At 32.2% G+C, this 62,883-nt stretch overlaps 2 protein-coding genes across 2 annotated transcripts; both read left to right on the top strand.

Annotated features, from left to right (window-relative positions):
* The first annotated feature begins 14,538 nt into the window (after positions 1–14,538).
* LOC134700924 (polyadenylate-binding protein 1-B-like) lies at positions 14,539–33,291 on the top strand. The gene is made up of 9 exons (XM_063562074.1): positions 14,539–14,612; positions 16,725–16,945; positions 20,274–20,437; positions 21,947–22,062; positions 22,335–22,494; positions 27,187–27,261; positions 28,664–28,879; positions 30,821–30,989; positions 33,008–33,291. The coding sequence occupies exons 1-9, from the start codon at positions 14,602–14,604 to the stop codon at positions 33,289–33,291; spliced, it is 1,416 nt and encodes a 471-aa protein (XP_063418144.1). The 5' UTR covers positions 14,539–14,601.
* A 4,948-nt stretch (positions 33,292–38,239) lies between these two features.
* LOC134700922 (uncharacterized) lies at positions 38,240–56,618 on the top strand. The gene is made up of 13 exons (XM_063562073.1): positions 38,240–38,281; positions 39,304–39,585; positions 40,360–40,629; positions 42,165–42,294; positions 43,368–43,447; positions 44,727–44,945; positions 45,294–45,406; positions 46,014–46,122; positions 46,605–46,727; positions 49,128–49,240; positions 50,280–50,382; positions 51,530–51,584; positions 52,631–56,618. The coding sequence occupies exons 1-13, from the start codon at positions 38,240–38,242 to the stop codon at positions 52,843–52,845; spliced, it is 1,854 nt and encodes a 617-aa protein (XP_063418143.1). The 3' UTR covers positions 52,846–56,618.
* Positions 56,619–62,883: the final 6,265 nt, after the last annotated feature.

Here is a 62,883-nt window from a genome sequence, read left to right as displayed (position 1 = left end):
AGATGTGTTCTAGTACTGAATATGCATATAATTTGCTGCTGGATCAACTTCATTTGGAACTACATAAAAAAGGTTAATATTTCTAACCATGTGATATGTTTTCCAATTTAATTTTTCTTTAACTGGGATCACCAAAAACATAAGGAGGGTAAGATAACTGATAATTCCTACTTGTTTATCACTTTTGTTTGATTTCATTCATGAACCATCATTTGAGGCATTGGGTAGTTGTACTATTGAGTCATATTTATGAATAAAAGATGTTTGTATTCTTCAACTTGACAAAAATAATGTAGACGTCTGGAGTTCAACATAAAATATCTTAAGAGATGAGGTATTGTTGCTATTTGTTATCAAAGGTACCAGGATTATGATTTAATACGGCAGACACACAAGAGACAAATATCCATCCAAATTGAATTGAAGTCGATGTATGAAAATGGTATATAAGTTGTGAATTAAAAGAAAAAAATGGTTATTTAAACCCTATTTGTATACAACACCAAAAATTGAAAATAATGTGGTTGTATTTTGGTATAACCCCGTCATCATCCAAAGACATAGTTTTGGGATAATAACTTTTAGAATCCGTAAATAGGAATCAATAAAATTTTAACACAATGTTTATAACCACTAAAAGAAAGTTGGGATTGATTTTTATACGACCGCAAATTTTGAAAAAATTTTCGTCGTATATTGCTATCACGTTGGCGTCGTCGTCGTCGTCGTCGTCCGAATACTTTTAGTTTTCGCACTCTAACTTTAGTAAAAGTGAATAGAAATCTATGAAATTTTAACACAAGGTTTATGACCACAAAAGAAAGGTTAAGATTGATTTTGGGAGTTTTGGTTTCAACAGTTTAGGAATTAGGGGCCAAAAAAGGGCCCAAATAAGCATTATTCTTGGTTTTCGCAAAATAACTTTAGTTAAAGTAAATAGAAATCAATGAAATTTAAACACAATGTTTATGACCACAAAAGGAAGGTTGGTATTGATTTTGGGAGTTTCGGTCCCAACAGTTTAGGAATTAGGGGCCAAAAAGGGACCCAAATAAGCATTTTTCTTGGTTTTCACACCATAGCGTTAGTATAAGTAAATAGAAATCTATGAAATTTAAACACAAGGTTTATGACTATAAAAGGAAGGTTGGTATTGATTTTGGGAGTTTTGGTCCCAACAGTTAAGGAAAAAGGGGCCCAAAGGGTCCAAAATTAAACTTTGTTTGATTTCATCAAAATTGAATAATTGGGGTTCTTTAATATGCCAAATTTAACTGTGTATGTAGATTCTTAATTTTTGGTCCCGTTTTCAAATTGGTCTACATTAAGGTCCAAAGTGTCCAAAATTAAACTTAGTTTGATTTTAACAAAAATTGAAACCTTGGGGTTCTTTGATATGCTGAATCTAAAAATGTACTTAGATTTTTGATTATTGGCCCAGTTTTCAAGTTGGCCCAAATCGAGGTCCAAAATTAAACATTGTTTGATTTCATCAAAAATTGAATAATTTGGGTTCTTTGATATGCCAAATCTAACTGTGTATGTAGATTCTTAATTTTTGGTCCAGTTTTAAAATTGGTCTAAATTAAAGTGCAAAGGGTCCAAAATTAAACTAAGTTTGATTTTAACAAAAATTAAATTCTTGGGCCTCTTTGATATGCTGAATCTAAACATGTACTTAGATTTTTGATTATGGGCCCAGTTTTCAAGTTGGTCCAAATCAGGATCTAAAATTATTATATTAAGTATTGTGCAATAGCAAGTCTTTTCAATTGCACAGTATTGTGCAATGGCAAGAAATATCTAATTTCACAATATTGTGAAATAGCAAATTTTTTTTTAATTAAGAGTTATCTTTCTTTGTCCAGTATAGTAAGCAAGAAATATCTGCAAGATTTTTTTTTAATTGGAGTTATCTTTCTTTGTCCAGAATCAACTTAAATCTTTGTTATATACAATATACAATGTATATTCACTTTTTCTACCAACTGATAAATTTAAATAACCTTTACCATTCAGTGATAACAAGCAGTTTTTTTACATCTTAATATTTTATGGTGTATTTAAATGAGTAGTAATTGTTGCAAACTTCATTAGAATATTCTAATTGAAATTAGTTTTGGAATAAGGGAAAGGGGGATGTGAATAAAAAATTGGGTTCAATTTTTCTCATTTGAAATTTCATAAATAAAAAGAAAATTTCTTCAAACATTTTTTTGAGAGGATTAATATTCAACAGCAGTGAATTGCTTTAAGAGAAAACAAAAATTTTAAGTTCATTTGAATACATTCATTCTGTGTCAGAAACCTATGCTGTGTCAACTATTTAATCACAATCCAAATTTAGAGCGGAATCCAGCTTGAATGTTGTGTCCATACTTGCCCAAACCGTTCAGGGTTCAACCTCTGCGGTCGTATAAAGCTACGCCCTGCGGAGCATCTGGTTGGGGTTATGGTCCCAAAGGTTTAGGAATTAAGGGCTCAAAACAAGCATTTATCTTGTATCAGGACAACAAGTTGTGTATAAGTATTTCAATTGCTTTGAAATTGCACCACAATGTTTAATATCATGAGGAGAAGGTTTGGTTTTATTTTGGGGGTTATGGGGCAAACAGTCGAGGAATAAAGGGCCAACAACTATGGATCTCTCGGACATTGTACCACTAGTTTGATTTTAACAAAAATTGAATTCTTTGGCTTCTTTGATATGCTGAATCGAAACATTTACTTAGATTTTTGATTATGGGCTCAGTTTTCAAGTTGGTCCAAATCGGGGTCCAAAATTAAACTTGGTTCGATTTCATCAAAAATTGATATGCCAATTCTTACTGTGTATGTAGATTCTTAATTTTTGGTCCCGTTTTCAAATTGGTGTACATTTAAGTCCAAAGGGTCCAAAATTAAACTAAGTTTTGATTTTAACAAAAAATTAAATCTTTGGCTTCTTTGATATGCTGAATCTAAACATGTACTAGTACTTAGATTTTTGATTATGGGCCAAGTTTTCAAGTTGGTCCAAATCAGGATCCAAAATTATTATATTAAATATTGTGCAATAGCAAGAAATTTTCAATTGCACAGTATTCAGCAATAGCAAGAAATCTTCAATTGGACAGTATTGTGCAATAGCAAGATATTTTCAATTGCACATTATTGCGCAATAGCAAGAAATCTTCAATTACACAGTATTGTGCAATGGCAAGTATTTTGAATTGCACAGTATTGCGTAATTTTCGATTGGAGTTATCTTTCTTTATCCAGAATAGTAGTTGAATCAACTTAAATCATTGTTTGATACAATATACAAAAAATGTAGCTTCACTTTTACAGAATTCATAAATAAAAAGAAAATTTCTTTATTTTTAACCGGATTTTTGTGACAAAAATGTCGGTTATTGATTTGGGGATGCTCGGCGTGCGGACGGTCGGGCGGGCGAGCGGCAATCAAATGTTGTCAGTGTATTAACTCATGAACCGTTCAACCAAAGCTTTTAATATTTTGATATGTTGTTACTGAATGAAGGTCAAGATCAATAATGGCGATTTTGACTTTTACCGTTCAGGAGTTATGGTTCTTGAAAGATTGAAAAATGGCGTTTCCTGTCGTGTCCGTGCATTTACGCATGAACAGTTCTACCAAAGATCCCAAATTTTAATATGTTGTTACTGGTGACAAAATGGAGGTCAAGTTCAATAATGATGATTTTGACTTTTACCGTTCAGTAGTTATGGTTCTTGAAAGATCGTAAAATGGCGTTTCTAGTCGTGTCCGTGCATTTACGCATGAACTGTTCTTCCAAAGCTTCCCAAATTTTAATATGTTGTTACTGATGACTAAATGGAGGTCAAGTTCAAAAATGACGATTTTGACTTTTACCGTCCAGGAGTTATGGTTCTTGAAAGATTGAAAATGGTGTTTCCAGTCGTGTCCGTGCATTTTCTCATGAACCATTCAACCAAAGCTTTTCAGATTTTAATATGTTGTTACTGATGACACAATAGAGGTCAAGTTCAATAATGACGATTTTGACTTTTACCGTTCATGAGTTATGGTTCTTGAAAGATCGTAAAATGGTGTTTCCATTCACGTTGTTGCATTTACTCACGAACCATTCAATCTAAGCTTTTCAAATTTTAATATGTTGATTCTGATGACAAAATAGAGGTCAAATTTGATATTGACGATTTTCACTTTCACCAATCATCAGTAATGGTTCTTGTGATATTGCCAGGACACAAATAAATGCTAATAAATCCGGTTTGTCGTTGTGACAGCCTCTTGTTTTTGAGAGGATTAATATTCAACAGCTTTGTGAATTGCTCAAAGGCAAAACAATTTTTTTTAAGTTCATTAGATCACATTCATTCTCTGTCAGAAACCTATGCTGTGTCAACTATTTAATCACAGTCCGAATTTTGAGCTGAATCCAGCTTGAATGTTGTGTCCATTCTTTTCCCAACCGTTCAGGGTTCAACTTCTGCAGTTGCATAAAGCTGCGCCCTGCGGAGAATCTGGATCTACTTTACAGACAATAACTTGTGTTTAAAAGTGTATGGGTCTCTCTGAAACTATACTAAAAGGTTTCTAACTACAAAGGAAAGGCTGGCATTGAGTTTTGGGTTTCTTGCTCCAAGGGGGGTTTCAATAAGATGGGGCTCAAATGAGCATTCTAGTAGTAAGTATCAAGTCAATAACTTGGGTTTAAGTGTATACATCTCTCTGAAATTATACCACAAGTTTACTTACTACAAAAAAGGGGGGTATTGCTCAAATCATTTAGCAAATAGGGGGACAAACAAGGGTTTTTCTGGTTAATGTACAATTTAGACAATTTAAAAGCAGTGTAGGGGAGGTAATCCAATTCCATTTTAAGAATACTGTTAAATATAATATATGTTGATTACATCCTTAACACTGCTTGAAAATTAATATGTACATAGAAATGATGATTGTCTTGAGATGATTCGGTGTAAAATATTTTTCAGAAGTTACTATTAATTGATATTAATTTTACCAACGACTGTATGACATTTTATATTTTAATATTTTATGATGTATTTAAATGAGTAGTTATTGTTGCAAACTTCATTAGAAATTTGAATTGAGATTATTTTTATTAAAAAAATGTCTTAAAATATTGTTTCTTCAAGGGGATTATAACATTCAACAGCCAAAAAAAAGAGTTCATTAGACCACATTCATTCTGTGTTAGAAACCTATGATATGTCAACTATTTAATCACAATCCAAATTCAGAGCTGTATCATGCTTAAATGTTGTTCCATACTTGCCCCAACTGTTCGACCTCTGCGGTCGTATAAAGATGCGCCCTGCGGATCATCTGGTTTTATATATTATACATGCCCTACGACAATTGGGACGGGGTTCCTGACTAGAAATGTGCTCTTTAAGTTACAAGTATAAACATCTTTATGCCCCTGTCGTAGTGGAGGGGGCATTAAGTATTACCATTGACTGTCCGTAAATGCAGTCAAAATTGGCTTCCATTATCTAACTTTATTTTGCCTCTTACAAAGGTTATGAAGCGTACACACAATGCTTATTACCACAAAAATTAGATAAAGCGTTACTTTTACAGTTTGTTGAAATATATCCTTTTATCAAATTATATGAAAGTGGGGGCATCGTCTGTGTTCCATGGACACATCCCCATTTATTATTTGAGTTCTAAAAATATTTTTGTTAATTTCGATCTGTAGTATGCCACATATATAGATTGACGGACAGCCCTGGCTTGATACCTACGCTGTCATCACATTTGAGACATATCTATCAGTCTAAGAAAATAATTTAATCAATGGCTCTCATGTTTATCTCACGCCACCCAAACAGCACGTTGAAATGTAACTCATCAAACGTTTTGTCATGTTGAACTTCCCATTCTAGAGCATACGAGTAAGTCTAAGCGAAGATAGATGGTCAATGAAGAGGTTTATATCCACTGATGTTAGGCAGTTCTATGTTTGCCCACTCGACCAAACCGATTGGAAAAAGATTCAGTTGCAAAGTCTGTCGTATTTTACGTTATTGAGTAAAACATTGCATCTCATCACAATGTACTGTGATTGATATATTTAATTAATCCAATAAAAATTGAAAAGCATGATTACCCACAACCTGATATGTCGCGTAAATGGGCCATATGACATAATGAAACCTTTTAAAGGATTGGAAATAATTTGTGGAAATGTGGCACAGTATATCGAAGAACACATTCAACAAATGCTTTATGCTAAAGAAAATCAAGGTAAACATCTTTTTTGATGACAAGGTTCAGAAAAGAGGCATGTGAATGTGAATTTAAAACGACAGTAAAAACATTGTATTCAGACTATTAATACCAGGAATTAAAAAATCGAGGATTATAAGCACAGGCTGGAAAAGAAAAAACCCTCAGGTTCAACCCACCATTTTTCTTAAAATGTCCTGTACCAAGTAGGGAAAATGGCAATTGTTATCTTATAGTCCGTTTCAGTGTGTGTTGCATTGGCGTTTGGATTTTTGTTGCACTGTAGTGTTTCTGTTGCTTCGCATCACAGTGCGGAGCTATCATTTTCAGTAGACATACAGTCGAAAACCCGGTTGAAATAGAACAAAAGAATCAAAGCTCTTTTTTAGAGAAAGCGATACATGTTTACTATAGTGACAAAAAAAATGAAAGTAAATAGATACAAACAAAGTTACAATTTTCTTCTCAATAACGAAATGTTTTATTTCAAAAACATCATTTGCATAAGTTTTCAATTTATCTAGTGCATAGTTAAGCAGAACAATTAGATATCAGGTCGACAACATGCATATCCTCCAATTTCTTTTAAAAAATAACCACGGACGGAAAACATATCAATCTATTAGTTCAGTAATTTTCGTGTCTGCCCTTCTGTTATCACTGTGTATCATCGCCACCGGAAATTGGGTACTAACGAAGCGGAGGGAAATAGAAAAAAAAGTAAACAAGTTAAGAATTCATTCAATTTAAAGCATGCGCATTTCCATTCATTTGATGAGGGTGCCGCTTAAGAAATGATTTTCTGATATATAATTATTTAAAGTATTAGGCCGATTAGTACAAAATTAATATAAGAAAAAAGTAAAATCACAAAAATACTGAACTCAGAGGAAAATCAATTTGGAAAGTCCATAATCACATGGCAAAATCAAAAACCAATTTGTAAGAATTTGTGTAATACTCCAAAACTTGCCACTTAGTACCGGAAAATTTTGAGGTCGATCGTCCTCTGTCGCCGAACTCTCAAGATATTGAACTGTTTTTCATTTTTTTTTCAGACACGTTTTTAGATAATAATAGTGTGGCATGATATTTACTGAAGTTTGTTGTCAAAAACATGTTTTTAAAAGAATATGGACAAAAATATTGTTTGTTTGTTGTACGGAGAATTGCAGGACGTTGTACATACGGCGAATTGCAAAATAACAACTTTTGTCTGTACGGCGTCTTGCAATTCATTATAATGTTAAGAGGAAATTAATCACTGTTTAGATAATATTAAGTGACGATATTTTGTTGATATCAAAGCTTTACAGGCTTACAAATATACAAAATGTCGTACTTATCAAACATTGTTACATATTTACCGTTAACTTAGTTCAGAAGTCCTCGTTGCGTACCGCTTTTCGATTTTCAACAACGAAAACTCGTACTTTATACATGTTATAGTCGGCTATAAAAAGCACCGACCGAAAAATGTGGAAGGACTCAACAATAAAACTAACGGCCTATCTCATAACAAAACAATTTATGAAAACAACAAATAAGATAGAGATGAAGCAACGACAACCACCGAACCACAGGATCGTGAATTCGAACAGACACAGAAAATTGTTTATTTATTTAATTTCTGAAATGATTCATTTGTAAAAAGAAAAATAAGAAAATACTTTGTTTTCATCGAAAGTAAGGAGAAACAAATCGTGAATTGCATTTACAATTAATTTTCTTGTCAGTTTCTTTTTGAAAAAATATAATTTGTATACATCTTAAATGCTTTCAAACAAATGGTAGTTCTATCTAATGCATAATTAGATGGTGGTGATGGTGGTGGTTGGGAATTGGGGGATAGAGGGTCCGTTAATATGTTAACAACACCTCGATTTTGAAAAAAACAGTGAACAAAAATTTTTATATACAAATAAGAGTTAACAGCAACTTTGATTTACCCTTTTTTCCCCAAAAGAACACAAAAGCAATGAAAAGGGGAAGTGCATATCTTCAATGTATTCAAATGTTTAAAAGCCACTGCACAAAATCGCAGATATGCCAAGCTCCATAAGGAATCTTTTATAAAGCTGACTACTTTTCAGAATACACACGTAAGTACCATTTTTGTTATTGACACATGGACAGACAATTGAACGGATGGAAAAGCAGACGATTGACTCCAAGAAAATGAACACTACATGTATTTTATGAATAATCGAAAATGCTCCAAACAGCAAAAGGGAGGCTTCTTCTGGTTATGTATATTGTTTAGTAAATGTTTTATGTCAATCAGTCGTAGCAAACTTGGGTTATCGTCAACACGTAGGAAACACAGAATGAGTGAATACTATAGGGCGCGAACATTATTTTTTTGTATGGCGGGGGCTCTTATAGATGATGGTTACATCTTAGTCAGGGTATTCATACCACTCTTTGCTTACATAACTTTATTAAAAGGAATTGCGAAGGTTTACTGATTTTTTTAATTTTAACTCATCAAAACCAGTGTATAAATCAGAAAGTAACATGTTAGGTGTCACAAGTTGAAGCACTCTTTCATCTCCAAGTCCTAATTAACAACTCTGATTTGATATATAAAAAGCCTAGGCCCATCTTTACATTTCTCAAGTCTTAGACTAGCAAATTTGACATCAATTTGAGAACCAAGTCCTCATTTTTCGGCCTCTTCTACCAGGCCAAACTGTTCAGTTATTTTACGAATTACAAATTGAAAAGGTACTATGGGTCAATATAACTTATCAAACATTCCATATACATCTAAATTATTTTCATCATAGGACTGACCAGGGTTTTAGATGGATAAGAAGTGGCCTTTCCTTTTGACATTTTGGGTACATTACAAATAGAAGTCAGAAATAACTCATTGGTTAGACATATAAAGAGGGACATGAGATATCTCTACGTGTTAAACACTGCCGCATTTGTTGCACTTGCGTGACCCAACTTGAGACCGTAACCTTTGCTATATAGTCTTTGTATTTATTTCCTTTTTTAAATTTTGGTACATTTATATGTTTCAAGAAACAAACATTGAACTTCTACCCCCTTTATGCAGTTAAATGATTGCTAACTTAGGAGACACCTTCAGGTATACCAATACACAGTTACAAGTTTAGCTTCGCATTATAGCCATGGTAAATTTTCTAAACATAAAAGTTTTTGTACAATTGAATTGATTTTTAGATATTTGAATAATAATATAATAGCCTTCCTAGTGGGTTTATATGAACATTTAGATTGTTTTAGCATGTTTTATAGGTCATTTTTGTTATCACATTAGCAACACGACGGGTGCCAAATGTGGAGCACGATCTGCTTACCCTTCCGGAACCTGAGATCACCCCTAGATTTTGGTGGGGTTCGTGTTGTTTATTCTTTAGTTTTCTATGTTGTGTCGTGTTTGTCGTGTTTGTCTTTTTCATTTTTAGCCATGGCGTTGTCAGGTTGTTTTAGATTTATGAGTTTGATTGTCCCTTTGGAATCTTTCGTTTCTCTTTTATATTGTTTTTCAACAAAGATTTGACGCTCGATCTTTTCAATTAAATTTTATGGAGAAAAAAACCCAACAGAAATGCATATGATTTTTTTCACCTCTTGATAGCTATATATCTATGGTTTCAGGAAAGGTATCACTCTTATTGATTGAAATTTTCTTTGGACCATGTTTTTGAGATTTTTGTGACATGTTCAACCACCTATTTTGCAATATTTGGTATCAAATAAATGCTGATTACTGCCCTGGTTACACGAAAAAAGAGATTACATTTCACCAATATTACTATTGGAAATCAAGTCTATGGACGATTCTCTTTCCATAAAAAGGACAAAAACAGTTTAATATAAAAAGGTACCCCCCACTTAGATATTTGAACTTAAAACTTTATTTTCTATGAAAGTACGATAAATAACTATTTCAAAATTAGCAAGTTGCCATACAGTTGAAAGCAAGTTGCCATACAGTAAATTTGACAACACGAGCAAGTTGCCGTACCCTAGACTTTATTTTTTATGGTCTATATTCTTTAAAATATATCTTGTTGACAACAAGTTTCAGTTAATATGATGCCACACTATAATAATCTAAAAATGTGTCTGGAAAAATAATGAAAATCAGGTCAATATCTTGAGAATGGGGCGACAGAGGACGAAAGACCTCGAAATTACTAAGTACTAAGTTTTGGAGTATTACACAAAATCCTGTATTAATTTTGTACTTATCGGCCTTATAATTTAAAGAATTATATATCAGAAAATCATTTCTTAAGCGGCACCCTCATCAAATGAGTGGAAATGCTTTAAATTGACTGAATTCTTATCTTGTTTACTTTTTTTTTTAATTCTCTTCGCTTCGTTAGTACCCAATTTCGGTGGCGATGATACACAGTGATTATGTGACTCAAGAAAAAATTCCCAAAAATGGGTAACAATAGTATCAAAGAGGGAAAATCGAGTGCACTTTTTTATGTTAGGGCGTGTTTGAGTTGAATAGTTTGTCTTGATATCGTACAAAACAAGAATAATTCATACATCGTCTGGCTTCAGATTCTATCATTTTTTATATTTCAAATTTACAGATTGACTTTATAACTTAAACAAAATCACAGTACGAAAAGATCAAATATATTGGTCAAGTTAAATACCTATCTAATGAATCACATAAAACAGAGAAGGTGTGTTCGAATAGCTATTCTTTTACTAAAAGTACTTGACGACAGTCTTTCAAGTTGGATGATAAAAATGCATATTTTCGAGAGAATTTTTTTTTTTGTGTTTGATAATTAATAACTAGGGTTTATAGTCTTCAACCACTAAAAAAATCTAGTCTGCCCTTCCACGAAATATTTAATTAGATTTCTTTTAAAATATTTATGAAATTTCGAAAATTCCACCTGACAACCGATCAGACAATTGTTTTAAGTTGAATCAATGCAGACAAGATCATTAACTGATGCTCATTAGCGAGTTGATACATTTGTCTTTTAATATGCAACTGACATATAAGGATCGTACTGGTGCAATGTGGATACATTTATCGGTTTCCACGGGCAAAATTGGGAGTCCGAACCGTAGCTGACGATATTATTATTGATGGTGAAGGACAGACCATTGAAAATGCAACGCTCGATCACGATAAAAAACTCAAAGCATTATTGGACCATTGCCGCGAACGAAATATAAAAATCAACAGAGACAAACTTGTTTTAAGAGCAACAGAAATGTCTCATATTGGACACTGACTGACAGCAGAAGGATTTACGCCAGATCCTGAACAGATTGCTACGAGTGTAAATATGGAAAAACCGACAAAAGTAAAAGGCATGCAGAGACTATTAGGTATGATTAACTACCTATATTAACTAAATTCCTTGAAAACTTAAGTGATGTTTGCGAGCCGATAAACTTACGCACAAAGAAAACGCTTGGAACTGTTCTGAACACGACAAAGTATTTGAAATGATTAAAAAAGCAGTGACAAAAACACCCGTTCTGAAGCACTTTGACTCTAAATCCGAAACAACACTACAGTGTGACGCTTCAGAAAAGGGACTAGGCGCTTCCCTAATGCAAGACAGTCAACCGATCGCTTACGCTAGCCGTGCTTTGAAAACTGAACAGAATTATGCACAAATATAAAACGAACTCTTGGCAGTTGTTTTCGCTATGGAGAAATTTCATCAATATACGTACGGACGCAAGGTATACGTTGAAAGTGACCACAAACCCCTCGAAAGTTTGTACAAAAAGCCGTTATATCACGCTCCTAAAAGGTTACAAAGAATGTTTCCGAGACTACAGCGTTATGATATAGAACTTAATTACAAGCAGGGCAAATATATGTATATAGCAGATACATTATCCAGAGCGTATTTAGAAGCACATGTAGCAATGAATCAAAAACACAGGATGAAATACGTTTGGTGCGCTCCAACATAGAAGTCGAAGTTGAACAGATAAATCTGACCGACTATTCGGCAATATCGGAAGAAAGACAACAACTCAAAGCTCAGTCTACTCAACAAGACAAAACACTACAACGGCTTATTAAAACTATTGAAAATGGCTGAGTGAACTAGAACCATTCTATATTGTACGTGACGAACTATCTGTACAAAACGGCATAATATTAAAAGGTGATCGATGTATAATACCAACTGCAATGAGAAACGAAATACTAAGCCAAATTCATACTCATATTGGCATTGAAGAATGTTAAAAACGTGCACGAGAATGCGTATACTGGCCTAGAATGAATGCAGAATTGAGAGACTACATCAGTGAATGCGATGTGTGCCAGTCACTTGCTATGCAACAACATAAAGAAACTTTAAAGTCACACGACGTGCCATCGAGATCGAGGGCTAAGAAAGAACCGATTTATTCACTCTATCGGGAAATGGCTATTTGATTACTGTAGATTATTACAGCAGTTTTTTCGAGGTGGATATACTTTATGATACTTCGTCAAAGACATTTATCAATAAACTTAAACAACATTTCGCTAGATGGGGAATCCCTGAAACTGTAATCTCCGACAATTGACTGCAATATTCGTCAAAACAATTTAAGAAGTTCAGCAAGCAATGGGATTTTCAACATAAAACATCTCGTCCGGGACACGCACAATCTAATGGGAAAGTCGAAAACGCAGTGAAAACAGCAAAACGTCTAAAGCAAAAGGCGAAAAAAAGCAAACAGTGACCCGTACATTGCGTTACTGAATTTTCGAAACACACCTCAACAAGTGACAAAATACAGTCCGGTACAACAAATAATCAACAGAAGGACACGAACATTGCTACCAATGAAATCAACATTATTTTAATCGAAAATTCCAGAAAATATACGAAGTAACATCATGGATAATAAAAAAACGTCAAGAGAAATAGCATAATAGATTAGCAAGAGACTTAAACGAACTAAAACAAGGTGAAATTGTCAGATTAACACCACAAGATCGACATAAGGAATGGGAAAAGGGAGTGGTCAAGAATCAAACATCCGAGAGATAATATGAAGTCGAAAAAGAAAGTACCGTAAGACGTAATAGAAAATATCTGCGTAGAACTAATGGACAATTCAATCCGAAATGTCAAACGGAAGAAATCACCATTGATCCGAGTGAACAAGAGATATCTCATGATGATAAAAAAATCCAGCATTTCGGACCCTAACCATTCAGTCGTGCCCGATGTTGAAGAGAAATCTCAACCATGTAGCCGTTATGGAAGACCTATTCAGAAACCAAGCTGGATGAAAGATTACAAGTTAAAGTGACTTTTAACGGTTGAACATTGTATATATTAGTTAGAAACTAGAAGTTAGGTTTAGTGAATTTAGTATTTGAACTTTAAATGACAGTGCCTTAGCAAAAATCGTTTTGATTCTTGAACATATAAATGGACAGTTAAATATAACAGTTAAAGCATTTTATAATTTTGTTCAGTAATTATTTTGAGTTTAGATTTTCTATTAATTAGATATAAGCTTCAAGTTGAAAAAAAGAAAGGATGTAACATATATAGTATGTCAGTACTTTGATAATACACGCGTACTAGTTCATGCGCACTGGCACTTCCGCCCAATTGCGCTACACATGTTATTCTTGTAAACAATGTAGATTAAACATGCTGTAAATTAAACGTAGTTCACTATAACTTGGTTCTCTCTTAATGATATACTATGGGATATAAACAATATAGTGAATCATTGAAGCGTGACTAGAGCGTGCACCCTCTTAGGGAGCTACCATTTGATTTTTATGGGGGTTAGGATGAAATATTTTGTCCTGCATTTTTTTTAAGTTGTAATCTCTGTCCTGCCTTTTTATTTTTCACTCTATCCGGTCCTGCTTTCTTTTTTTTTTAGTTTATCCTGACTTTTTTTTACATAAATTGTCATCCTGACTTTTTTTTTACATTTGTCTCATCCTGCCTTTTTTTTTTACTCAAAACACCTGTCCTGCCTATTTTTTCAAATTTCATCCTAGCCCCCCATAAAAATCAAATGGTAGCTCCCTTAGGGCAGTCAGTGGGCCCCCACAAATGAAAATTTCTGGATCAGCCACTGCATTTCTTTTGTTTAATAACGACTCAGTTTCCGACTGTTTAAATACACAAAATATAATTAAAAATTACAAAGACAGTGATAATTCAATACATTTATATAAAGCAAATTCAAATATTTCGAAGAGTCAATATGAATCCTAAATAAATGTACAAATTTTCCCGCCGTTATTTACTAAATTTATTATTTCCCTTTATATTTACGTGGATTTACTATCAAATTGAAAAACGAAAGTAAATACTCAAAGTTGAAAAGATGTTGCCCGTAGTCATTTAATGAAAAAAAGGTAAGTATTTAATGGTATCCATAATTATGTGTTTTGTAGCTAAGCACTGATAACCCATAATATCAAGAAAATTCTAACGGTAAAAAAAAGGAGCAAACCTATATCGGTGTTATAGTTTAACCAGTCACATGATACTTCAATTTTATATAGAATAAATTTGAATACTTTGTTATGTAGTTGAGTATATTCAATGGCTTTGTTTTACTATAAAACACAGGTACACAACAAATATCTTTAAATAGAAAATCATTCATCTAATTAAGATCTTTAAAATTGTACTGCTATTGGTTAATTGTCTTCCTGTATATTACTTATCTGGCAATGTTTCCCTATGCAGTGAACTTAACCACGATACCACTCGTTAGTAATTTGAAAACAACACATGTAAGTAAGCTACTTTTAATTGATCCTTAAAGACACTTTTCAGTAGACCACATACTTTTATTAAGTTAAACCAATGGAAACGAAAGTCGAATATATATTTATTTAAGAGACATTTTTATTTGCAACAAATATAGAATAGAGAATAGAAACGGGAATAGAGAAAACAACCTAATCAAATGAGCCCAAGGCAACCGATGGGTGTTCAACCCAGCGTGAAAATCGTACAACCAGAGTAAGGCTTTAACTGGCACCTACACAAAATATGTACTTGTTTAGAGAGAGTGTCTCACTTAACTCTGAAACATATTAGATAAAAAGGTTTGTGAGACATAATAACTCTGCTTCCTAGGCACTTCCATGTAATATTTTCAATCTGGTCAATATAACACTGATTAAATCATGAAAACACATTTTTGTTTGTGACTGACTTGAATTCATGTTAAAATATATTCCCTATGTGAACAGAATGTATATGTGCTGGTGATTCGCAAGATTTTAATACAATTTGTCTCGTGTTTTGACATAATTAGTTAGGAGATACAAATAAATGATATCTTGAAAAATGAACACGTCCTCCTAAAAAGATACGGAGAGGACCAGATCTCGAAATAATGTCAGGCTTGATGATTGGAAACTTATTTGTTTGAAATCACCACGTCGTCTCAATATTATCTATAAAGGAGAAGGTGTGCTTTCAAACAACTGAGTGAAATTAAAAACACAAATACTAGTATATGGATGGCATATCTACAAATTCACAACATTCAGCAAACTTAAGAATCCAAAGCAGCGAGCACTGATTCTTAATTATGTGTATGGGCAGTGAGACCTGTTCCAATATAGTTTTATCATGTACTGACACCTGAAATAAATTATTTTATTTTACAACATCTAGTATTAAAAAGAAGACATTTTAACAGATTGAAATCTTTTAAATATTATTTACTGCGTGAGGTATTAAACTATAGGATATTTTGAAATCGAGCATCACTGGAGAATTATTATTTACATTTCTTATAATCATCTTGTGAAGTAATACTGGTACCGTTCGTTTTATGGCAACCTGCATGTTCTTGTTTTTATGAAATATTCTTTGACCATGCGAATGCGCAATTCTCAAAAGACCGCTATATAAATTTGCAATTTATATGATAAGTTTGAGAAAAATTCAAGCTTAAGAAACGAAATTCTACTTCAATGTCAAGAGAAACACTAATTCCTCTTTAATTCTTCATGATAGGGTATATAGTACTTGTTAAAATTGTTGTTGTGATAATCAAGTTTTATGCTATGCAGGAGTAAACGAGGTTTCATAAATACCAATCATTGTTTTTGCTTAACATCTAAAGGGAAGAACTGACTGAGAATTGACAAGCCAAACAAGTATCATCTGCAAAAAAATCAACATCGATTCCTTCATTTCAATATTTACGGCTTTTCGAATCCACAATTAAGTAATTAGAGTAACAACAGTGATCACATGTTACCAGTTAAAACAATACAAGTTTTGTTCTATTCAAAATGTCAGTTGGAAATATCCCTTCTTAAATGACTAAATAACATTACATTGGTGGTCACAGGCATACTTTGCAATATATTGTCTGAGATTAAATAGATGTGTTATTTCACACGCTTACAATACGAAAGAGAAAATAAACAAAGTGTACATACCGTCCACTACTTAAGGGTAGTGTTCAGCAGATCAAACACCTTATATATCTTTTCTAGAAGTAAACAGCGTCTGGAAATGACGACTGTTGATAAAACTGACAAAGATAACCCGAGGACATCCTTGTGTATAGTAGATCTACATCCAGATGTCACAAACGCAGAGTTGTTTGATGCATTTTTAACAGCAGGGCCAATCCGATGGATATGTGTTTGTAGAGACAAAATCACAAAACTTTCGCTTGGGTATGGTTTTGTAAAATTTGAAAAGAAAGTAGATGGTAAGATTTCAAGAGTGTTATGTTTCGAATTGTATGTTTAAGGCAAGCAATTTCAATATAGATTTTGATTTTTTTATGTTACACTGTCCGTTTCTTTTGTATCATGTTACACTGACTTCCCTTTGGTATCTTTCGTCCCTCTTTTACACATTATGGTTTGATATTCACACATTTTTTAGATGATATAATCAATGCAACTTTCGACTTATACCAGTCAAAATAAGAAACGACACACGACTTTGGAATAAAATCCAAAAGTATCGAATATGAAACAAAATGAGATACACTGATTTGAAAAGCTTCCATTTATAATATATGCACATATGATACTGAAAATCTAAATCTGTCGAAAAGTAACTTAATTCTGTGGAAACGATTATAAGGTGCAAACTATTTTTGCGGAAAGTTGGATACAAAAATCGACACACAATTTTCTTAGTACTAACTGATTTTTAAATTTGTTTAAAAATATCTAATATGCAGATCCAGTTATGTTCATGTTGTAACTTATTGGTTGAAATATTGTTTTTTAAAAACATTTGGTTAAAAAAAGCGCTTTTTTTAAATGTTAAAAAATATCAAAATAATGTTTTCCCTGTCTCAAATCTATGCTTTAAATATGGAAACAACACACTGTAAATTTGCAACCTTTCGGATTAGTTATAAAATTGTTACCGTTTTTTGAATTTCACTTTGCACAAACTGGCCACAGCCCACAATTAAATTCTCTATTAGTTCTTTATAACGTTTTGTTTCATTAAATATTTTTGTGTGTGTGTGTGAAATACAGTTCTAGTCCAAAAATATATCCAACAATCAGAAAGATTGCTCTTTTGTATTTTACAAATTTAGCAAATACACATCAATACCCATATGGACAAGTCAAGAGATGTTCCGAAAACTGTTAATATCACCTTTTTGCACCTGGCGTAATCACTCATTCCATATCAAAATCAGTTAAAATAAAACATCAAAAAGTTTATATCAGCTCTCATCTTTCATTTCCACCCCAGAAAAACTAAAATTAAGAAATGTATGGGAAAGGAAAAGAAAAAAAGATATAGAAAAAATACACTATAATTAAAGGGAACTATATTCGGGAAAAGCGGGATCATTAATTGTGGTCTTAGGCCTACTGTCTATGGTAAATCAATTGATAATGTAGACATTTTAAAACGATTTCTTGTGGGGCCGAACTTTTCTTTACAAACAAACGAAGAAATTGTATGAACTGATGGGAAACACTGTCTTTACCTTTAAAGGAGCTGGTGGCGTTATTTGTATGAACTTCTGTTTATAAAATTGTCGTTGAATTTTGTCAAACAAGTAAAATTTCGCCAAATGACGTCATGAAAGCCAAATGGACAAATTTAAATTTTCATGGTCATTAAGTATTACTACCTTCAATATTGGTTCTTTAAACGAAAAACTTCATCTTTAATTTGAAAAAAGTCTTGTATCCTTTCTTTTGTTGACTAGTATATTTGAATCAAATATACACTTTAAAAGTGCTGAAATCGGTAGCATACATTGATTTTTTATTAATAAATCTTGTTTGTCCTTTTTAGATATTATTACTTTACACTGCACCGACCTATTTCTCATATTGTACCACTAAATTGGGTTCTCCACTATGAGACACAGCTCGAGTCCATATAAAATACGAAAACCAAAATGTAGATATCATAATTTTCAAATTACTGAAATACTTTGAATCAGTTTCATTTACTAGTATTGTATATAATATACTTAAACTTTACAACTGATTGTTGTTGTAAATATAAAGTGTTACGACGAAAGGAATTGAATTAGATAGAGAAGAGTTTAGAAAACACAATTAGTAAAGAAAATTGAGCTAACCAAGCACACATATTTTTGTAAACGTCACACAGGAAGCACACAATACGAACCTGCAAAAAAGATGTTGTATGAGTGCTTTTGACCCAACCTTCATCCAAGTCACAATATGTTAAATGTAAAACAATATAGGTCAAAGTATAGCCTTTAGTACGGAGTCATTGGCTCAAACAATACTGTATGCTAAGAAGGGCCCCAAGACATTTTGTACACACAAGATAAACGAGAAACACTTATGAACCACACTAACAAACGACCACTTCTAACAGGACAGGTGCATACAATTGCAGCGGGTTTGAATGTTTTAATAGTTATACAAGGTACCAGGATTATAATTCAGTACGCCATACTCGTGTTTGGTCTACATAAGACTCATCAGTGATGCTCATATCAAAATAAGTATACAGTCAAACAAATACAAAGTTGAAGAGCATTGAGGATCCAAAATTCCGAAAAAAATGTGTCAAATACGGCTTAGGTAATCTATGCCTGGAATAAGAAAATCCTTATGTTCGTAAACAGGAAATTTATAAAAATGACCACATGATTGATATTCATGTCAACAGGCGCACCAAACTTCACCCTGACGTGAAACGGAAAGGTAACAATAGAACATTATGTTTTAAATGAAAGTACCATAGTGATATTTAAACTCATTAGTTGAGAACAAAAAATAACAACGTCATTAATAAACTAACAGAAAAACGACATTGCTCAAAACGCTGCATATAAAACTATTAACTGAGTATCGAAATCAGGTGCTCCGGAAGTGTCAACAGATCCTGCTGTAGATTTGGCTCTCGTTGTGTTGCTTATCATAGGCGGATCCAAAGGGAGGAGGCCGTTCTTGGTTGATTATATAGGAAATAATGAAGCATGACTGGAGAGGCCCCATCACTTATGTCAGTCAGCGCTCCCCTTTTATAAAATTTCTGGATCCGCCACTGCTTATACTTGTATAACCCGGTCTACGGTTAACTAATACGTCGTATTAGGTATGTCACATTCGGTGATAAGGAAACGGGATTGTAGTAATGGCATTTGGAACGTACTCGTTGTCATCTATGAAACAGATATTCCATAACGGCCAAGACTTTTGAGATGGTGTTATGAATGGTTTCAACTTTACCACTTGAAAAAGTTGAATTGATAGTTCTTTGTTAGCAGCAACCCTCTATCATAGAAATCATGACAGAAAATGCAACCGCTGGACTATTGTATCAACTGGGAGATATGTACTCCGCATGCAGGCGCTACTGAAATGTTGCTTGGTAGAAATGGAAAGTTCACAATAATTATTGTGAATCGTTAATGATTTCTTTTGTTGTAAAGATATCGGGAAAACTTAACTGTATCTGAGGTATGTCTCCTGTTCAATGATATAGATGCGTTCAACATAACCTCCAAATATTGAATTATAATATATATTGAATCTATAAAATGTATAAACTTAAAAACATATATATTGCAGCTAAAAGAGTCAAAAGAACAATAGATACTTTCAAAGGTCAACCAATCAGAATCATTTGGTTGGTAGAGGATGGCAATGTTTTCATCAGGAATCTGGACAAAAACATGGATTCTAAGGCATTATATGACATATTTTCTGCTTTTGGTGATATAGTATCCTGTAAGGTAAAATCACAAAAATATTGAACATGTTGAACTCCGAGGAAATTTTAAAACGAAATGCCAAAATAACAGCTTAAACACATCAAACGAATGGATAACAACTGTCCTATACCTGACATGGTACAGGCATTTTCTTAAGTAGATAATAGTGAATAAAACTAGGTTTTATAACTAGTTAAACCTCTCACTTGAATGACAGTGAAAAAAACAAACACACATTAAATGTAAAAATTACAGCAGTCAACATTTAAAAAAAAAATCTTAATCACAAAGAAAGCCGAACAAATATGTAACAAAGAAGCACAAAAATGGCATATAGTCCAAGCATATTAGCAACAATTAAAGACAAGAATATACATATTTATCATTTAACGATAACACAATGACGGGATGTCTAAGTACAGAGCAATGTCACATATGCAACAAAGAAACACCAAAATGTATATAGACAAAACACAAAGCAAAATTGAAAGACAAGCAACATAAAATATATTCTATTTACTATACACACTTGAAACGTAGTTTCCTATCTCGGTTTCATTTTGAATGTATCAGTTGCACAAACAATTCATAGTATGACAGTTAAGTCGTTCAAATAAACTGTTTAAGGGTGTATTCTTCTAACGTTTCAGTCTCGTTGAAATCTTGTTTTGGAATTATTTCCAAAACATATGATACAAGTGGAGAATATGAATGAATTTAATAAATATCATAACAAAACTTAACTCTTAAAAATTGTGTATTAACAATAAACAGTTTTTCAGTAATAATGTTTTAAAATTTTGTTAAAACAAAATCACAAATTAACAAAATTGCTAGAATCAGAATATGACAAAATTTTCTTATATAATACCTAACTTATAGGCCTTGTAAGTTAATTCTATTCATTTTAGTTTAACATCTTTATTGAGAGCATTGGAAAAATAATTGATCTTGGAACTGTGATTTTGTTTTTGCAGTAATAGCCCCCCAAAAAGAGTAAAAATTGATGAAAATGGAAAAATCTTTAAAAAAGGGTTTTTGTAAAGAGCCGTTGTAAACAAAAAATTGCACGACCATATAATGTTTTCTTCACCAACTATTTTTCACAGTAATATAAATCCAAAAAGCATGTTTAGAGAAAGATTACTTCTTTTTTGACTCATCAGAGGTTTACATCCTTACTAAATAATTTGGCTGTTAAGATTTTCTACATGATACTTAAATCATGTTTGATTTTCTACTACATTTGAGTTTGGCTATGGGTTGCTGTCTCTTTGGAATTAAATCCATTTAACCTTGTTTTGAATATATATTGCTGACCATTTCTTGTCAATTAAGTTGTTGCTGAAGTTCTAATTTCCGTTATTTATTGTTTTCGTCTTTTTGTTGATATCTGATTAACATTGCTTTCTTGATATTGTTTGCTTTTTTATGTACTACTTCTCTAACCACTACATGCACTAGTTACCATATTATATATCATTACTTTCCGATGTATGTATTACGATTAAATATTTTCTAACTTTGAAGGTTATATGTGACGAGTATGATTCTTGTGGCTACGGATTTGTCCTTTTTAAAACAGAAGAAGCAGCCAGAAATGCAATACTCAGATCCAAAGGCATGTTACTAAATGGAATGAGAGTGTAAGTTTATATGATAATAATTGGGTTTTTGGTACGTTCAAATATCATCAACAACTAAAAACATATGGTTTTAAGATTATGTTTGGACAACTGAATATGTGTTATTAAGTTGTAAATAATAGGAGCTAGTTAATACTTACTTTTTCAGACATACACAATGTTTTGTCCTGTTGAGGGATTTTTTTTAACAAAACTAGTAAAAACGTCAACTTAACGGACACTGTTTTAATGAGTTATCGATACCATGAAACATCAAATATTTCTATTTTTAGTTATGTTAGTCGAGAAATGCACCAAGACGATATCATTAAAATCATGGCTGACAAGACAAAGAAATTTAACTATGTGTATGTAAAAAATATCAGCATTAAGATGTCGGAAGAAGAATTAAAGGAGATATTTGAGCCGTATGGCAAAATTACCAGTGTAAAGGTTTGTAAACGATTGGCAAACTTAAAACATGATATTTTGAATGTAACTAAGCTATTCAAAGGAACTGTTTGATGCAGTTGATAATGCTTTAGGTATTTTACTTATTAATGTATACAGCAGACGCGTGGTTCATCTACATGAGTCTCATCAGTAGAGATTGAAAAATTAAAGTTGAGAGGCCAAAGCACATGTCCATCAAAAAAAATAAATCGATAAGTATTAAAAGTTGTGCAAAATACAACCAACGCGATTAAAAACAGGAAGTAGAAAGCTTAGATTTTTTTTTAATAATTCAACACATATACAGTGTAGAAAAGATAAGTTAGAAATTCATTATTGTCAGAATTAGTGTTTGTCAGGATTTTCCTCTAAATAAAAGATAAGAATTGAAAAAAAAACTATCGCGTTCATTTAATTCATAAATTTTGTCTATTCAATGTAGAATTACTAGATGTCACTCCGCCTTATATATGTAATTCTAAAGAAGGTTTGGTCAATTAAAGAATGTTCTTTGAAGTGTTTATTTAATAGTTATCCCATAAGGACGCGGTGTGTCAGTGTCAGATCACCCCGACACTGACACACCAAGTCCGAATGGGATAACTATTTTACATCCCAGCTGTTTTAGGTTAGACGGAAAACAATTTACAATTCATAAAATCTAGTTTAGAGTGCCACACGACCATTATAATAAACTTTATATATTACTATATGATGCATACCTTTAATGACCCTCAAACACGATGAGTAGATATCAAATAATGTCAACTCGCCCCACTTGCCAATCGGCCCACACTATATTGATACTTTATAAAAAAAATCGCCCCATTCTTGTTTACCGACTCGCCCCACTTTTGAAAAAGTGTAAAATTAAATTGAACAATCAGTCTGAAAACTTACTTATTCATGTTATGAACGAGAAAGGTTTAAACCCCACTGAATAAAGGTTTGACAACTCGCCCCACTTATAAAAATATCTTGCTTCCTTTAAGTATGTCAAATTACTATTATTTCGTATCCAGTCGTCCTGGTGTAGTGGTATGTGTCGTGGCTTGATATGCTAAAGGTCTTGAGTTCGAATCCCAGCATATACACTGGATTTTTTCTACGTGAACTTTGATAGTCTTTTCCGTATAATTGATTATAAGTTTTATAGTGGATTTGACAGTCCCGCCAAAATGTTACAGAACAAAGGAAAGCATGCATAACAAAGAAACTCAAACTGGGGTGATCTGGTAGGGGTGATCCGGCTCAGATCACCCCTGTTAGAACAAAGGAGCTGGGATGTAATGAAAAGAATGACATGATATACGAGTCAATATACAATGGCATTTTCAGACAATCACACTCATTTGAACATGTTGAATTACATTAACTTACAGTATTTTATCCATTTTATAGAAAACAAATTTTATAGGGTATTATCACATTTGTTTATACTGCAAACATCATTGACCATGTTGACTTATCTGTGTGATAAGTAAGATAAAGAATAAAATGATATGATTCCGATATGCAAGCTATTGTTTTTTTTTTTATTCAGTGCGGTAGATACAATATATTTTACCTATCAAACATTTGTAATCCAACAAAAACGATCATAATAAACAAAACTGATATCAATCATATTTTCAATATATGTTACTTTGTAGAGGCATTTATATAAGTGTAAAACCAAACATTTCATAACAAATTAACGAACAATGACGTCAAATTGTTCATAGAACATACTTATCATTATAATTTTAGACATGAAATAATAGAAATTAAATGAATATTAATAAATAAAGTGTAATCATTTTGTTAATTGAAGATACAACCTTTCGACGGAAAGATAACAAAGTACTAATATATAGTGCTATGGTATTTTGCAATAAGTGATATTATCAGATTATTACATGTCATTTTTCATATTGCATGTATTATCAGCCCTAGGTTCAATATCAGCCCAAGAGCTGCATCCTTTTACGTTGTTCCAAAATAGAAGTTCAAAGAGTGATAGGTTCACGGATTTCGGACCCCAAATTTGGTACATTCGGTATAAAATCTTTTTTTTATCATATGCCTCAACAGAGAAGAAAATCATTTTAATATGGACGAAACGACAAAAAAATAATTTAAAGTATACATATTGACACTTTTTCGGAAAAGTTAACTTTTTTTTAAGTAACTTTCTAAATTATGTTTGAAACTTTAAAAACAATCATTTATTTGATAATTGGATTATTTTTTTATTTTATTTTTTTATTCATTATTTTACAAAATATACTTTCCAGTATCCAAATAATTGTTTTGTACACTACTTTGTAATGTTTTTCAGTGAAAACGTAGCATTGATGTGTATTTTCCGGAATTTGTCGAGTATCACCGGAATGCCATGCGATAACGTTACGGAAAGGCATGTGATAAAACTCGAATCATGTGATAAACTTTTCATATCAGCCCTCTAAGCACCAATTAAAAAAATAAGGAATTTACGTTATTTTAATGCTATTATCATACAGTAAAAATCAAATGTTATTTAGTCTAAGTATATGATAAATAGAGAATAATACATGGCAAAATCCGTATCATATGTCGTATCATCCCGAGACATCAATATCAGCCCAAGGGCCTTTATACATATAGTTCCCTTAATTATACTTTACAAAATACACATTCTCAATATATAGTTATCTGTTCACTTAAGGATTATGTACCCTTGTGTTGATTAAATGCTAAACATATGGAAATTTTATAGAAAATCCACAGCCTTTGTCCTTTAACTCTCATATTTGACAATTTGATGACTGATAGATATAGGATTATTGCATGCAGTGCTAGCATTGATTTCCTTAAAATTTATTAATGTAGTTATTGGTTAAAACCAATAAAAATATGGACCAAATCAAGTACACCTTTAAGGGTGCGCTCGACTTTAGTAAGTCAACACGAGTTGTTTTGAAATTTTCTGGTTACTTAGAACTTTTTGTAAATAATAAACACTAGTCCATCAATGAAAAGCAAGTCAGTATTCTACTATTCAAATTTTATAACAAAAATCGCTGTATTAAAGGCTGTTGATTTTCTATAAAAATCTTGGTTTATTTGCCACAAAGTACTCTTTTTCTATAAATGCAAAAAAAAAACAGTAAATAAAAATGTTTTGCATCAAGTTTCCCCTTGGTATATTTAAAAATGGCGCATCTCTATTTTTCGTTTTGAAACAATTAAAGTTTGAAAAGTTTGTACAAAAATGGCTACAGAAGGGGTCATAAACCTTAAACCACATAATACCAACAACGATCATCACCTGTATGTTGTAAAAACCTGTTTTATATCACAGGTAAACCTTGATTTTTATTAATGGAAACGTAATAAAAGATTTGATTCAGAGTTGATTACCCTTATTCCAGAACGAGTTTAGAGCAATTTGAAAATAGGCTGATTTGGTTTTGTTTCATTTACCACTGTTTTTTTCTTATTGTTGTTATATAAAATTTAAAATTACTTTTAGAATGTCTCAGTTAAAATTTAGCTCAAACACATCCTGCCACTGTGTTATTGTGTCATGTTAAATGTCTGTTAATATAAATATCTGTTTGTTTTGATAGTGATGAAGAAAATAACACAACATTGACTGTTTGAAAAATATAGCCTACAATATGTCAAAATGATTTATGTATTTCTCTGTCTTTAGTGTTTTTGCATTTATTTGTACTGTAGTCCCGTTCAATCCACCATTTTCCCCTTTCAGCTAGGGTCACACATTCACGACTTTTACTGCCGTCCTTGACAGGACCATTCCTGATTAAAATTTGTCAAAAGTCTGATCAAGATCCTTTGAATCGTAGATGGAAATTCAAACTTTAATCAAATTAAAGATTTTTTGTTTTAATCTCGACAACAATCAGATATTGTCCAGGAAGCGTCGATATTCAACCGTTTCCAAGCGAATTTGTCCCAATAATCCCGTTTTCAATCCGCTTCTAATTCGATTTGTATATTTCGAATAGTAAAATTCGACCGAGTCTGTCAAGACTGCGTCCCGATTATACCAAATGTAATCCGGCAGAGATTCGACAGTGACCAGACAGTGAACCGACACTAACGGAAGTTATCCGTTCGAAAACTGTTGACATACTCGGGATGATCAGGTACTGTCGGAACGTAATTCTATCACTGTACGCTCTATCGCATTGCAAACGGCTTGGTCTGGTCTCAGTCGTAATGTATTCTGTAATTGTCGGGACTCTGAAGTGGGTATAATTGACGAATTTCGTTTAAACAACGGGACTGTTCCGAAACAATTTCGGCAAAGACGGTTCGCAATCGACAAGATTTGGATGCAATCTGGACTCAATCGACAGAAAACAGCAATGACAAATTTCTCTAGATCATTCATTTTTTACAGGACACCATCCAGAAAACACAGAAGATTGTTAGGATTTTGATCCGATACAGCAGAATCTGTCATGACATAGTCACGGTTGTAATTCAACTGGACAAAATCGACTGAGTTTCACCGAATGTTACGGCACGCACCTAACTGTCGGGGTGCTTCGCCGAACTATCCGGACCATTCCCGACCAGTAGGAATCTGTAACGAACTTAAACGACTGCGTTCAAACAATGATATGACATTACAGATAATTGATGATAGTACTTTATTCTGTTTTATTTTTTTTGATAACATTTTTTTTTATTTTGTAGATAGAGACAGATATCAAGAGTGAACACTTTGGGTTTGGGATTGTTTGTTATACAAAGTCAGACGACGCTCAAAAGGTAAGCTAACACAGCGTGTTTTTATTCAACATATCCACATATCAGCATAATACAAGTTAGCTGAAATCGAAATTCGCATATAATGTTATTTTGACGTAGTCGACTATAACATGTTTTAATAATGCTAGAAAAGCATTTTTAATCGCATCAACTATTAATTCATGCTAGCACACATGCACCGTGTAGTGCTCTTTTATGGTCTCTGAAATCAAAGGCGTTATGATCCTAGTAAGATTTTTACCTGGTATTTTTGTTAAAGATTGTACGTGATTAAATGCTCTCAATTTAACGAAGTAATTGGTTAAGTTAGCCAATCGGTTGAATTGTATGTCAGATATATATATAATGCGGATGAAACGCCTGCTATCTGTTATATTTGTTTATCTCTCTTGATATTATTAACAAATAATAAAACGCTTCATTTTATGTTTGCTCTTTTTTCAATTGTACAAAAATTAACCCGGAATACAACCCACAAACATTATGTAACACAGAAAACAATATCAATCTTAAAAAGAAAAAAATCCAACAACAACCAACTGTTATTAAAGAAATAAATCCTTGTACATATAGAACTGTTATTTATATATTCCAAGTGCGAACTTCCGGGATCTATATTCTATCTAGTGAACATTTTTGTAAAACAAACGTATGATTCTGATTTACCTCAGCCAAACGAGTCTTGATAGAACAAGTACTTGTTCAAATTCTATAAAGCAATTTTACGTTGCTTGTAAGTGATCCATATCGACCTGATTGGTCAACAGAATTGAGAAAGAAAATGCGACCTTGCCCTCATCAAAAACTGTATTTTTCCCTTTTTCAAATGCATGTTCTGAACACAGAATACCAACCGTGGCGATAAGTTTAAACAGGCGCGACAATGAGTTGATATCAAACGTTTTGGTGAAATCTCCACCCTCCCCTTATATCCCTAGCCAATGTTACATAAACAAACACACAATAATATGTACAGTTAAGATCAGTTTCATAGAAGTCGGAGTTCGAATTTAGAAAAGGTAACAGAATAAAGGCTTTTATTTATGTATTTTTTTTTCATAAAGCTCTTCAACTGTTTCGGTACTTATACATCCTCGGCTTTTAAATATTTGGCTTTGAGCTATCTGATAAAGGAAGATCCAGAAAAACACATTAAATTATTAAACGTGTTGTTTTCATTTTTTATATTACGGTGTTGCCTTCAGGTTTGGTCTGTGACCCGGATTTGTTTAAATTAAATTGATATATGACTATTGAACAACGGTACACTACTATTGCCTTTATTTATACTTTGTTTGAACGTTGAGTTGTATCACACCTATCCCATACCAGAGGAGTGTAGGCTTTTACTTTAATGTCTATCACAAAGTAGCGTTCATTCAGTTATTCAATATTTAACTAGGCTGTCGAAGAACTTAACGGTATAATTATCCAAGAGAAAACCTTATATGTGAGCAGAGTACAGGATACATCAGCGATACACGAGGAAATGATAGACAAAAATGAGGAAATCAGATTGAAAGAAAACAATCAGTGCGAGAGTCTCATTGTTTTGAACAAAAGCTGTAGTGATGAAACATGTGACAGACTGAATTTTGGAACGATTTCAAGTACTAAGGTATGCATAATTCTTAGCAAAGCGATACAGATCTCGTGTTTAAATCGATTTTTTTCTTAAATTGATAGTTTCGCTATTGTATCTTTTTTTAATGAATGAACTTTATAATATACTTTATGGAAAATTGAGATAAACAATAGGGTCACCGCTCATTTTAGACTTCACAATAAGCATGCAATTGTGTAACGTTACTTTGTTCTTCTCTTGAACTAATACGAGAAGTATAGGTAATATTGAAATGAAAAAGAAAGTAGAACTGAATGACAGAAATCACCCAAATTTTACAATTGTAAAGTTTAATTACAGCTTAGTTGAAAAATGATAATAGAAAATATAGGTCACCGAAAATTCGAACACAGATATTTCAGTTTTAATGCAAATAAATTGCACCGAAGGGAGACAATTTGGAGCTTTTACAATGATTTGAATATTTAAAAGTTATCTAGGGCCAAAACGAATCGATTTTTTTGGTGCTTTATTTATATTGTTCCATAAGATAAAGTAACAATTAAAGTGTCATAAACAAAATTAGCAATGAAAAAAAATGTTTTTTTTCTGAATTTTTTGAACCAACGAGCCTCCTTAAACTGATTACCAATTAAGTAATTACATGAATAGTCCAGCCGATTTGTGCAGATTTTTTGCAAAATTGCTCAGATTGTGGTAAAAGCATGATATTTGGAATTGTAGTAGTATATGTCATCGAAAACATTTTAAGCAATGGACCCAATTTGAAAGTCGAAATTGGCGGGTGAGACAGCTATTTTAAAATGGCAGATGTTTAATTTCTAAAAAATCCTAAAATTATTCATGTTTTTTTAATCCAGGGAAGAAATTGACATGAAACCTGATAAAATAGTGATAGTGCAAATACTTATTGTCTTGTTGAACAAAAATTCTGATAATGTTACCCATAAGCTATGGAATGGCGGCCATTTTGAAAAATCCTGAAATCTAAAGACAAAGTACATTGTAGGTACAATGTATAGCTCTTAAGTCATAATTCGAGGAAAAAATAAATACTAGTATACAATGTATGTACATTGTTGGAAAATCCTGAAATTTACATCCAACACTTAAAACTTTACTTTTTAAAATCATAATTGTCGCAAAAGGCAATATCAATATTACAGTTAACTCAACATGGAAGTGGGATAACAGGAGACTTTATTTTTACAAGCACGATAAAGCAAACATTTATCACTGTACAATAGTTGGTCGATGGAGGATAAATCATTTTGTTAATGTCATTTATCTGAAACAACTTTCAAAAAACATTGAATGCAGGCATAATGAGTATCATATCATACAAGTAATGTGATAAGGAAATCATCTGCCCAAATGTTCTCAATTGCTGTAAAAATATCACATATTATAAATGAGCTCTACATGTTTTGTCAAACCAAACAGTAGCTGTCTCTGTCTGTCACATTCTATCACAGTGTCCCCCACATCTACAACTAAAAACTGCCTTTACACATTTGCATCGATGATTGTTGCAGGAGAGTTCCCATATAGACCAGTCGTTTGCTAACACATGGTATATTAATCACAAATGACAAGGACTATCATCTGAGGACTTCAAATATTGATATTTTTGAGGCCATATTGAATGATGGACCTTTTGAACACATGCATTTCCATTATATCATTATTCGCCATATTTATAATTCACTGTATGCATTAATCATTTTTTTTGTTTCACAAATCGACTGGACTAGAACAACACAAATGATGCAACATGTAAAGCAGATTACCAAGATCACCCACGGGATTTTATGAAAGATTTCTTGTGATCAGTCTTTGTTTTTTATGTTGAATTTTGTTTACATTTGTTTGACGTTTTCAGTTTGTCATCTACTTTACTAACTTAACATATTCGACAGTATTTGTCTTTTATTGATGTTTTCATCTGTATTTGGTTCATCATGTTTATAATAGGGACACTTTGATAGTATACAGAGTCCGAATTTCCCATCAGCTGACCAGGGATGTATGTCTTCTACAATGACACAGGGAGTTCGGAATGTCTATGCTCCCACAACGGTCCAACAGATAGGGCCAATTCCGAGATGGCATACACAGCTTAGACAGCACACACCAACAGGTGGTACGTGTACTACATACATATATTATATGCTTAGAACTAAATACGGATGAATTGTAGGTGTAAAACACTTTAAGGCAATCGTATTGTATCAGAAATCCATGATAACATCGATATCAGTCACGGTTGCAAGGGCTTTATTACACCTTTGATCTGTATCACGTTACGACATCTATATCAATCACGGTCACAAGGGCTTCATTACACCTTTGATCTGTATGACGTCACGTCATCAATATCATTCACGGTCGCAAGAGCTTTATTACACCATTGATCTGTATGATGTTACGCCATCGATATCAGTCACGGTCGCAAGAGCTTTATAACACCTTTGATCTGTATGATTTTACGTCATTAATATCATTCATTGTTATCAATGCTTTTTCAAACCCCTTATCTGTATGACGTCATGTCACATAAACACATATACTTGAGTTAAATGTTGAAATGCTTATGATATGGCATTTTTAATATTTCACACCGTATCAACCCTCTATTAATTTAATTACTGGTGAAGAGCTTTTGGGATTATACTGGTGTCTCATCTTACTACGGATGTGATATTAATAATGTTGAAAATGCCATATGATAATCTCTATTTTCCGTGAATGTGTAATGAATGGTATTGTCACTTGTAACCTCAATTCATTGTTGTTTCAATACGAAGCAGATATAAATGCCGAATACTTAAAACAATTTTTTTCGTGAAGAGATGGAGCTATGTAATTTTTATAACAATAAAACAATACACAGTTAAAAATAACGAACATTAGTTACATACGCATATTTCTATACAAGGAAATATCATTATCCGTAAAGCCTAAAAAAAATAAAATAATGTTTTGTGTACAGATGTTTAATCATACAAATAAAATCGGAAATTATCTAAAGTCGTTGTTAATTATAATAAATGGCTAAGTATTTCAAGTTATGTATAAAAACTTGTGTTTTGATATGATACATATTGTGTATATAATAGAAGATGTGGTATGATAGGCAATACGATAACTCTCCAGGAGAGACTGAATGACAAATACATTAATAGCTATAAGTCACCGTTCGGCCCTCAACAATGAGCAAAGCTCACACCGCATAGTCAGTAAAACAAGGCCCCAAATGTCTCTGTTTGACAGTCCTAAGTATGATACTGATTTGACCTACATTTGGCAGGTAAATGTAATCAATGTGAACAAATGCAAATTTGTTTATTAGTTTTAATTGTCCAAGGGTTTCATCAGTACTCATACCTAGTTTTTGGTGGGTTTCGTGTTGTTTATTCTTTAGTTTTCTATGTTGTGTTATGTGTACTATTGATTTTTATGTCTGTCCTTTTTATTTTTAGCCATGGCATTATCAGTTTATTGTCTATTTATGAGTTTGACTGTCCCTCTGGTATCTTTCGTCCCTTTTTTAAGGATGAATAGCTCCTTCTTGTAAAATATCATAAGGGGTTATCATTTGTTGCTCTATTTCATAACAAAGACCTTGGATGGTGGCGTTATCTGAACTGCACGATCCACTCCAATCTTTATACCGATCACTAAGCTATTTGAAGTTTCAAATGAAACCAAAATACCATCTTTTTAAAAGGTCGGAATCCATATCCATCGAATACAAGATATGTTTTAATTTAGTATAACTTTTTTTTTTGGAAACATTTTAACCCAATGCTATAATCGAATATTTGAAAGGTCTTAAATATGAAAGACTATCAGCTTTTAAATAACATTACACTATCTTAAACCGTTGCACGCTTTACTACATATAATTCTGAAACAACCATTTGATCTGATACTTTTTAAATTTCTGATTTTACCGCAACAAAAAACTAGAATTTTTTAATTTAAAATTCTTGTTCAGAAAAATGAGGACTTTTTTTCAATGAAGATCTAACATTGCCTATGCAAAATCTGGTGGCAGTATACCCCCTTTCATAGATTAAAAGCATAACGCTTTTTAAGAGCATGGAAATGTATAACTAGTATTTAGAAGGTTATATTTAAGAAAATCATGTTTATTAGGACTCTACAATATGCCTAGACCACAGACAAGAACTGCATATCCTGCAACTGTTGGAACAGAAATAACAGGTCATGTCAACATAAGAATGCATGCTGCCATGTTGGTCAATGCATACCAACAGGAACATAAGCAGATGTTAGGACAACGTTTGTTCCCGTTGATTCAAATGATGCATCCAGCCCTTGCAGGAACGATAACTCAAATGTTACTGAAAAAAGACAATTTAGAGTTATCAAAAATGTTGGAATCTAAGGAGTTACTAGAGGCACAGGTTTGTTATTAAATAAGAAATAAAATCATATGTTTACTTATCTCTTCCATGCATGTCCTATATCTATCGTAGCTTACCTCTTTGCAGTTTAATAAAATTATTGCTATTCCATTGTGGTGTCAGATATTTGGCACAATTTTTTGGAATTTTGGGTCCGCAATGCTCTTCAACTTTGTACTTGTTTTACTGTAAAACTATTTTGATTTGAGTGTCACTGATTAGTATTATGTAGATGAAACGCACGTCTTGCGTATTAAATTATAATCCTGGTACCTTTGATAACTATCAATTGTGACATCAAAATTAATGGGAATCTTTGCGATGGGAATCATATTTATGTTGGACACATCAACAAATTATATTCTATAAACACTACTTCCTTATTTCATATTTTCAAAATTGTAACACAGTGATGACTGTTGTACCCATATTTTGACGATCTTATTTATAATGTCTGTTTTGTTCACGCATCATTGTAAATGTAACGAAACTTGACGAAACTGTCGTACAAATGAGAGGTTTAGCGCTATAAAACCAGGTTCAATCTACCATTTTCTACATTTGAAAATGCCTGTACCAAGTCAGGAATATGACAATTTTTGTCCATTCGTTTTTGATGTGTTTTGTCATTTTCTTTTGCCATGTGATTAGGGACTTTCCGACTGAATTTTCCTCGGAGTTCAGTATTTTTGTGATTTTACTTTTTTTCAACGGACGGTATTATTTAATGCTTTTTTTTGTCAGGCAACAGAATAAAAAATGCTGATACGCAAATGAGATATCTCGTATCTAAAAGTAATAAAACAGTTTTTTTTATGTTATTAATCATTTTTCTTTTTTGTGTGTATCAAACGTACATTTTGCTATATTTGTGATACTATGAGAAACTTGTACTTTGACGCCGGATTTATGGTTTTGAAGAATGACAACTCTTTTTATGAAAAAAAATGAGATAAAAACCATGAAAATCATAAATTGCTTCTTTAGAAGGTCACTGCCTTTTATGGGATGGGGCTTTATTCGAAAGAGAACACGATCCTTTTTGTTTTTAAATGATTTGTTTTGATAATGGACACATTTTTTCATTTTACAATCTTTTTTTGGCGGGAATGAAATAAATCATACCAGTTCAGATAAGTTTATTTTAACAAGAGCCAGATCATTCAGATTTCTTTTCACATTATTCCCTGAACAATACCAAACATCAGTATACCAATGTGTCTTGGCAATAGTAAAATAAGATGTGAATGGGCAATATGAAGACATAAATGAGCTACAGCTTATAAGAAGAGAGCATAAAAAAGCAAAGACAATAATTTAAAAAGGAAAACTAGATATTATTTGTTACATACTGTGCAAGTGACCTCATATGAAGTTGTCAGTTTATTTTCGGCCTATGCATTTGACTGTCCATTTTTCTCCGCCCTTTGAACATGTGATATACTAGTGACCTATCAAAGTGATTAAATCTTCAATAATTAGTATTAAGAACCTAATTTCATTGTCTATACAAAAACAAATACAAGCAATTAGTTAGATTTAAATGTTTTAAAAATCTATTGCAATCGTTGAATTTCAATTTCTTTGTATGTTGATATCTTTTAAATTTTCCTTACCAATGTGTTGTGTTTTATAAGGGGTAAATTTATACGCGTGTCCAGTGCTAACTGAAACACATTTTGTATGGAGAGTTGACACTTTGTTTTAAGGTAGCACAATACAAAGATTTGTTTACTTCCAATCATCAAACTTTGAAATGCTGTATTTTTCTTATGAATTCATATGAAATAATAAAGAGGTATATATAGATAGATAAAAGATCAATATTTTTAAATGAATGCAATATTTTTATTATGCAATCATTATGTAATCAATTATTATGTAATAAGTGGCAAAATCTGGGTAAGTTCACTTGAATGAATTTAGCTCTTTCATCTCTTAAACTATACAGAAAATTTTAATGGAATCTGAACCAACACATCATGGGTGTAAAGATGGTTGCCAATCTTTAATTTCAAAACAATATCTTTGGTGTCTGGATATTAAATAATAACTAAACAACTTTTAAAAGTATAAGAAATTATTATTATCAATAATAATAAATACAGGTACATGAAATACAATATGTTAAAACGTTTGAATGTGTTTTTCGTGTATGCGAAATTACCTCTTGGAATCTTTTAAGCTTAGTTTAAATGCGTTTCGTTATCAGAAAAGTCCGGTTTTTATAGTCCTAAGCACGCCTTACCCTTGCGTGTAAGAAAATAGTTCGCTACCGGTCAAGATTTATCATGTAAACAACTGTCAGTGCGTAAATAAATATGAATTATAAAGAAAGCAAACACGATGTCATATAAGTCTCGACACCGATTCAACAATATAATGCATGTAAATACAAGTAACTAAAGAAATGTAGGATTCATAACAAGCTAGAAAACAAAGATGTTATCCGAACGCCACATGTTGGCGGAATTTCGTAACGTTAAATCGGCAACTATCAAATTTGCCGGGAACGACGTTACGTTTACTAAAAGGTACTGACGCGGTATTTAACGTTCACAACACTGCCCTCCGTCAAAATAGAATTTCGTCTCGAAATTTTAAATAACTGTGAAATATAAATTCATTATGCAATCAAGCAAAATTTAAACAAGCACCTGCTGTCTCAATAGAAATTAAAATTGAGAAAATTTCTTCCTGTCTAAATCACGAATATCGTAATAACCTACCACGATCTATGACACGTATTTTAAAATAATGATAAAATTGTACCAAAGGCATACAAAACAATATTCAATCATATACATAATATCAACAAATGTCTAGTTTTGTGTCTTTTCAATATATATAAATGTTTTTAGAATTTTCGACGTCTTCCTTTTTCCACAACTTCACTGTATTATTGGTTCGTCTCTTTTTTGTTTTCCTCTCCTGTCTTTTTCTGTGTCCTCGTCTGTTCTTTCCTCCTTATGTGTACTCTTCTGCTCTTTCTTCCGTTTCCTCCAATCTTTTTGTGTATCTCGAGTCACATGTTTTTTTATTCCAAAGTTCATTCCTAGTTTGGTCTAAATCTGTTTTATTGAAACTTACTTTCGGTTGACTTATCTTTTCCTCCTGACAGAACATGTTTCCATCCTCTTCTGTAACTATAACATTTACAGTTTCTTTAGTAACTGGAACATTTTCATCATCTTGTGTACCTAGAACAATTACAATTTCCTTTGTACCGATTACATTTTCTTCCGTAACCTTTATGTTTTCTTCTGTAACAGTTATATTTTCTACTGTTATATTTCCATTTTCTTCTGCAACATGTTGCAACAGTTCAGGCAACATTTGGACAGCGACCTTGTCCGTCTGTATACCCTTATAACTTGCACTAGTAATATTGTCCTTATATACATGTAGATGCTTGTCCTGCATACATGTACATGCTATCATGGTTTTTCGGTATCTGCCAGTACTGGCTCTACCATTGAATTTCTAGTTGACAGGAACTCACTTCTGTCCGCTTCTTTGTAAATGATAAGTTCAGAATTGGTTTCCTTTTTCCGACTCTGGCTACTTTCATTTCATCAATTAGGTCACAGCCTAATAACTTGTTCTCTCCAATGGGCGCTACATAAACTGGCCATTTGAAGGTTTCACTCCCCAAATTAACTTCTACCTCTTTAATCCCTCCTGTTGTAAAGCTCTTTCCGTCCTCAGCAACTTCCCAATTTCCTGCTGCTCTCCTTAGTTTTTGCCGTTTACTTTCAGGAATCTTATTATACAACTTCTCACTTAGAACCGTCACCTCTGCTCCAGTGTCAATAACTGCCTTCTTCGCAACCTTGTTAATGACCACTGGAACTGCAATGCTAGCTGCTGTCACCCGATCAACGATAATCTCTTCTATCCTGCTGATCGTTTCTGCACTACCCATTACCTCCTCTGGTGTGTTCTCTGGTGTGTTAAGTTGTATCTCCTTTGACTCCTCAAACAACATCTCTAGGCTTAAATCTAGGTCTTGTATATCTAGGCTATCTTCTTCAAATGATCTTTTCATAGAAACTGTACCCACTGATGTTTTCGGTTCAACCAAATGCTCTTTCATTCGGCAAGGTTTCTCTTCATATCTCAAAATTTTCTCTTTAATTTTTTCTTCACCATGTTTAGGGGCTGACACTTGGTCGATTGTCTCAACCCTTAGCAGTTTAAAGACTCTCTAGTTTGGTTTTGACTCCTTTCATCATTCCTTATAAAACCACTTCTGTTTTCTTTATGATAGGGGCTTCTCTTTTCTTTTGGACAATCTCTTATGTAATGGCCATCCTCATTACAGTTAAAACATCTAAGATTCTTCATCTTTGTCGTACAGTCACTATACACTTGCTTATTTTACCATGAACTACTGTCATAATCCTGTTGTGTATAGTACTGTGTCTGAATTATCTCCCTTTATGACTGTGTGATCCCTCTTTCAAATTGTGTAAGCCTCTCCTCAGTTACATATCTTTTCCCACCAACTTTCCTTATTTCGATATCATCTTCACCTTCATCAAAATCAACAGTTTCCTGCATACTCAACTGACGGATGTTTCTATCTTTATTTCCTCTTTTATATGTTTCATATAAAGTCACCTGGTGGATAGCTTCAGTCATACTGGTAATTCTCTTTGGTCAGGTAATCCCCTTATCATGTACTCTACACTCAATGTACTGTGAGTGGCTGCTTCAATAGTAGGAAATGACCGTCTAACTAGCATTTCTACTCTGGAAGCATATTCATGGATGTTTTCTTTGCCCTGTTTTCTTTATGTGTGCAATTCTTGTCTATACGTCTCTGGATATCCATGGTCACCAAATCTATTCGACATAGCTGCACATAGCCCAAAGAAAGATCTTTTGGTCTCTGGTGAGAGGTAGGAAGCATAAACCATTGCCTCATCAAATATGAATTATAAAGAAAGCAAACACGATGTCATATAAGTCTCGACACCGATTCAACAATATAATGCATGTAAATACAAGTAATTTAAGAAATGTAGGATTCATAACAAGCTAGAAAACAAAGATGTTATCCGAACGCCACATGTTGGCGGAATTTCGTAACGTTAAATCGGCAACTATCAAATTTGCCGGGAACGACGTTACGTTTACTAAGAGGTACAGCCGCGGTATTTAACGTTCACAACAATGGGCTTCAAAAGAGCTATACATTCTATCTGAAATCTGAGACACCCTTTTGTAGATAATAGCCATAGGAACAACATATAATAAAATCAACCCTCTAGGGATACCTATGCAGAAGCTAATTTCATTTGAAAGTGGAAATTTGGTGAAAAATATTTTAGACTCCATTAACATTATAATTGGTTACATAATTGTTGCATAATACTAACATTGCATTAATTTAAAAGAGTAACCTGTTAGCTATCCCAAACTACAACTTTTATAAAATTTCAAGCATTATTAAAAAGGTTACAGCATTTTAAAACTTGGGAGTTGGAGTAATAAAATCTTTGTATTGTGCTACCTTAAGGTTGAGTATGTGGATTCATAAGTGATGCATTTTATACGAATATAAAACTTAACTTATAGAATGTCTTAATCACTATAATAGAATCGTATGAAACTTCTTAGTAATCCTGGTACTTTTGATAACTATTTACACCACTGGGTCGATGCCACTGCTGGTAGACGTTTCGTCCCCGAGGGTATCACCAACCCAGTAGTCAGCACTTCGGTGTTGACATGAATATCAATTATATGGTCATTTTTATAAATTTTCTGTTTACAAAACTTTGAATTTTTCGAAAAACTAAGGATTTTCTTACCCCAGGAGTAGAATACCTTAGCCGTATTTGGCACAACTTTTTGGAATTTTGGGTCCTCAATGCTCCTCAACTTTGTATTTGTTTTGGCTTTTTAACTATTTTGATCTGAGCGTCACTGATGAGTCTTATGTAGACGAAACGCGCGTCTGGCGTATAAAATTATAATTCTGGTACTTTTGATAACTAATTAGTAGTATATTTATAGGTACTTGAAATAAGAGTTGTACTGCAAGCTCACCAAACAAAGGAAATCGCTGAATCTTCAACGGAAAGAGGAATTCTTATCCATAGTCAAGAGCCTTTGACTGCAGCTATGTTGGCAAACGCACCTAAAAATGAACAAAAGCAGATGTTAGGAGAACGTTTGTTTCCACTTATTCAAAAAGTGTACCCTGACCAGGCCGAAAAAATCACTGGCATGTTGCTAGAAATGGACAATTTGGATTTATTAAACATGTTAACGTCCAAGGAGTTACTGGAGGCTAAGGTTTGTAGCGAGTTTCATAAATATGAATAAACGCCCGACCTATCTTATGAATGTCTCTTGCAACTAAAGTATTTGACACAATCGCGAATTTTTTTGTTATAGCAATAATCATCAAACAAATTTGATGTTTTATTGGCCATTTAAAATGTTAATTATTTTATACAAACTTTTTGAAAGTTTATTTAAAACGTTGTGCCTGTATAGCAAACTGCTAAACCATCACCATTTAATTTAATATATACTTACTATTTATCATAAGCTACGCACAATGATAATATTCTCATTTACTTATTCTAGGGGATTAAAGTTTGTACATAATTTGTCTCTATGTTTAGTTGATATAGTCTAATTCAATACAGATAATAGTATAAATAAGAAAATATGAAATGACACCGAGCTTTTGCTCACAACAAAATAGTAGCTATTAAAGGTCATCTTAATGGTTAGTGTAAAACAATTTTAACATTTAGACATTTATTTCACAACACAATACAATACGACACACTAACAAATTGAGAATTAATGTTTTAAAAACCTAACACTACCACTTTTTGTTTTTAACGTTTTGCAACCCTGTTATTTCTAAAGGAATTGTATTGTGTGACTTAATACTAACTAAGTTACTGCAGTTCAGGGTATTTTGTTATAACACTATATCATATATACACTAAATAAACGAAAACGATCCCTCTTGTCAAGTTTTGGCATTGCGTGTACTAGCCTAATATCAATCCAGAGCAGCAGTTGATAAAGTTTCTATGTATTGTTTTTCAGGTACGAGAAGCCATCACTGTTCTGCATGATCATAATGCTAATGCAAGTACCACTTCTACCGAAATTGAACCGGAAATTGATGATCGTCAAATAACAGGTCCATCTCCCACTGGTCTATCAGCATTTTTACCACTAGAAAAAGCAAGCAAAGAACCGATCACTGCAGCTCCTAATCCTAATGGCGTTTCAAAGCAAACAGACAGTTGTCTAAGAACACAGTTTGGAAACCAACAGCAATCTATAAGACAACCAAACATGGTTATTTCCCAGGTAGTTATAAGATTGACTTTAAATTGAGTTGTTGACTTATATGAGGTCATTCTCCAAAAACAGTCTGGTCTTATCTGGAAAATATTTTTCAGTAGTTACTAAAAATTAGGTAATCGAATATCTTGTCAAGTTGATAATATTTTCCAACAATGAAAACAAAAAGCTTATCCAAAGAAAAGGTTAAAACATCAAACTTCTAATTAAATCCACGCTGATTTTTCTTAATAGTTTTGCATTCATTATTAAACTCTTATAATACAGATTCTGGTTGAATCAAATTCTTTACACATTACGAACTACAAAAATACAGGTCAACTTTCTTTTGTTTCGAATTACTGCAACATCTGACATTATGACCGCTTATTATATCCACTGCTTTAATTGTACAGCGGGATGTATTTGTATAAAGTAAAAGGTAGTCAGATGGTAGTAAAACACCATCTCGTAAATCAAATGAAACTTTACAGTCAGAGCCAACATATAAAGCAGACATACACTATTGCCGATTTCAGAAAAAAACTTTTTAGACGAAACTACTAAAACAGAAAAAGAATTTCAAGGACAGTGTAACTAGTCCGGAAACTTTGAAAGAAGTTTCGACATTAAAATAACAGAAAATGATGTGTCTATCACTTGCAAAGCAGGTACAATTATAGCTGATGATATAAATAGCCTCGTAATGTCTCATGCTGGTAGAGACAACATCATGTATCCAATTTAACATGGGTTTGAAAGGGGACTCTCATGTAAATCTCACCTGAATGAATTTATTGATGATGTAACTAAAATGATTTATTAGGGAAACAAATAGATTGTCATATAATGGACTTCTCCGAGGCATTTGATAAGCTTAGTCATAGGTTTCTCATCCACAAACTGAATCATTACGGGATAACAAGTAAAACAAATGATCAACATAATCAACTTACTTAGTGATAGAACACAGTAGAGATATAAAAACATGGGCTTATATACATGTTGAGCCTGGGGTACCACAAGGATTTATCCTTGGACCTAGATATAGGAAGATGTGGTGTGAGTGCCAATGAGACAACTCTCCATCCAAATAACAATTTAAAAATTAAACCATTATAGGTTAAAGTACTAGCCTATTTTGTTTTATATAAACGACGTCAATCAACCGTACGACTGTTTGCTAATACTGTTTTACAATGGGTTATCAACTACATGTATATTTGAAAAGTAAAATCACAAAAAAACTGAATTCCGAGTAAAACTTCAAAACGGAAAGTCAAATGGCAAAATTAAAAACTTAAACACATCAAACAAATGAACAACAACTGTCACATTCCTGACTTGGTACAGGCAATTTTACATTCTTTTTTTTAAATCTAATGTAACAATTGGAAAATGAATATTTTGTTTTAGTCAAGCAAATAACAGGAAAATTGATAAAGAAGACTTTTAATCATGTAATTGTCAGTCTTTCGTCTTCCTTTGATTTTTATTAGACACTAATTATAAATTACATGAAATGTAGCTCCTCTTATTTTCTATATTTTCCACCTCAATAGGCACAGCCCGGCAGTATGATGACCCAGATGTTTCCGTCAGCCGGACCCGAATATATGTTTCCCAATGTGTCACAGGGTCAGACTGTTTTCAGTCCCCCCACTCTGATGACATTTCCTGCACCAGTTTATGGTAATTGTATTCAAGAATATTGTCTTACTATTCAAATGTGTTATCTATAACTATCTTATTATAGAAGTAACACCTTTTATTTGTATTATAACCTAAATAAGAATACATGTAACACCTATGTTCCAGTTTAAGAAAGGGTTGGCGCCTTCAAGATCGTTTTACACCGCTACATTATGTATGTGCTTTTCCCAAGTAAGGACCCTGTAGTGCAGGGGTTGTCGTCCGTACATACATTTCATTAATATTTTTTGTAGATCATTTTGTTACAAGTAATGCCGATAATTATCTGAATTGAATATAACATATTTTATACATATCGTGTTCTTTTACAGCCGACTATACGGTTTGAAGTTTTCCATTTGTTGAAGCCGTACAGTTGGTTAAAGTTGGTTACATGCACTCCATACCAACTTTGGTTGACAGTTGTCTCACTTGCATTCTTTCGATATCTCCTTATTCTTATATTGATACAGACAAACGCTTCTGATGCATGGCACGGTACTTGTCTATCCCAAATTCATGTATTTGGTTTTGATGTTATATTTGTTATTCTCGTGGTGTTTTGTCTGTTGCTTGGTCCGTTTCTGTGTGTGTTGCGTTCCAGTGTTGTGTCGTTGTTCTCCTCTTATATTTAATGCGTTTCCCTCGGTTTTAGTTTGTTACCCCGATTTTTTTTTGTCCATGGATTTATGAGTTTTGAACAGCGGTATACTACTGTTGCCTTTATATATCTTATAATATTTTCTTGTTCTCTACTGTAATAGTGGTAAAATATCACAAACATACTGACTCTTCATAAAAACTAATAGTGAATGAAAAACGAAATGAACTGAAGCAGAGGAAACTAATTAGAGTTGACTCGAAGTGACTGAAAGCGGATTCAAAATCATTTTTTTACTAAAAATAAGCTTTGTGTCAAATGTTTAATTTTTATAAACTCATATCGCCATGAAAATACCATACTTGGAAACAAACATCAAAAAATTAAATTAATTATGGCAAAGGACAGGTAACATTTTGTCAGTTCGATATAAGTGATATCATTAAGCTTTGGTCCTTTTTTCTTTACATAGGACAATATCCGTGTAGTACTAATCATCCACTGGTTCCTAGATTCTTGCAGACAAATATGCGAACGGGTAGAAATTTCCAGGTATGTAAAATATAAAAATAACAAAAATAACGATCTTCGAGGCAAATTCAAAACGGAAAGTGCCTTATCAAATGATAAAAAATCATTAGCTCAAACACATCAAACGAATAGTTCACAACTGTCATATTCTTTACTTGGTACAGGCATTGTCGTGTGAAGAAAATGGTGAGGTAAACCAGGTGTTAAATGCTAGTTTTACCTCTTACTTGTAAGAATGTCGCATCAAATTCCATTATATTGATAATGATGATGCTTGAACAAAACAAAACGATACAATACGTAAAAATAGGTAAATATTAAATAAAAGGTACTAAGCAAACAAAAATTGCGGAAAATCTACCTGACACAAATGGCAAAACTGATTATTCGGAGAAGAATTAGCCTCACAATTTTCAATTTTCATACGGAAAGTTAAAATAACCTGCAAAACATAAAGAACTCACAATTGTATGTAATAGCAAAATAATGAAAAAAAAATGATTAATTGAATAGGATACTAATATATGTAATATTGAGGTACTTTATAAGACTTTCATCATTCCCTGATTTGAATGTTCTATCGTGTCATTCTGGTTGTCCCACAACTTCTTTTTATTGATACTTTAGACAAATTTATATGGCATGTTTTGAAAAGAATTCTCTAAATTTGTTTCCCTTGGTATTCAGTATTTAATCTCAACAAAAGAAGAAAAAAAACTTGCTTCTACGTGTTTGCATCCGTTTGTTGTATTTTATCCAAATGATATATTTTGACGTAAAATTGTAAAAAGACATTACACACTACTGCAACATAATTTTATACTGATTTTGATATATTGTTTTTAAAACATAGTCATACTACATGTACTAGTAAAAAGTAAAATCAATACAATACTGAACTCCGAGAAAATTCAAAACGGATCCAATAGCAAAAATCAAAAGCTCAATTACAACAAACGAATGAATAACAACTAAGATGTTTCTGATTTGGTACAGGCATTTTCTTATGTAGAAAATAATCGATTAAACCTGGTATTAAAGCTAGCTTAACCTCTCACTTTATGCCAGTCGCATACAATTCCATTATATTGAAAAAACGAAAAATACTTAAAGATTAACAGCAGTACAGATTAAATTGACACATACTGCCAATACGCATTTCATTCTTTCAGATTTTTATTATTATTTTTTTTAAATCCTTTCTGGCCAAAACGTAACTTAGTTCATACAGTTTCAGTCCAAATTTACTACTGATAATAAAAAAATCAGATAAATTAAACCGATTTCAAAATATTTTTAGGATAACTTATCAGAAAATTTGCAGCGATCAGAAGTTGTCAGACCAGACAATGTTAATGAAGATATTAATTCTGCTATCAATGACATCATATATGAAATAGCTTTACGGCCAGGCAACTTAGAAGAAACCACGGATTTAATTTCACAGATACTACAAAATTGCTCTGGCGACCAAGTTCTATCAAGTATTGTACATGTCGTCGAACTTTTGTTTGAAAAGGTAAATAACTAAAAACATTTAAAAAAAAGAGTGAAAAAATGATAAAATGAAAATGAAAGTTTGGAAAATGTTTGATTTATGATTTCTACGTGATACCAGCATTTTGGTAAGTAACACTATAAAGAACGATAAACATTTCTAAAGTGCTATTCCTAACGTGTAAGCCTTAAGGTTGGTATCGCTGCTACTTTATTTCACAGAGGGTATATTTAGATACGCATTCGAAGTTAATGCTTCAGTACTGACATGACATTTTAGATACATTTTCATGTTAGTCCTTTTAATTCTGAATTGGAAAAAAAACTCTTGAGTTCGGTATTTTTGCTATTTACTCTTATCTATTTTTAGTCCATATCTGAGCCAAGATTTCAATGTGTTGGAGCAAAACTAGTTAAGCTTTTATCTAATAAACTAGGGACCGTACCAGGGTTTGCCAACTTTAAGAATTTTGTATTTACGAGGTAAGTTGGAAGTTTAATTTTGTTTAAGCCTTAACCTTTAGTGTAATATTTAACATTGCGATGAAAGCGGAAGGTTAGGCTTACCACAAAACCAGGTTCAACCCACAATTTTGTTCGTAAAATGTCCTGCACCAAGTCAAGAAAAAATGGTAATTGTTATCTTTAAGTTCGTTTCTTTGTGTGTTACATTGACATCTAAATTTATGTTGCTATTAAGTATTTCTGTTGTTTTGCTGTTTTTCTCTTATTTTTTGCGTTTCCCTCAGTTTTAGTTTGTTACCTGGATTTGTTTTCCCTAAATCGATTTATGAATTTCGAACAGCGGTATACTACTGTTCCTTTATTTAGCTTGATTGAATCATTTGTTTCTTTGCTATATACCATTCTTTGTTAAATAACAGTTGTTTCTGATGTCAATGATTTACAAAAACGTTTATTAAACCTGTGAAAGGTCTCGGTAGTGATGAATACATTGCGAAAAATAAAACTTTATTTGTTTCAATGTATCGCTCAGCAACACACAGTTACTCGGCACACATATTTACATGAATTTGTGTTGCAAATTATTTAATTGAATATTAACGTATTTGTATTTGTTTTATCACAGATGTAGGGAGGAATGTTTAATGATAGACGCCTTGTTATCGAACCCAGTTTCTGTTTGTCGATTATGTGGATTTGCAAATTTTATAACAGAATTGTTTCTAAATTGGGAAGTAAGCATGTCGTTTATTTCTATTTGAATTTAAGAAGTCTTAGATAAAAGACTATAACTTTAGCAATTTTGTTAATGATTTTGAACACTTGACAGGTTTTTGTCGTTTATACTTACAATTCTTTCTCGTAACAAACTTTACCCGGGTTGATTATAAAATAAGATATTGCAAAAAGAGTAGACAGCTGCACGAAACCGCTGCCTCAATGTGTATTGAACACCAGCAATACATATATGCATACATACATCAACAATACAAAACAAAGAAATACATCTACCAATTAAGTATTAACAAGCAAATTGACCGACATTTTCGTGCTAATGAAACAAAAGAAAAAACAGACATTTTAATCATGTCGGTTAGTGTAAAATGCATCTACCTATACAGCATTTCTTTAATCAACGTTTTATTTTTTTCAACTTGCTTTACACATTTAATACTTTTATATTTTTCATGCGAAATTATTGCCTATGATCTTTAAGGATAAAACTGGAAATGTTGTACATCGAATACCTGTCTTCCGATTTGTGATGCGAGATTTACTGCTAGTTCTACTGAAACATCCAACAGATGATAGTGTAACATGTGCTACAGATATACTGAAGGTATTTCTTTTTTTTTTATCTTTGTTTTAATACATATATTAAACCTCAATACTATTAACAACAAGTTTAGCTAATGCGGTATATCTTAGTTGATTCATTTATTCGTTTTGGATATGATATACAATTCAACACAATGACTTTGTAACAAAATACATTATAAATACAATGACTCCCTTCTTACACATGGAACGTGTGCAAATGTCAGCTGTGGAAACACAATTTTTATTTAATTGTTAAACGGCTAATTGGAAAAGGGTACTACAATCTACAGATATGGAATTTTCATACAAAAAATATCTTTCAAAATGTCGGATTAATGGAGTTTATATTTAGGTTATGTGAACCTATGTTTTGTAAGTGTCTTGTAAGTTCAAGTATACAATTACAGAAATTTAACAACACAGATTTGCACAAAAACCAGTTCATCGAATACGGAGTGTTCGTTAATAAAATTTGTTGTCACATTGTACAAACCTCAGAAATAATTTTAAATTAAAGAATATAGTTCCCTCATGCAAGGCCTTAATATTGTGCCAACCGTCGGCTATACTAATGAACTTTTTAAATAATATATATTCATCTCTTAAATAAGCCTCGGATTTTTAATTATTTTGACCTCGAGCATTGAAAAAGAGCCATTATAGGTCAAGGTACGGCTTTCAACACGGAACACTGGCTCACAACGAACAACAAGCTCTAAAGGGCCCCAAAATTGCTAGTGTAAAACCATTCAAACGTCTAATCCATATAACAAACGAGAAACGAGAAACACGAATTTACATAAACAAACGACAACTACTGTACATCAGATTCCTGACTTAGGACAGGTTCAAACATTTGCAGCGGGATTAAACGTTGTAATGGTTCCAAACCTTCTCCCTTTTTCTGAAACATTAGTATAACATCACAACATAGAAAAACACACGATAAAATATTAATTGGAAGGCTTAAGGTCAAGTTACAGTAAATGGGCTATGTCACAGATTTCAGTAAAATTTGGCATACATCTCTGGCTCGATGAACTTCAACTGAAAATCGAAAAAATAATGTATTTATCTCAATTATCATTTGAAATATTACTTTTTGAATTCTTACAAAAGGGGTGAACATTTGTATAGAAAGCACATAAAATCGGCGAAAACCCTTCTTAAATTTGTCTTAAAATCGCCAAATCTCGAATTCTACTTCATAGATTTTTCTTAAAAAACTATATGTTGTTGATACATAAATTTTCGTTATAATGATGCAATATAAAGATAGGGTCACCGACTTCGTTTTTACGGTATACATCATTCAAAGTTGCGTTCTTTATGAAAAAATCCAACAAAACGTCGAAATAATCGTAACGTTATCGCGTTGCAGGCCGTAAAACGTTGGGTTTTGACGTTTTTCACTACCAACAAGGTATCAAATTGATTATTAGACAAAGAAACGAAGTCGGTGAACCTATGATTATTTTATATCATTAAAACAGAAATGTAAGTGTCAACAATATATAGTTTTTTAAGAAAAATCTATGGAGTAGAATTCGAGATTTGGCGATTTTAAGACAAATTTTAGAAGGTTTTTCGCCGATTTGATGTGCTTTCCATACAAATATTCACCCATATAAAAGGAAATCAATCTGCAATTTTTCAGATAATAAAAGAGATAAATGTATAATGTTTTCGATTTTCAGTTGTAGTTCAACGAGCCAAGGTTGTATGCAAATTTTTAGCAAAATCTGCGACATGGCCTATTTACTGTTCCTTGACCTAAACTCAATAAAAAAACGTAAACTAAATTTGTCTTCAATACCGTAACTCGATGCCGAAGTCAAATCAAGTAGCACGCTGAAGAAAGTAGATTCAAAATGGTTGGCAAAATCAGATTGAAAGCTACTAGAAATAAATACAAAATTAGGTAAACCTTGAACGACATAAAAAGAAGTCTAGCAGATTCATCAGCCGTACAAAGCAAACATGTGGCTTTGGCTTTACATGACTCTTTGTACAACAATGTTATTTATCGATAAGGGCTATTAAAAACATTTTACTTACCTGTGTCATTAGCACCATACAGATCAACTTAGGATTTTCTGGTAAATAACAAAATAATCTCACTAAGACTAAAAATCTGTCCAATGACATCAATCTCATATTGAATGATAACAAACGCGTATAAAAACTCTTTAGATACGACATATCCATTGAAATCAATGGCAAGCATAACAAAAGCAAAGAAACACACTTCTTTTCAAATAAATCATTTGTTGAGTATGAGAATGTGATTTAAGGATCTCTAGGTATCGCTAGGCTTACTTGTATTAATTGTTTTGTTTGAAATAGGGTATAATATCATATAAAAACTTATGATAATATTTTATCTAGTATAAAAATTAAGGTTTATAATGATTTACAGAGAGTAGGACCTGTGATAGAAGAAACAACGTATTTGAATAGTGTCGATGAAGGAAGTTTTAGTGAAGTATTCTTACGTCTAAGCCACTTGGAATTACATCACTGGTTACATGAGTTAGTTTCCAAATTAAGTCAGCAAACAAAAAAAAATAGTTTTATTGCGGATTGACATAAAGATAAATAAACATGTACCTCATGTGCCTCATTGAATAAAATAAGTTATTTTATACATATGCAACCTGATGGATAACAGGCTTGTTCGGATGGTAGCAAAATAAGAAGAATAAGCATACTATTTTAACATAAGTTTGCCGATCAACTTCCTGAATTGATGGTCATATACGTTGAACCCATGTACGATAACACAGTATCAGTATGTTTTTGCAGTATTTGATCTTCAGTGAAAAATGATACAGTATTGCATTTTGATTTCGTCTTGGTTTGCATTTCGGATGATACATGAATAGCAGACGAAGACTTTCATCTTGCCGAAAAAAACCGGCACCGAACTTTTTAGAGGTCATGACAGGTCCTTAGTGTTTATGACTAACCATAGCGTGTTCATAATTTTAACAGCGTTAAACAAATGTTGCAAGCTAACGTCACTATATGTTTACTCTACAATAAAGTAAAATACATTGTCCGAAGGGATACTCATGTATTGTTGACGCTACATATTTTTGTTCATGGTTTGCTGTTACTTGTTTGACAAAGCATTGGTCAAAGCCAATTTATTTTAAACTATTTAATTGATAGTTTATCACATTTTTTTTGTCATGAATATCGTTCAATAACATATCGATTTGTTCCTTATTTTATTACAATTCCTATCATATTATGTAAGGTATGTCTGACTGATGATATGTAAGCATCATACCGGGGAAATACTATGAATAAATGAAACAAACATTTTTCGTTACAATAAATGCATTAAATTTGACATTCTACATGCAGCCAAACGACATCACACATTTGTGACTCATTAAACCTCCTGAATGGTCAAAAAACAAATTTGAAACTAACACCTTTTTCAGAAACTAAACATGCTTTTAGTTCCAGTTTCAAATACACTACATGCGATCTGAATTTCTAAATATTTATTGAATTATTTTGATAAAATTGAGTATTCATTTGACAAATATCTTTTTTCCAGGACAACGAAGTGTTCAATAACAACGTTACTAAAACTTAAGTCCCGTGATTGGGACAGAACAGATTCGTCACAGCTTCGTTCAATACTTGTTCCTCAAAACGAGGTTAGTGTAAACTTGGGCATTCTTAGTTTTAAGTATGCAATTTTCGGAGATAGGTAGACGGTCATATATCAGGAGCCTGTAATTCAGTGGTTGTCGTTTGTTTATGTGTTACATATTTGTTTTTCGTTAATTTTTTTACATAAATAAGGCCGTTAGTTTTCTCGCTTGAATTGTTTTACATTGTCTTATCGGGGCCTTTTATAGCTGACTATATGTGGTATGGGCTTTGCTCATTGTTGAAAGACGTACGGTGACCTATAATTGTTAATGTTTGTGTCATTTTGGTCTTTTATGGATAGTTGTCTCATTTTCAATCATACCACATCTTCTTTTTTATATAAACTTTTTAAAATATATAGAATTAATGAACAAATGCCTAGTTGTTAAATTCACACAAGAAGGTAAAATAAAAATAACATTCGTTTCGTGTTTCCGAGGTGCGTCCCTGAATTTGATTTCAGCTAGAACACTCGAACAAACTAAACAAATTAAACAGTTGAAAGGAATGTATATATATATATACATGAAAGTGTAAGGAGCTTTATGACCAAAAGGACAAGAAATAGTTATCTATGTGGCATATCACCAAATATTCTAACGAGGGATACACATATTTGTTTAAACTCATGATATATACGAGATTAAAAGTGTTATACTGCAGACTAACGTTTCTTCCCCAAAAATTTCATCAATGACGCAAAAATCAAGAAAAGAGTTATCAAAAGTTAACAGTAACATTATCCGTTTTCCACATGTGTCATAAATACTCTCACTCCAATAATTCGGGAAATCATTCTGTTTGGAAAATTAAAGTAAAACCCAAAGATTATCTCATAATTGAAAGTGATCAATCAACTGGAAATATTTTATAAGTCTATAACTAGTAAGGTTTAAAATCCTCAGAACAAAGACTAGCGTAATCGATGCCTGATTGAATGTTTGTCTCACGAGAGTTAAGACTAAATATGCCCTTTGAAAGAAAACTGTTGATTCATATACAGAAGATTTACTCAAGTAATATATATATGTAAATAAATCATTATGATTTTCATATATATTTTCGTACTACAGTTATTCACTGTTTGTCAGTAATACGTGTCAATATAAGAAATCATTACCAAGTATATTCTTGATATATCTTTTGCAGCAAGCTGATCATGAGTTGGAAATTCCTATTGGTTCCATAAAATTGGAGAACAATGGTAAATATTTTATCCACACTAGATTTGTATTGTATATTAGATATAAACAACGAATTTACGTTGCTATTTTTATTCATTTTCTTTTGATGAACAAAAACCTTAAATAAATTGAAAATAGAGCAAACATAGTGCAATATCGTCCAAGTAATGACATAACTGTGAAATAACAAAAACTACAAAACCATACAAATTCACGTAATATATAAAAGAATAAAACTGGTTTTATATAAACAAAGTAACGATATTATCTAATCAATACCTTCAAGATAACAACAAACATTAGAAACGTAATATCTTTCTACATCTTTGGATATTTCAGAATACATTTTGGAAATATATTTAAAAAAAAAGAAAAATATCAGACACGTTTTTCTTCCAAATAAAAGAAGAAATCATAAGGTTATATTTGACTACAGAACTAGACCTATTGCCGGGTTGGTATTAACATGAACAATATATTGCTGCCAAATGTAGAGTAGCATTAACTTATCCTTCCGGATAAACTGCAATCCCCTCTAGTATTTGGTGACGTTCAAGTTGCTCAATCTTTAGTTATCTATGTTGTGTTTTGTGTACTGTTGTCTCTCTGTCTGTCTGTTTTTTTCATTTTGCTATGCTATTTGTCTGTTATTTACAGGTAGGCTTTGAATTGAAAGGTGCCTACAAGTGCATGCATGGATATAATAAAAATAGACACGAAGTTCATTCTCACTGACTTCTCAAGTCGAGTTCACACGATACTTCAAGTATTTGTAAAATGTTATCATAGTTGCAACCGAACGAATTCTCAGATTTAGATTGGTAAACTTGCCGTTTGTCAGATAACGACTGTCCCATTAAAAAAATGTATTATTCAATGTGATGGGATTTTAGTAAATTAAATCCTACTTCTATTTAGTATTGTACATTATTCATAATATAGCAAATCATTGTAAATTAGAATTAAAATAAAAAGCTTCGCAATATCAAATTCAAATTTTGATAGGATGAGAGGCCAAAATAACTATAAATAACGTAACTTCATTATTCTTTTCATCAATTTTCAGAAAATGAGAGTGCTGGAAAAGATAATCAGAAATCAGGGAGCAATATGGATGACAAATATATATGTAAAATATGTTTTGATAATCCAGTAGAAGTCACATTTTTACCATGTATGCATGTGTGCTGCTGCAAGAATTGTAGCGACAAGTTAAAAGTGAAACAATGTCCAATTTGTAGGAAAAAGATCAAAGAAAGCAGACCTTTGTATTTTGCTTGAAAAAAGTGTATGGCTTTGAGTTAAAAAAATAACTGATGTAAATGCTTAAGGAACATGCCACTGCTATATTGTATTTACTCAGTTGTATTTTTTTGCAATTTGAGATCCATTCATTGAAGGAATTGTATATTTATAAGGAATGGAAACGCAGCTTGAGATCAATCAGGATATCTGCAGAGCACCCGCAGAGCTATAACCCATGGCTGACTCGGTCTTAAGTATGATGAATAATATAAAGAATCATGACGGAGGTCTATTTTCTGTCATATAGATCATTGTAGATCGGTCTTGTAAATTCACGGGGTCATGTTGAGGAGATTAAAGAAGAGAGAACCCCAAATCAAGAATATACTTCTATTGAATATTTTATTATTGCAATTCTGATTCAAATAGACGTCGGTCTTGAAATCTGAGCGAGTTTCATCCGAAATACAAAACAAAAAATACAGTGTTTCGATTCTTTTCTAAAAGCTCCAAAACTACGAAGTGCAAAACAAATTAGGTGATGTCATTATGAAACTGGAAAATTATTCTAGCAATTTGCCATTTTCTTAAGTTTCTGTTAACATTTCTGAACGTTCTACGATTTTCGAAATATCAGTTTTGAATTTCATTATTCTCCAAAAATTATTTCAATCTGAGGGTGGAATAAGATTTATTAAAAATATTGGAAAGTAGAAAAAGCAAAGTGATAAAATAAAAAGGGACATTCTCCTACAATTTGGTCTAAATTACGAATTCTAAATGTTAGTGGTACAATGTAAATGATTTTGTTTCGAAACATGTTGATAATTTTCAGTCGAGCGTCAATTTGTGCGTCAATAAATATACAAACACGCCGTATTTTGGTAAGGGTTAAATAACAACTTGAAATAGATGTAAAATTTTCATACAATTTAAAAGCTTAATTTTTTTTTATAATACATAGAGTTTGTTACATGAAAATGGTGATCACAACGAATTTGCTATATATTTTTTAAAATCCCATGTTTATAGTTCAAATTGACGCCAGTCCAAATCCTTACCGTCAAATTAGAAAATCACAGGCAAAAAATGTATATAAGACTTCCGATTGGGATTGGTTGTGCCGTTTTATATTATGGATTATCGTAGATCATCTCTACGAGATTAATTGTCTCGCTTGAGCCGTTACGGTGAAAGCGAGAGAAACAATTGAGTTGAGATGACCAATGGTTATTTGATTATCGTTATTTTACCTATGACGACGTTGTCAATTTCATGTCAATTTTATTTGCAACGCGCACGTGTTCACTTAGTTTCTATCGTTAATTTGCATATCACTCGACTCCGCTGCGAAAGAAAATTATCAGTCAGCAAGACTGAAGGAAAATTTCGTAATATAGCGATAAACAATTTTATTCATTTATTTTGTTGTCAAATACAATTTTTAGTCTGAGTCGTTGTTTGGCATTTCAGTTTGCCATTATTAAGCGTTTCCGCAAATTACCATTAGCTTAATAGCAAAACAGTTCCTTCCTTTTTTCTCTCCCAGAGCAGTAGTCTACAGGTCGAAATAAATATTCATTCGGTGTTAAACTAACTAATGTTTCAATGTGTGAAAGATTTAACTGTTTCTAATTTAGTTTTTAAGGCACCACAGCATACTTTAGCATTAGATAATGAACAGTTGCGCTCGCCGTTATTTGTTTTTTACACCGTAGACAGTTGACAAATCAGACCAGGATCATATATATTAAATGTTAGATATACTGTTCCCAGACCAGACACAACTTATAGTAGTATACACTTGTTTAATATAAATATATGTACGAAAAAAATAAGAATAATATGTTATACATTGGTATACCTGCATATTGGATATCCAATAACGGTGTTTATAATAACACCTATAATCTTAGTTCTTATATCAAGATAACATACTACATCTGTTCTCCATTCATACTTTTCTATACCAGTCATATTCCAAATTTAAACTTATCGTTTAACTTTTGGCATTCCCATTAGTTTCTTTTTAAAAACTCGTATAATGTCGGATTTCATCTACAAATTGATCTTAATTGATGAATACATAAGGGTAATATCAAGACGAGGAACAGGAATAAAACTGATTTTCAGAAATTACTTTGTTTAAGGTTATATCTTTTGTTTATTTCATTTAAGCCATTGCATATCTAAATAGACAATACCTTGTTTCATTTCGTGATTAAATGACCAAGTTTGATAACTGTTACAAGAAAAATAATAATCCAGTTAGAGCGACGGGTGTAATTAACGCAATACCTTGTTTCATTTCATGATTAAATGACCAAGTTTGATAACTGTAACAAGAAAAATAATAATCCAGCTAGAGCAGTGGGTGTAATTAACGCAATACCTTGTTTCATTTCATGATTAAATGACAAAGTTTGATAACTGGTACAAGAAAAATAATAATCCAGTTAGAGCGATGGGTGTAATTAACGCATCGCCCAAGTCAAAGATGCATCATACAATTTTCTTTGAAGTCGGCCGCGTTTTCATTCCTTTTAAATACTGTGGATTCATTATTATTCGTGGGATACCAATTTTCGTGGCTTTCGTGGGTACTGGTGAACCACGAAATTAAATGTTCAACGAATAACAAATTTTATATAGGCTTGTATGTAGACTTCGGCAAAACCACGAAATTAAATATCCACGAACTTGCAAGTTTTCCATAATCCACGAAAATTGGTACCCACGAAAATAAATGAATCCACAGTATAAAATTCCTGATGTATTCAATCAATCGCGTTTGAAGAATTTTACCTACCAAGAGCCATGTGTCCGATTGAAGATTCAAGCAGGAGTTGCTTACCAACTCTGACAAATAAGACCATTCCATGTTTTTGTAAGGAAGAAAGGGGGTCGAATAGCACAGTTGTAAATCTTTTGACAATGTATATTTTAGTAATTTGTGAACTTGCTTGTCTTTTCATCTTTCTATTACTTTGCAATGCATTGTTGCGTTATATAAATATTAAATGTTCTGTTTTATCCCCCGGCTTATTTTTCAATTCTCATTTGTATTGTTACACTTCAGAGGATTATAAAATTTGAAAGAAACAATAAATCATATACATGATGAGAGAGAAGAGATAGTTCACTTTGCATGTCAAATAGTTAAGGTAGAAAGAGCAAAACCAACAATTAAACATTAAGCAAAAAATGAACAATTTTAAAGTTAATTACGCCTTATGTAATCCGGGATTTTGATTGGCTGATAGCCAGTGTATTTTTCACCAATTTACTGTTATAAAATGAATATCGTCCATTTTTTTAACGCCGCCGGGGTATTTGCCAAAAGGATATGCCTTTTTTACCCTCTCCTGTCGTGGTATTTGCAAAAAAATACTCTATCCGACTTGACGCATGTTACTTCACGATCATCAATGCTTTATTGAACATAAACATTCGGTGTAAGTAAACAGATATATCATGTTCTTGAGGGGTATTTGCGAAAAATACCAGTCTTGAGAATGAATTTCCCTTGCTTTACGACTCGCGAAATTTAACATTCTCTCGACTGTTTTTTTTTAGCAAATACCCCTCCTTAACATGATATATCTGTTTAAAAAACTACACTTTACCCTCACCATCAATGATCAATAACATGAACATTTGTTTTGATGTTTTAAATTAAATTTAAAGTACATTGTTTTTGTAATTGTTATTCAGTGGTTAACAAATTATACCTTTCTTTTTTTTTTCATTTTTAGCCATGGCGTTGTCCGTTTATTTTCGAATCATGAGTTTGACTGTCCCTCTGGTATCTTTCGTCCCTCTTTTAAATTTCATTTACAATTACACAATATTACATTAATATAACGTGTTGAGAAGAAATTAAAATAAATTTGAATAACATTGTGCATAGTTTTATTTACAAAACATATCAGGATCGTAATCAATATTACATGTCTCTATAAAGTTTGAAAAAAAATTGAAAAAGAAGTCTCATACTTAATTCTTATGCGCATGTACAGGACAGAATATAATTATTTTTTGTTGATTTTGAACTTCATTACTTTTTTATCTATTCAGGGAGATTGACAAAAATAATAGTCCTAGACATTTATTTTTAAAAAATTATTTAGTATGGTGAAGATGCTATGTGGTCGAGAATCGGCTCATTGTCAATTATACTACATAAGTAATCGTTTTTGTTATAGTGTGACAAAGAAAAAAATTAATGGCGACGATTTTCGCAACTATATGTCATCTTAAAGCCTTCCTCTGAGAGCACAACACATCTGTATAGCCAGCATATATGTACTTGAAATGTCAAAATGAAAAGCAATATAAGAAAAATCCGAAAATGAAGTATATGTTAAAAACAAGAACTAAAAATACCCAACCTTATTGTAGATATCCACCAGCACAAACTACTGAAATGCAAGCTCGTGACTTGTTATAGTCACATACAGAATGTTTGGTTTATTTAACTAATACTCTCTTCGTATTTACTTATAGTAGTAAATTAAAATATCTAGTTCATGCCCAAAGACATTACTGCACTTTTTGCAAGTACGATAGGCAACCACAATAAACAGATTTTAAAAGACTAAAACATTAATATCTGTCAGAAATGTTTCAGCTTTTCAGTTAGGTATCAAAATTGTCGTCTGCTGTTAACGCAGTACAGAACGACATTTTGCAATTGGATTTTATTGTCATTCTTTTGCAAGAATGTTTAGTAACTGTAAATTTACTTATAATATATATGAAATAATCAACATCCTGAATTGTCAGTTTGACAATTACCCTTATAGACTTTTTATTACAAATCAATATTTTAGTTGTCTTTTTTAGGAGGGAAATACATTTTGTTGTCAAAATTTAGTAGAAAGAGTAAATTTGTGCTAAATGTTAGTGCCTTTTAGATTTTAAAATTCTTTTTAGTACAATTCATTTGTTGTTTAGCCATACTTTCTTGATTACAGATGCTGTTTGTCGCTAAGTTTGGTGAAAAATTTGAGATATCACTTTCAATCATGCTTCGAGTCGGAAAAGCCAGTTTGTCCGGTCAGAACTAGTTTACGAACTTTATCGAAAATATTGGACATATATCTGTTTGACAAACACCAATTGTTACCAGTGAGAAGCTCATGATGTCTTTAACAATAAAACGTTATTAAAGCGTTCAGTTGATATTTACAAAATTATCTCCCTGTGGTGTTATGTACCATCACAATAAAAAATCTTATTATCTTCTCTATTAAATATTGTTAAATACTGTTCAATTAAAAGGACTTATAGCATAACCTCTACCATACGCATTTCACAATGCACATCATTTACACTCTACAATTATATAAATAAATATATATATATAAAAATTCATATAGCATATATAAAGAAAAATATAAAAAAAACACTAACGAAGAAAAAATGAAAATTAAATATTTGGCCGACTTTGATTTGACTATTATATCTTCCCTTCGATTTTTTTTGTGTTAAATGTAAAAAACGGAAATGACCTATTAATTCTTTATACGTCTTAAACATGACTCCAACAATGAATTCCAAGACTAAAATCTTTGGATTTTAACCCACAGGGAGTATTATGGTCGTAGTAAATAAATAGAGAAATCGAAAATAATACTAGAAAAATATTTGTCGACGTTTGCTGAACCAAACTTTTATTTTACATAATTCTGACTTGCGGATGCAAAATTATTAGTTCATATGTAGTGTTGATTTAGTAATGATAGTATGATAGTATGATCGTATGAACAGATTATCAAATTCATAAATTCCTTTAAACGTTTAGAACGTTTTTTTATTTACTTTTGATTTCATTTTGAGGACTGAAAAGGGGAAAATAGACCTTCATTTACATGACTTCGGTTGCTATTATGTGTACACTATTCATGAGTAGGGAGACCATTACACATGTACTTGTCGTGTGTACACTATTCATGTGCAGGGAGACAATTACACATGTACTTGTCGTTTGTGTGTACACTATTCATGTGTAGGGAGACAATTTCACATGTACTTGTCGTTTGTATGTACACTATTCATGTGTAGGGAGACAATTACACATGTATTTGTCGTTTGTACTCTATTCATGTGTAGGGAGACAATTACACATGTACTTGTCGTTTGTGTGTACACTATTCATGTGTAGGGAGACAATTACACATGTACTTGTCGTTTGTATTGATTTACTTTTCAAGTATACGGAAGTCATAATTCATTGTTTTTGATACTATAATAATAAAGTGGTAAATGTTACATTTATATATCATTGTATATATGGAGATTATCATTGAATATCTATACAAAAAACTTGAAACACAGAATTTTATCAAAACGTTTTTAACCTACAGTTGATACATGTAAATACATTGTTGGTGATTAAAACATTTACAAGGTGTGCTTATTATATTCAGGTTATATAAAGTGACTACCGTGCTAGATTTTTCTGTATCGTTATGTACAGTACTTTAAACTTTCCTATTTCTTTTTGATTACTAAATTACCGGGAAACATTCATCATTGCAAAATTACCATATAAACAATCAATGAATGTGTTTCTCTGTTATTTCCAAATTAAGCCAGATCTTGGATATATTTTCAAAACGCAATAATTTCCCTGGTAAAGAAAAATGATTTATCTGTTATCAAAAGTATCATTGTATAACATACTTTTTTCGGTATTTATTTTCTCAGTTATTTATACAGCTCAAAATTTAAACATCTCCTCAATATGTGACTGTCAATGAAATATAGCGTATTTGATTGAGTTTTGTTGTCACAGACAGCCTACAGGTATGTGAGTCAGATTGTACGTGCATAATTTCATTGTGATTTTAGGTTCACCGTTCTGCTGATACAATGATTGGGATGTTACATAATTGAATTTACATTGATTTAAGGTGAATCCTGCTACTGCTATATTAATTCAGATTGTTGTGAACTTCCTTCATCTAATACAATCGTATCTGAGCGGGTAAAATATTACATGGGTGTTCACAACAAGTGTTTGTCTAATTAAACAAATACCACAAAGTTGTACACAGCAGTAACGTTTTATGCAAACCACATGAAAAAAATAGTATACAATTACTGTTTTTCGATGAGGTCAATTTGTGGTTTTATTGACTTTTGAATAAAAAAACAGATATTCACTGAGACCAACGGCCGAAGTGAATATCAATTTTTCAAAGGTCAATTAAACCACATATTTACCGAAAAAAAAAGGCTGTAATAGTTTTTTTTTATATTCCGGGAGAAATGTATGTATTGGTAATTATTTACCAAATTCAGTTGTAGATCAAACGTTCATTTTTTACCAAAATTATGCACGTAAAAGCACCGGACGTTTTGCGCAGTGAATATCATTTTCCGCTGGTGAATATGCTGATTTATTCAAAATCCTATTCATAAAGAAAAAAAATACAAAAATGTTATCAATATGGAATAAAATACTTTATTATTAATACACAATAAATATACAATAAACTTATTCACAGAGGAATACGCGAATAATTGTTAACAAATGATCAGTCAACGTTAATGTGTTTGAGTTGCTAATCGCGCTATATTTAACCAGAGAAACTTCCATCTTTGAATAGGGTAAACTAAATATTTAGAACTTTTAACCTTTTCTAAAATAAAATATACCAATAAATTGTCTTTTTTTTACAATTCCAACGTCTTCAAAAAATTAGATTTCTCTCTTCAAAACTAGATAAACAATTTCGGGGCGGATGTTGATGTCATTAATGTGGAAGTACGGGAATAAATATAACGTTACGTTCTGTAAATTTTAGTTTCACAACACTGCCCTCTTCCTCCCCAGTTCGGTTCGCTCTCAAAATTTAAACAATACCTATATGTACATTATTTACAGTAAACAAAATCAACTATAATGACCCCCCCCCCAAAAAAAAAAAATACACAGTATGCAAAATTACATAATTTAAAATTTATCTCTTCTTTAAACATGTTAAATGCATAATTATAACATATGAAACGTAGCAATATCAACACAATTGTCATCAAGCAATAAATCAGAAGTATATATATGTATATTCTTCGAACATTGTGAAATTTCATTTATACAGTTTATTTATTGGTCCTTCATTTGTTTTACAAAATCTACTTGATCATTTTAAGTATCTGCATCCGTGGTTTGGGTCGATGCTTCTGTGTCTGTTGTAATTTCTACTACCTTTTCTTGTACATCAATGACGATCCCGGGATAGTTGATGACAAGATCTTATGTACTCAGATTACTCTATGTTAAGTTATAAGGCACAGTGTTCTGCTTTCAAAATGCATTATCTTTTCTTTCTGGAACGTAATTTTCATCTTCCATCTGCAATAAACAGAATATACAACACATGGTAAATATGGATTTCTTTAAAAAGTGTTGAACAAGTAAATCAGCTGCGTAGACAAAAATTATGGCTTTACTTTTTTTTAACCTCGGATGGAAAAACAGAAGATTCATATGCTCTTAGTTTATCAAAATAGATATTACAACTTTTTTTTGAATCTCTGATCTGACAAACTCAGGACTAAGTTGTTTAATAACTACAAATGGACAACTAAATGGACTTTACATCTTTTAGAAAATGGTTTCTTTTAAATACAAGAGATCCAACTACAAATTGTTTATCAATTATTCTCGTATAATGGTCTCGCTTTTGCTTTTCCCTGACTGTTTCAGATTTTCTCGAGTTACATGGTATATTTCCTCCATATGAATTCTCAAATCATTTTCAGGTTTTTGGGCATTATTCATTTGATCATTTTCCTTAAAGTTTTGTTAAATTTCTCGATTAGGCCATTAGATGATGAGGGAAAAGAGGTTGATTTCGTTTTATGGATATCTCTTGGAATAAATTGATTTGAAAAGTAACGAGTTTCTGTCTGGGCACCGATATAAATATATTGGTTAGGCAATGTTTATGATCGTTTGGAATTAATATTTGGTACAATACACATTCCATAGTGATTTTATTCCAGTTAAGCCAATATTTCCTTGTGGCAGGACTACAAATAGCAACCTGTTCTCTTGTTCCTGGTTCTTTCAACTCCATCCATGAAAATAAAGGGCCAATTTCATTGTCTTTCTTCTGTAGTTCTTTCATTTGGGAATCAGTATACTTCAGTTACTTGTTGGCATTTTTGTTTTGCTTGTTTATTACTTCTTTGTGTTACTGCACCAATTGATTCATTAGTTCTTTCAATGTCTTTGGTATTGTCTACTGTATCATGTAACTCACTCCAGTCTTGATCTGTTTTGTCTTCGTGTACAGGAAAAGTATCGATGTCTTTTCTTGACAGTGCATCGGTATTTGTGTGTTTTATTCCGACTCTATGTTGAATTTCAAAGTTGTATTGTGACAAAAATTCTTGCCATCTGGCTAACTGGCCTTAGGGATCTTTGCAATTGAACAGCCATATAAGAGAACTATGGTCAGTTAGTAGTAAAAACTTGTTCCATAGAAGAAAATGTCTGAACTGATGGACAAATGTGATAACTGCCAGAAGTGCTCTCCTCTTGACATTATAACGTTGATGTGCTTTATTTAATTTCTTTGAACGAAAGGCCATCTTGCACTTGTGAATAAACTGTTCCTATGCCCTCATTAGATTCATCTGTATCCAAAATGAATGGTAACTGTGGATTTGGATATACTAAGACTGGTGTTGACATTAAAGTATTCTTTAACTTAATTAGTGAAAGCGGCTTCACAATCTTGTGTTCAAACGAACTTGACATTTCCTGTGAGCTAAGTCAGCGGTGATGCATTTTTACTAAAATGTAAAATAAAGTGCCTATAGAAGGTGCAAAGACCATGAAATTAAATTTTCGAGAATCTTTCAATTTGAAATTGATTTTGTAATTTTTGGGATTTGGTTTGTTTCAATCTTGAGCTGAAAAGGGGGGGTGGCAGTGTTATAAAAGTACAATTTACACAACAATACGTTATATTTATTCACGTACTTTCACTTTCCCATTGTTGACGTCAACTTCCGCCCAGAAATTGTCTATCCAGTTTTGAACAGAGAAGTTGTTTC

The sequence above is a fragment of the Mytilus trossulus genome, unplaced genomic scaffold, assembly GCF_036588685.1.
Source record: "Mytilus trossulus isolate FHL-02 unplaced genomic scaffold, PNRI_Mtr1.1.1.hap1 h1tg000210l__unscaffolded, whole genome shotgun sequence".
NCBI lineage: Eukaryota > Metazoa > Mollusca > Bivalvia > Mytilida > Mytilidae > Mytilus > Mytilus trossulus.
Note: the sequence above shows the minus strand (reverse complement) of the source record. Positions and strands in the feature narration are given on the sequence as shown.

Excerpts from the sequence above, each read along its gene's own strand:
- LOC134700922 (XM_063562073.1), top strand. The coding sequence starts at position 38,240 with ATGTCATATAAGTCTCGACACCGATTCAACAATATAATGCAT. Across the intron at positions 39,586-40,359 it reads AGGAGTTACTGGAGGCTAAG|GTACGAGAAGCCATCACTGT; the intron begins GTTTGTAGCGAG and ends ATTGTTTTTCAG. Across the intron at positions 46,728-49,127 it reads GTGCTACAGATATACTGAAG|AGAGTAGGACCTGTGATAGA; the intron begins GTATTTCTTTTT and ends AATGATTTACAG.
- LOC134700924 (XM_063562074.1), top strand. Across the intron at positions 20,438-21,946 it reads GTGATATAGTATCCTGTAAG|GTTATATGTGACGAGTATGA; the intron begins GTAAAATCACAA and ends CTAACTTTGAAG. Across the intron at positions 30,990-33,007 it reads ACAGCACACACCAACAGGTG|GACTCTACAATATGCCTAGA; the intron begins GTACGTGTACTA and ends CATGTTTATTAG.